General features: G+C 43.4%; 1 protein-coding gene across 1 annotated transcript; it reads right to left on the reverse strand.

Annotated features, from left to right (window-relative positions):
• Positions 1 to 8,756: 8,756 nt before the first annotated feature.
• LOC132889401 (lactose-binding lectin l-2-like) lies at positions 8,757 to 25,042 on the reverse strand. Its single transcript, XM_060925853.1, has 7 exons — positions 24,982 to 25,042; positions 23,152 to 23,172; positions 23,020 to 23,046; positions 16,398 to 16,516; positions 9,154 to 9,288; positions 8,945 to 9,053; positions 8,757 to 8,827 (listed from the first exon to the last, which is right to left on the reverse strand). Exons 1-7 carry the CDS (start codon positions 25,040 to 25,042, stop codon positions 8,757 to 8,759), a joined length of 543 nt encoding a protein of 180 aa, XP_060781836.1.
• Between the last annotated feature and the right edge of the window lie 47,047 nt (positions 25,043 to 72,089).

Consider the following 72,089-nt stretch of genomic DNA (forward strand, 5'->3'; position numbering starts at 1 on the left):
GAACCAAAAGGAAAAATGTTTAACCTACATATACAGCTTATGTGGTCATCTTAAGAGTGAATTCGGTTTTATATGTATTGTATTTTTAATAATGGTCACAATTCAGTTTTACAGAAATTATAGATATACATTTAAATTGATAAATTTATCCCCAAATGGGCCATCGGTATGTTCTGGTCTCCGATTTGCACAAGTTAAAAGGGTCTAATAGATACAAGTCCAGAAAAGGAAGGCATTGCAAGAACTTACTGAGTATTCTGAGGGCAGACCTCAAAGAAAGAGGACTGGGACCATTACGGTCAGAAAAGGAACCATGGGAGCTAAGGAAGCTCGTGAAGAACAGGACGCAGTGGAGAGCGTTGAAGAAAGACTGATTGCAGCTGCAGAGTGTCCAGACCACTGCAGCAGCAGAACACAGTGGACTACTACTACAGCCTGGATGCTACAGTGACTCACTATCACCTCTTGAGGTACAAAATGGTATTACAAGACAGACAGTGTGTCTTGCTTGTCTCAGGGTTGGCTGATTAGCATACTAACTTCAAGAGATATCTGCAACACCATACATAGACATCTTTGACATACGAGGGTACTTCAAAATGTTCTCAGCCTCACACGGAAACAAGGGTCCTAACTCCCATTTTGGGGCATAACTGTACACTACAAAGCATTATATTACTGTCCACAAAAACTCAAATGAAAGAAGCAATCAAAGAAAAAAGTCGAGGAAAGAAAGCTTCGAGCTGGCGTGCTGTTGCTCCAGGAAGATGCACCCGTCCACACAGCACAGGTGGCAGGGGCAAAAGCAGGCAAATATGGCTTTGAACTTTTGCCCCATGCGCCCCCACTCGTGTGGTCATCATTTTCAGACTGATGATGATGAAGTCATCCATGCTGTTGAGGAGGATCTGGAGGCTCAAGATGTGAACAACTTCTGTTTCGTGAAGGGATAGCGAAGCTTGAACATCAGTGGACCAAGTGCACTGAAGTTAAAGGAGACTATGTTGAAAAATAATACAAGTAGTAGAGCAGATAAGCAGATGAATCGTGCACAAGATGATAAAAGCATGAAACTTTCAGGGTTTGTTCTTGAGGGCATAACAATTAATTTAAGATCTGGAGGTGCTCTCAGTTTGACCTTGGAGGTCAATTAGAGGTCATTGAGGTCATCAATAGGACATTTCTATGCATGAGAGCTGAAATGGGTGTGTTTTTGGGAGCAATTTTGCTAAAAATGTACAGTAAGTATAAATGTGCATGTATTAAGGCATAATCAAGTAAATAAACATAAATAGATATACACCCATAGAGGTAAATGAATGAAATAAACAAAAATGTAATGATAATAACGTAAAATTGGGAAATGGCAGATGAACTGTAACTGATAGATACCCAGGTAAACTACATAAATTTAATCATTATTTTTATCATTATTCAAATCATGACTTAAACTTTCATTGCCATATCATGGCAATGCTTTATTCCCTCGAATCCTCCCACTCATATCCATGTTCCATGTGCAAGCTGTTATTTTCCCGCACTTCTGTTGGGCATAGTGAGCAAAAAGGGGTGTGGCCTGGCATGTTCCCACACTTGGGGTCCTAAAGTTTGTGTGCTTCTCTCACTCTCACACATTCTCTCCCGACTGTCTGACAGCAGAGCAGGAGCAATAGAAAGCAAAATCAGCACTACTGTGGTCTTGTGTTTAGTCATCTAATAATTTGTATAATTAACTATTTGTATTATATTTCTAATAAGTATTTACTACTTCATCCTTCCTATTAACTATTCCATTGCTTTCCTTTTTATTTACTTTGCTCATTTTGCTCTTTGTCACAGCTGGAACGCTTTGTTGTTCTCATTTATGACAGAACAAGTGCATGTGTAGGTGTCAATGAGGCACGGAAACATCTTTTCACACGAAAGTCAAGATCGTTGGAAAACATCCCCCCCTACACAAGCTGCTTTGAGACAACACATCAAACGAGCCATGTATCAGGCTCATGTATGGAACCTTGCCTTGGTTATTAGGCCCCAGTTGCCAAGTCCTTCAGACTGGGGATGGGTTAACAGTGACGATGGATGGCAGCCACTTTGGACAACACTACCTGAGGCCTCACAGTCGTGCTATGAGCTTTTGCATTGTGTTTGCAAAAAGGGCTGTTGTGGTCACTGCAAATGCAAAAAGGCAGAATTGAAGTGTACTGCCCTTTGTGCATGTTCTGGAAACTGCAATGATTAGAATACTCACATTAGGCCTGTATCACTTGTATTTGGAAGTCATTTTACAATTACAAAGTATATACTGCTTGGCAATATGCTACAAAATCATAAAAGTTGTTGAAATTGACATGACATACATCATATATTTTAGAGTGACCTTCATCTTAACCTTGACTTCTAAGTGTAATATCACTATAAATGGACCCTCATGTCCTAGAAAAATGGAAATCCACATGTAATTACAATTTTTGTCACACTTGTATGATAAAATGCCCCAATTTTTAATCCTGTCCATTGAAATTGCACATAACAAGGGTCGATGACCTCTAAATGACCTCCAAGGTCAAACTGAGAGCGCCTCCAGATCTTAAATTAATTGTTATGCCCTGGAGAACAAACCCTGAAAGTTTCATGCTTTTATCATATTGTGCACAATTCTTATGTTTATAGGGCCTTAACAGCTCTACTAAAGAACCATCTTTCTCCTGTGATGTTTTCTGGGTGAGGGAGGCCGAGAACTTTTTTGAAGTACCCTCGTAATGCCAACGCTGTTATTTCTTCACATTCTGTTGATATACCATATGCTTTTTAATGTTTTAAGCTTAAATTCTTACAAATTCTTACACATAGCACCTTTAAACACACAGCAAATAATTTAATACTAGCATATTTAATGTGTTTCAGGGTGAAGATTAACTTTAAGCTCATATTTTGAAGAAGTGAAGTCATTTTGGGTAAATGCAGGTGCCACTGACAATACATGATGTATGGGTGGTTGAAGAAAGTTTTCTTAACTTGGGTAACTGGAATACATACTGCATGTGGTAACATCTAGGCATGAAATTACATGAAACCTCATCTACATTTACTGTATACACACACGTATGTATGTACACTACCGTTCAAAAGTTTAGGGTCACCCAGACAATTTTGTATTTTCCATGAAAAGTCACACTTTTATTTACCACCATAAGTTGTAAAATGAATAGAAAATATAGTCAAGATATTTTTCTGGCCATTTTGAGCATTTAATCGACCCCACAAATGTGATGCTCCAGAAACTCAATCTGCTCAAAGGAAGGTCAGTTTTATAGCTTCTCTAAAGAGCTAAACTGTTTTCAGCTGTGCTAACATGATTGTACAAGGATTTTCTAATCATCCATTAGCCTTCTGAGGCAATGAGCAAACACACTGTACCATTAGAACACTGGAGTGATAGTTGCTGGAAATGGGCCTCTATACACCTATGGAGATATTGCACCAAAAACCAGACATTTGCAGCTAGAATAGTCATTTACCAAATTAGCAATGTATAGAGTGTATTTCTGATTAGTTTAAAGTGATCTTCATTGAAAAGAACAGTGCTTTTCTTTCAATAATAAGGACATTTCAAAGCGACCCCAAACTTTTGAACGGTAGTGTATGTATTATATATAAAGTTTTACCACGCTCGATCAGGTTACAGTCCGTGAGGAGGAGGAGGGCCAGAGGATGGACTGCAGAAGAGTCTCTGATAAAGACGCTGCCATTCGATTTCACTGCAGAAAAGAACGTGAGCCAGCGACTGGGAAGCTTTCTCTCGGCCCTGAACGAACACACACACACACACACACACACACACTCAAGGTATTTTCACAGACTTCTGTATTAAACATTTAAAATAAATTATTTTTTCTTTTATAAAGCACCATTACGCACTCCATGTCTTTTTTTTAAACAACTATTTGGATAAAATATATAATGTAATAAATATATGTCAAGAGTTAGTGCAGAATGTTAACAGGGTTACTCAGTGACCTGTTGACGGAAGAGCGGTGGAGTAACACCGGCCCACTCTGAGTGCGGTAACACAGGTTGTTGGGCCGAAACCTGCCCACTTTGCTTACCACGCCTCTCTTCACCTGAAAAGAACATAAGGATGAGGATTAACATTCAGACCTCAAACTTAACACGCTGTAGCAGCTTTAGTGTCATTTAGGCCCTGTCCACACGGCAACGGATTCAGGTGAATCTGATAAAATTGTTTATCGTTTCGGCCTGGCGTCCACACGGCACCGGCGTTTTGGGTGCCCCAAAACGAAATCTTTTGAGAATGGGTTCCAGAGTGAAAAAATCTGGCAACGGCGCCGTTGCGAAGTCGTCTGGATGAGTAGAACGGATTTGTTTACGATGACGTCAAAACCACGTGTGCTTCACGCCGGGTAGAAGTGTAACGAACTCGATGCGAGTTGTCAACAAATCCTATAACTTGGTTCATGAAACGCGCTTACAAAATATTTTCACTGTGAATATTTATTGTGTAATGGTGCAAAGTGAGAGAGTGAGTGAGAGAATAGCCCTTAGGGCAGAGTCTTTAGTCCAAACACTGCGGAAGCAGTACCAAACCGTGCACCGCCCGTGCGCTTTCCAGAAACAAAAACAATCCCGCCAGCAAAAATAGGAAAAAAAAAAAAAAGGAGCGATCTCACCTCTTCAGATGTTGGTTTAAGTCCGACAATACATTCCTCAAAAAGGGCATAGAACAACAAAATAATCCATCAACATGTAGCATTCAATTTATTCCGGACCATTAAAGAATTCTGGAGGATATCAGAATGTTGGCGTACCGGCTTCCATCTACCCCCATTCATTCCTCTTTCCACGTCTTTCGTTTTACACTACTGATTAATAATCAAAACTTTATGTGGCTGATGCTACAGAAGAAGGGGTTTATGCGCATGTGTCTACTTCTATTGTTCTGGTGTCTCCGATGGGACCATCTTACAGCGCACGTAGAGGTGTGGCATGTGTATTGCATCATTTTCAGCAAACATTTTGGCCTGCTGGGTCATCTGACGACTGACCCAGCAGGCCAAAACAGGGGATTATACATTTCCTTCCAGTCATCCCATTCAGCTATAATGCAAAAGGAGCTATATCTACTGCGTGAAGTCTCTATTTTCCTACACTTCACCTCACAGTTCATCTGTCCTTGTAGAAAGAGACGGAGTATACCTGCATCAAGGTGCGAATTGAATCTCTTCGCAAACACACTGATCATCTTCGTTTTTACAGTAGACAGTCCCACATTGTTTGTCACCGCAGTCCCAGTAATGGCAGTTTTTTTCCGTGTATACCTAACTTGAGGTTTCACAACATGAGATTTAACAGCATGCCGGTGATCAGAGTTCTCTGGGACTGCCTTTCGTTTGCAGCCATCCCTCACCACAGTACTCCAGCTAGTATGTTCAAACTTCCCCAGAGCTGTTTCACTCCAGGGAGCAGGGGACAAGCCTAGGGATTCACCCTCATTCGTACACTCTTTGTCCCGTCATAGGTCTTTACAGGCAGTAAGGGGAGATCCCCCTGGCTTAACCACCATCTCTGCCACAGCCAAGCTTGGGCCCAAATCAGACTTATTGCCTGCTGGGCCCGCTTCAGCAGGCCGCAGAGGAGTATGCGTAATCAGGTGGCTTTCCTTTGAGGAGATGTCGTTACCACGCCCCACATCAATCGCGTTGGGGTTTTCCACCGCCACCAAACGCTGGTTAAGGGACTCAGATACCTCTGACTCAGCAGTTTTTCACATGCAGTCGCCTGTGAAGTAAGGGAAGTCTTCAAAAGTTCAATGTCAGTAATAAACACTGTGATTCATGCCTACTATTTTCACCATCTTTAGAACAGAATATTTACAACACTGTATCAGACATGTTCTGAATGAATATGCAGTTGAAATAGAAATGGAAAATGTGATGCAAGTATTTGTGACCAATCAAAATGTGTGCTGTTTCAGAGTTCTGTTTTGAAGTTGTGCACACAGCAGCTTTCAAACTCAAACCAAATCAGTCCCTCTCATAAGTAAGACAATTATTTAAAGCTAGACGGCCTTTTGATTTCATAAAATCGGTGAAATTGACTTCTTTCTGAAATTTGGTAATTGTGATATATGTTTATTTCTGTAATATCTCACAAAATATCAGGCCATTCTGTGGCTGGGAAGTTATTTAATTTGAGGGGATTCCCGAGCAAATAATGTGCATGAAATTGCTTGCTTCGTGCAGTCAAGCAGACAGAGCAAGTCCGTGTGTGTGCACATGTGCAAGTTTACGTTTGACCGTGCACTGACAGTTCCATCATTCTGTCACTATATGAACAGCTGATCACACCAAGGTGCTCACTGACCGCCGATATTTATTAGTTTGGTCCTGTGGTTCCTTTCCTTTGTAGATAACATAACGTCTTTTCTTCTCACTTTCTGTTACTGTAGTTGGTCTTTCACAGTTTATTCGCACACTCACATCCTCCATTTTTCTCTCCTGTTTCAAATTTGTATCCCACAATGCCATGCGCGAACGGGGAAAGCTCACCACGTGATACAACCCCGATTCCGAAAAAGTTGGGACAAAGTACAAATTGTAAATAAAAACGGAATGCAATGATGTGGAAGTTTCAAAATTCCATATTTTATTCAGAATAGAACACAGATGAAATATCAAATGTTTAAAGTGAGAAAATGTATCATTTAAAGAGAAAAATTAGGTGATTTTAAATTTCATGACAACACATCTCAAAAAAGTTGGGACAAGGCCATGTTTACCACTGTGAGACATCCCCTTTTCTCTTTACAACAGTCTGTAAACGTCTGGGGACTGAGGAGACAAGTTGCTCAAGTTTAGGGACAGGAATGTTAACCCATTCTTGTCTAATGTAGGATTCTAGTTGCTCAACTGTCTTAGGTCTTTTTTGTCGTATCTTCCGTTTTATGATGCGCCAAATGTTTTCTATGGGTGAAAGATCTGGACTGCAGGCTGGCCAGTTCAGTACCCGGACCCTTCTTCTATGCAGCCATGATGCTGTAATTGATGCAGTATGTGGTTTGGCATTGTCATGTTGGAAAATGCAAGGTCTTCCCTGAAAGAGACGTAGTCTGGATGGGAGCATACAGTATGTTGCTCTAGAACCTGGATATACCTTTCAGCATTGATGGTGTCTTTCCAGATGTGTAAGCTGCCCATGCCACACGCACTAATGCAACCCCATACCATCAGAGATGCAGGCTTCTGAACTGAGTGCTGATAACAACTTGGGTCATCCTTCTCCTCTTTAGTCTGAATGACACGGCGTCCCTGATTTCCATAAAGAACTTCAAATTTTGATTCGTCTGACCACAGAACAGTTTTCCACTTTGCCACAGTCCATTTTAAATGAGCCTTGGCCCAGAGAAGACGTCTGCGCTTCTGGATCATGTTTAGATACGGCTTCTTCTTTGAACTATAGAGTTTTAGCTGGCAACGGCGGATGGCACGGTGAATTGTGTTCACAGATAACGTTCTCTGGAAATATTCCTGAGCCCATTTTGTGATTTCCAATACAGAAGCATGCCTGTATGTGATGCAGTGCCGTCTAAGGGCCCGAAGATCACGGGCACCCAGTATGGTTTTCCGGCCTTGACCCTTACGCACAGAGATTCTTCCAGATTCTCTGAATCTTTTGATGATGATATGCTCTGTAGATGATGATATGTTCAAACTCTTTGCAATTTTACACTGTCAAACTCCTTTCTGATATTGCTCCACTATTTGTCGGTGCAGAATTAGGGGGGTTGGTGATCCTCTTCCCATCTTTACTTCTGAGAGCCGCTGCCACTCCAAGATGCTCTTTTTATACCCAGTCATGTTAATGACCTATTGCCAATTGACCTAATGAGTTGCAATTTGGTTCTCCAGCTGTTCCTTTCTGTACCTTTAACTTTTCCAGCCTCTTATTGCCCCTGTCCCAACTTTTTTGAGACGTGTTGCTGCCATGACATTTCAAATGAGCCAATATTTGGCATGAAATTTCAAAATGTCTCACTTTCGACGTTTGATATGTTGTGTATGTTCTATTGTGAATACAATATCAGTTTTTGAGATTTGTAAATTATTGCATTCCATTTTTATTTACAATTTGTACTTGTCCCAACTTTTTTGGAATCGGGGTTGTATATGACACAGTATTGGGTCATGGTGAAGCAGGAAAAAATAGCGGAGAATTGGCCCTAAATTCATTAATTGTTCTATTTTTTAAAAAAAATAATAAAATTGGAAGTCTGTAATTTGAATTCAGTAGCTTTTGTTCCACGAAACAAAAATTATGGGGTTTCGGGGAAAATTCTTTTTATGACCTACACTTGAAAAATCTGAAAGGCAGTCTAGCTTTAAGTAGTAAAGATCTTGGTTCTTTGAAAAAAGCCTCCTTTGGAGAACTCTAGAATTCTAAAAAGCATTTGACTTTGAATTTCAAATGAAGACAAAAACATTTTTTGTGTGATTCTCAAAAGGACAAATTGAAAAGTCCTATCGGGTGGCTAGATGGAATTTCTTTCATGAGAGTGTATTTTAAAATGACAACCACTTATGAAATAAAGCTCATGAACACCAAAGTTTAAAGATTTTTTTTTATTGCTCAAATTTTGGAAAGTTGCCACAGTGATGAGGTTTTTGTAAATCCATTAGTGACAAGAAAAACTTATAATAGTACAGTATAATAGTTGGTGAGGTGAAGCTGTGAGTATTTCACTTAAGCTTCTTGGCACACACAAAGGGATGTTTAATGTTACAGGGAACGTCATTCCAGTTCTTCTCTCCTGCAGACACAGAAAAAAATAGGTATAGAGTTAAAAATGACATCAAAAATGACTCACTAAACCTTAAGAGATAGATAACACAATATAGCTACAAAACAAATTTCCAGATCTGCTTACTGGAGTGATTCATATGCACACAGCACTCTCCATTTAGATTATTTGGTTCTCTTAGGTTCCACTTGGTGAAAGCCAGTCTGGTGCCATCAGACCAAAACCACTTACCATGCTGAAAGGATGAACAGTAGACAGTCAGTTACATACTGGAATATTTGATAAACAACTTGAGAGATCTGACTCTGATAAATCTTGTTTGATACTTAGCAAACCTCCTGACAGCTAGAAAGGCCGATCCATGTTGGATTCTGCTTGGGGTCATGAGTACGGATAAGGGACTTGGCCAGCCGGTAATCATTTTCATTGTGTATTGACATCAAGTGTCCACCCAGGTCCATACAGTGTTCCTAGTGAAGAAAAAAGAGCTCTGGCATCATTGCACAGTCATTAACTGCAGTTATTGCAGTTATTTTGAGGCAAAAATTACATTACTGTTCATATTGTTCATAATTTTAATTCTTTGCAGACCCTTTAAGTGTTAAAAGTACAGATTTATATTACAAACACAATCCAAGTATTTAATGATAATGCTTATTATTTAAGTTTACAATCATTTTAAAGCCAAAGAGCTTTTTAGTCCAGAACTGTCCACTTAAAGAACACATTAGGTCCAAGTTGACATCATTTGACATTCAAACTCTTGCTTGTTTTTGAGTTATTTAGGTTTTTACTAAATCCATTGTCACACCAGCCCAGGACAATATGTCACCACACGAACACCCGAGACTTTTGATTGCCTTGTTGGTATTTTCAATATCCTGTTCAGCAGATGGATAAACAACATGTACACTCACTGGCCGCTTTAATAGGAACTTGTTCTTGATCCCAAGATCCCTGTTTTTGGCAGCAGGAGTGGAATCCAATGTGATCTTCTGCTGTTGCATGCTGAGATGCTTTTCTGCTCACCATGATTGTAAAGAGCAGGGGCGCAGATAGGATTTTTGAACTGGGGGGGACTGAGCTGTCAGCAAATGATTCCATTTTGTGTATATATGTGTGTGTATATATATATATATATATATCAGCTGGATAGTACAGTGGTAATGCTCACTGACTACGATGCAGGAGATCGGGGTTCGAATCCCGGTCGGGGCAAAACATCATCCAGTAAGGGTCCTTAGGCAAAACCCCTCATGATATATCAGCCTACCTCAGGAATGAGTGAAAACATAACTGATAGAGTCATACCGGCTCAGACGTCGCCCGGGTCAACAAGGTCTGCGTCAGTTGCTAGGGAACCAGGGCAAACTGATGAGAAATGGGCTACTGGAACAAGACATCGATGGACGAGGACAGAAAATACGGATTTGCTGGAATGCTACTATACAAGCAATCCCAGAGAGAGGGGATACATGCAGAGAATGTGGGACCATTGGATACTTCGAAACCCACAATCAAGGCTAACAAAGAAACAGCTATTAGCCCAGTGTTCCAACATCCATAATCGAAATCTGCTATCACAACTAGAGATTAATGAAATACAACAACGATGCTACGGCAAGGGGGAGCCAGGAAGACAGGTCAGCGGGGAGATGTCATCATCCCCACAACCAGAGATTGGGTACCAAGCCCCAACAGCTAACAGCCTCAACACAAGAGCTGCTGACCTGAGAAGGAAGATCGTGACCCAACTGGAAACCTGGAGCCCCCGACAAATACCGAAGCTGAGTTGCCAAGTACCTTCAGAAGATCTACTAGTAGATGTGAATGCTGCTCTGAAGACAATCTCCACAAGAACCATCACTGAGACCAACAAGCTGATACACAGTACAGCAACAGTAATCATGGAGATGCTTGGACACAAGGTGGGCTCGGGACATAACAAACAGTATCCACCATGGAAGAGACGATTAGAGGCCAAGATAAAGGCAGCAAGGAGAGAAGTTAGCCAGCTAGCTGAACTACAGAAAGGGAACATGGTGAATAAAGGGGCACCCAGGAAGTACAACTCACTCTCCATACCAGAGGCACTCGAAACTGCCAAACAGCGACTAACAGCTCTGGCCACCCGGTTGAGGAGATACACCAAGGAAGGCGAGGCCAGGAGAATAAACAAGCTGTTCTCCACTGAACCAGCCAAGGTGTACTCTCAATGGCAGGGGAACAACAACCGGTCAGACCCACCAAGAGCTGAGGTTGAAAAATACTGGAAAGACATATGGGAAAGAAAGGCATCACACAACACCGATGCCCAATGGTTAGTGGACCTAAGAGCTGACCACAGCAACCTCCCAGAACAAGAACCAGTAACCATCTCAATGGCAGACGTCCAAGAAAGAGTGTCAAAGATGAAGAGCTGGACAGCACCAGGCCCCAATATGATCCATACGTACTGGCTGAAGAAGCTAACTGCACTCCATGAACGCCTAGCAGCACAGATGAACCAGCTGCTGAGGGATGGAACCCACCCAGAATGGCTAACCCAAGGCAGGACAGTCCTAATCATGAAGGACCCCCAGAAGGGACCCATCCCATCCAACTACCGGCCAATTACCTGTCTCTGCACAACATGGAAGGCCCTGTCAGGCATCATTGCGGCAAAAATGAGTAAGCATGTGGCTCAATACATGAGCGAGGCACAGAAAGGAATTGGCAGTAACACCAGAGGAGCCAAGCACCAGCTACTGGCCGATAGAACAGTCGCCCGAGACTGTAAGAAGAGACAGACCAACCTGTGCACTGCCTGGATTGACTACAAGAAAGCCTACGACTCAATGCCACACACATGGATACTGGAATGTCTGGAACTGTATAAGATCAACAGGAACCTAAGGACCTTCATACAGAACTCAATGGAAATGTGGAAGACAACCCTAGAGGCCAACTCAAAACCCATTGCCCAAGTCAACATCAAGTGCGGCATATACCAAGGAGATGCGCTATCACCACTGCTGTTCTGCATAGGCCTGAACCCCCTCAGTCAGATCATCACGAAGAGCGGCTACGGGTACCGATTCCGTAGTGGGGCAACAATCAGCCACCTGCTCTACATGGATGACATCAAGCTGTATGCCAGGAACGAACGAGAAATAGATTCGCTGATCCACACCACCCGGATCTACAGCGATGACATAGGGATGTCATTCGGATTGGACAAGTGTGGCCGGATGGTCTCAAAGAGAGGCAAGATGATCCGGACTGAAGGGATTGACCTACCAGAGGGCAACATAGGTGATATCCAAGACAGCTACAAGTACCTTGGCATCCCACAGGCTAATGGAAACCATGAAGAGGCCACAAGGAAGTCAACCACAGCCAAATACCTCCAGAGAGTAAGGCAGGTCCTGAAAAGTCAGCTGAATGGTAAAAACAAGGTCCAAGCCATCAACATGTACGCACTACCAGTCATCAGATACCCCGCTGGTATCATAAACTGGCCAAAGGAGGAGATAGAAGCCACAGATATCAAGACTAGAAAGCTCCTCACCATGCATGGAGGGTTCCACCCCAAGTCCAGCACCCTGAGACTATACACTAAGCGGAAAGAGGGAGGCCGAGGGCTAGTGAGCGTCAAGACCACGGTCCAGGATGAAACATCGAAAATCCGAGAATACATCAGAAAGATGGCCCCAAAGGATGAACTGCTAAGTGAATGTCTCAGGCAGCAGAATCCTGAAGAGAGTGCAGAGGAGGAGGAGGAACAGACAACCTGGAGAGACAAACCCCTACATGGCATGTACCACCGTCAGATAGAGGAAGTGGCTGATATCAAGAAATCCTACCAGTGGCTGGATAATGCAGGACTGACAGACAGCACAGAGGCACTAATCATGGCAGCACAAGAACAGGCCATAAGCACAAGAGCCATAGAGGCCAGGATCTACCAGAGTAGATCAGACCCAAGATGCAGACTGTGCAAAGAAGCCCCTGAAACAGTCCAGCACATAGTAGCAGGGTGTAAGATGCTAGCTGGATCAGCGTACATGGAGAGGCACAACCAAGTGGCTGGGATAGTATACAGGAACATCTGCAACCAGTATGGAATAGAAATACCCAAGTCCCAATGGGCCATACCACAGAAGGTGGCTGAGAACAACAGGGCCAAGATTCTGTGGGACTTCAGCTTCCAGACTGACAAACAGATCCTGGCTAACCAACCGGACATAGTGGTGGTGGACAAAGAGCAGAAGAGGGTGGTGGTGATAGATGTGGTGATCCCAGCTGACGCCAACATCAGGAAGAAGGAACATGAGAAACTTGAGAAGTATCAAGGGTTGAAAGAGCAGCTGGAACGGATGTGGAAGGTCAAGGGTTGCGTGGTCCCCGTGGTAGTGGGGGCACTTGGGGCAGTAACCCCCAAACTGGGAGAGTGGCTCCAGCAAATCCCAGGAACAACATCTGAAGCCTCAGTCCAGAAGAGCGCAGTCCTAGGAACATCGAAGATACTGCGCAGAACCCTCAAACTCCCAGGCCTCTGGTAGAGGACCCAAGCTTGAGGATGACATGGATACCACCCCCCCGCCGGGGGTGAGAAGGAGATTTTTTTTTTTTATACTACCGTTCAAAAGTTTGGGGTCACTTTGAAATGTCCTTATTTTTGAAAGAAAAGCACTGTTCTTTTCAATGAAGATCACTTTAAACTAATCAGAAATACACTCTATACATTGCTAATGTGGTAAATGACTATTCTAGCTGCAAATGTCTGGTTTTTGGTGCAATATCTCCATAGGTGTATAGAGGCCCATTTCCAGCAACTATCACTCCAGTGTTCCAATGGTACAATGTGTTTGCTCATTGCCTCAGGAGGCTAATGGATGATTAGAAAACCCTTGTACAATCATGTTAGCACAGCTGAAAACAGTTTAGCTCTTTAGAGAAGCTATAAAACTGACCTTCCTTTGAGCAGATTGAGTTTCTGGAGCATCACATTTGTGGGGTCGATTAAATGCTCAAAATGGCCAGAAAAATGTCTTGACTATATTTTCTATTCATTTTACAACTTATGGTGGTAAATAAAAGTGTGACTTTTCATGGAAAACACAAAATTGTCTGGGTGACCCCAAACTTTTGAACGGTAGTGTGTATACATGTTATTTCACCTCCCTCACTGCCATTACCAGGAACTACCTGCAGGCCAGGACAATGATAACATTTTAACATAGCCTATGGAAATCCAAAGTTTACACATTATCATCACGCACAGAAATTGCAAAACTACAAAACTAGTTTTAAAACCGCTAAGTTCCAACTGTTAAACATAGTGAGAGGCTGGGCTACGTGTGTGTGTAAAGTGTAAACCAGTGCATCCTGACTTTCTAACTATGCCTGTGTGTTGCGTGAGCGGCAGTCAGTCAACAACTCTTCGCAATTAAAGTTTCCTTATGAAACAATATGCTCGCTGAAATTATGGCAGGGAACGCCAGATTAAACATTAAAACTGCCTTCTGAGCACTGTATCTACAGGCTACCACCGAAAGAAGGAGGCTACCAGAAAGGCATCTCTACTCCGTACGATTTTACTTTCACCACGACATTACTTTGAAAAGACTATCAAAAAATTGCAAGGTGATATGATAAAGTAAGGCACAGTTTACTTACAGTCGTTTTTTTTTTTTTTTTGGAAAAAACGATGCAATCGTTTTCTGCCTTTTGGCACCCTTCATCATGCCGTGTTGGGGTCCTGAACTAGGAGCTGTCCCCGATATGCCTGTCAAACTTGTTGTAGGTAACCATAGCAACCAAGCTCGAGCTCGCAACCTGTGCAGTCTGCGCAGTTGCAACTATGTATGTACTGCTGTGCACCTCAATAAACCGAATGGCAATTAGCCTTTTGATTTTTCCGTGAGGTTTGCCTTATGCAAAGAAAGACAGCATAGACGTTTTTTCCTCCCTATAAGTGGGGGGGACCAAACGAGGTGAATTTAAATCTGGGTGGGACAAATCCCCCCTGCCCCCCCCTCTATCTGCGCCCGTGGTAAAGAGTTGCTATGAGTTGCTATATCCTTCCTGGCAAAAAAGCTCAAACCAATCTGGCCATTTTCCTCTGAACTCTCTTATCAACAAGGCATTTGTTTCCACCCACAGAACACTCACTCAGTTACCATTCTGTGTAAACTCTAGAGACTGTTGTGTGAAAACCCCAGGAGAAACCTCAGCAGTTTCTGAAATACTCAAACCAGGCCATCTGGCACAAACGCACTTTCATGCCATAGTGAAGGTCATGCTTTGAGATCACAATTTTTCCCATTTGGATGTTTGAAGTGAACATTAACTGAAGCTCTTGATTTGTATCTGCATGATTTTTTTTGAAGGTTCTGGGTTTGAGCCCAACAGCTGACTGGGGCCTTTCTGTGTGGAGTTTGCATGTTCTCCTCTTGCCTGCATGGGTGTCCTCCCACAGTCCAAGGACATGCAGATTACATCAATTGGCTACTCTAAATTGCCCATAGTTGTGTACGCACCACCAGATGAGGGTTTGGGTCCCTCTCGCGTGCTATAATCACCCAAGAGAATTCATGGAAGCTAGTTGATGGCTTCCTGGAGCACTAACTTTTAACTATGAGGAAGCTGTGGCTTATTGGTTAGAGAAGCAGCTTTGGGATCAAAAGGTTGCTGGTGCAATTACTTGCAAGAATGGCTGAAGTGCCCTTGACACCTAGGTCTGGGTATGTTGTCTCATCTCATCTCATCATCTCTAGCCGCTTTATCCTTCTACAGGGTCGCAGGCAAGCTGGAGCCTATCCCAGCTGACTACGGGCGAAAGGCGGGGTACACCCTGGACAAGTCGCCAGGTCATCACAGGGCTGACACATAGATACAGACAACCATTCACACTCACATTCACACCTACGGTCAATTTAGAGTCACCAGTTAGCCTAACCTGCATGTCTTTGGACTGTGGGGGAAACCGGAGCACCCGGAGGAAACCCACACGGACACGGGGAGAACATGCAAACTCCACACAGAAAGGCCCTCGTCGGCCACGGGGCTCGAACCCGGACCCTCTTGCTGTGAGGCGACAGCGCTAACCACTACACCACCGTGCCGCCCCTGCAAGAATGGCTGAAGTGCCCTTGACACCTAGGTCTGGGTATGTTGTACATAGTATAAACATAATTTGCAGTCCTGTTCAGAACTGTATAATATAGGTTTAGCTCTAAGTGCCAACAAAAATTGATAACACCTTGAATATTTTTACATGGCTGTGTGTGTAATTAAATATTTATAATTACATCTATCTCTAGGATCACTTTCTTTTTGAAGAGGAAAAAGGCTGCCTTACTGACTGATTCAATGAGATGAATCATTAAGGTTAACTGGACAAATTTAACCTTATGCACAATAAAAGATTTGAATCTTACTGTCCTGTGCTGTTACTGATTGCTAACTGCATATTACATCTATATAGTTAATATCCATTGCATGACTACTGTGCTTATTGGTAAGCATATAATTAGAGTACACACTTTAATAAAGACAACAAATGTGAATAAAGATGAAATAAATTGGACTGAACCTCAGCAAAAGCCCAGGTCATCTGGGTGGCCTTATATATGAAGCAGTGTCTATTATATTGCACCCAACCAAACTGACAGCATTGGGAACATCTGCCATTTACTCGACGGTGTTCGGCTTCTGGCCAGTTGGGAAGATAAAAGTAAAAAACAAACAAACAATCTTTAGACAGTAGCTTATTAACATGGCGCTGCTGAGGTGACATGGTGGTAAATTTTTATAATGAAAACCAGAAATGAATATAAGGCCACAAGTTAAGCTTCTAGAGATCTATATACTTTATTAGCTACGAAATACTTCACTCAGTACAACTACAGAATTTTAAAATTGACTAAGACAGAAGAATTGATTCAATTAAATTTTGACATTTTAACAAAATTATATCATGAAAATGACTGATAACAATAAACTTTACTCTTTGAATGACACATTATGACATGGATATAACTTTAGCCCACATCAACTTAATGTCTATTGTGGCAGCGGGGGCATGGCCGAGCATCACTCTGTGAATGGAGGGCGGAGTCAGGGAAGGTGAGTGGTTGTATTGCTATACCTGTTGTCAATTAATGTGTGTTTGTGTGTCTCTTACAGTGATGCCGCCCTATAAATGGAGAGAGAGGAGGGGAGATCGGCACTGAGAACTTGATAATAGTCTGTCTGTGTGAGTGTTTGTGCTGAAAAGCAGAAATAAAAAATTACTCAGAAGCAAACAACCACCTGCCATACTTCTGTGCTCCACCCACATCCGGAAATTGTCTACAGTGGTGCTGAAACCTGGGAGTGCAGAAGGGAACAGCCCCATGGAGTCCTTGCCGTTCAAAGACCTTATCCACGCCCTCGCCACAGCCCAGCAGAACCAGCATCAAGCGCTGATCGCCCTCCAAAAGGAGCAAGAACAACGGTTCTAAGCCTTGGTGCTGGCCCAACAAGAAGACCACCAGGTGTTCTGGCACCTGCTCGCATTGGCGAGGTCCACGACCGCCACCGGAGCAGACCCTCCCCACCTCAACCTAACAAAGATGGGTCCGCACGATGATCCAGAAGCCTTACTCACGCTCTTTGAGCAAGCAGTGGAGGCGTGGGGTTGGCCAGTCAAACAGCGTGCAGTGCGCCTCCTCCCCCTGCTGATGGGCGAGGTGCAGCTTGCCGTGCTGCAGCTCCCCGCCGACAGCCGGCTCGTGTACGTGGACCTCCGAAGAGCCATCCTCCAGCGTGTTGGCTGCTCCCCAGAGCAACAATGGCAGTGCTTCTGCTCACTGCGCTTGGAGGAGGTCGGCCGGCCATTCGCGTTTGGGCAACAACTCCAGGATGCCTGCCGGCGGTGGCTGAGGACAGACGACTCCAAGGGAGTTATCGACCTGGTGACACTGGAACAATTCATCATGCGACTTCCGGAAGGAATGGCAGAGTGGGTCCAGTGTCATCGCCCGGCGTCGCTGGATCAAGCTATCGAGCTGGCAGAGGACCACATGGCGGCAGTTCCGATGGCAGGAAGACATGTTTCCTCTTCTCTTTCCCCTCTCTTCCTCTCTCCCTCTGCTTCCCGTCTTTGTCCCGTTCCCCCACTGCAGAGGCGGGGGCCAGCTCCCCCCCAGCCGGCCTGGCGCACCCGTGGTGTCCTCCCGTTTTCCCCTTCCTTGTCTATGTCTTCTCCCCCCCAGGTGAGTGATGTCCGTAACACCTGTGCAGAGGGAGAGCCTGGGCTGGTGTGCTGGTGCTGCAGGGAGCTGGGACATCTCCAACATCAGTGCTCCGCAATGGAGGTGGGTGCGGTGGTCTGGGTCCCCGATGCACCAGAAACCGCCCTTGATCGGGCCGGAGCGTATCGTATACCAGTAAGTGTCCAAGGGGATACGTACCAGGCTTTGGTGGATTCCGGCTGTAATCAGGCCTCAATCCACCAAAGCCTGGTGCAAGGTGAGGCAATGGGGAGAGCACGAGTGGTGAAGGTGTTGTGCGTGCACGGGGATGTTCACAACTACCCTTTAGTGTCTGTCCACATTCTATTTCGGGGTGAAAAGCATAGTGTAAAGGCAGCCTTACAGGTGTAAAGGTTAACCCTTGTCTCACCCACTCTCTGATTTTGAGGACTGATTGGCTGGGTTTTAAGAAGTTAATGACACATATAGTAAGGAGTGGGTCCTGCAGTAATCCATCTGGGGAAGACCCCGGACTAGCATTGGTGGGAGAAGCTGTCACAGAGCCATTTACATCAGCACTGCATCAGGGTGATACGCAGAGTGAGGAGCACCCCGCCCCCCTCCCTTTCTTGGGGATTCCCTTGGGGATTTCCCATTAGAGCAGTCGTGAGACGGGACTCTGCGGCATGCATTTGACCAAGTGAGAGTAATCGATGGTCAAATTCTCCAGCCAAATGCGACGCCAGCCTTCCCCTACTTTTCTATTATTAAGGATAGGTTATACCAAGTGATGCAGGACACTCAAACTGGGGAAAAGATAACAGTTATTAATCCCAAAGAGCCATCGGGAACTCATATTCCAGGCGGCTCACTTTAATCCCGTGGCCGGACACCTGGGGCAGGATAAAACACTAGCCCAAATAATGGCCTGGTTCTATTGGCCAGGGATTCATGGTGATGTCCGTCGGTGGTGTGCAGCATGCCGCGAATGCCAATTAGTAAATCCCGCGGCCACTCCAAAAGTGCCTTTGGACCCTCCCCCTTTAATCGAGACCCCTTTTGAAAGAATTGGGATGGATCTTGTCAGGCCATTAGATCGGTCAGCACAGGGATATCGCTTTATTTTAGTGCTGGTGGACTATGCAATGCAATATCCGGAAGCAGTGGCTCTCTGCAATATCTCAGCACGCAGTATTGTGGAAGCGCTCTTCCGCTTTATCTCCCGGGTCGGGATTCTGAAAGAAATCCTGACAGACCAAGGCACTGCATTTATGTCATGCACACTGTGCGAACTGTATGGGTTACTGGGGATTAAGCCTATCCGCACCAGTGTCTATCACCCACGAACTGATGGCTTAGTGGAACGTTTTAATCATCTCATCTCATCTCATTATCTCTAGCCGCTTTATCCTTCTACAGGGTCGCAGGCAAGCTGGAGCCTATCCCAGCTGACTACGGGCGAAAGGCGGGGTACACCCTGGACAAGTCGCCAGGTCATCACAGGGCTGACACATAGACACAGACAACCATTCACACTCACATTCACACCTACGGTCAATTTAGAGTCACCAGTTAACCTAACCTGCATGTCTTTGGACTGTGGGGGAAACCGGAGCACCCGGAGGAAACCCACGCGGACAAGGGGAGAACATGCAACTCCACACAGAAAGGCCCTCGCCGGCCACAGGGCTTGAACCCAGGACCTTCTTGCTGTGAGGCGACAGCGCTAACCACTACACCACCGTGCCGCCCACGTTTTAATCAAACTCTCAAAAACATAATTTGGAAGTTCGTAAGCAAAGATGCACGCAATTGGGATAAGTGGCTCGAGCCCCTGTTATTTGCAGTACGAGAGGTCCCGCAAGCCTCCACAGGTTTTTCATCATTTGAATTATCATATGGGCATAAGCCGCATGGCATTTTGGATGTGCTCCATGAAAATTGGGAGGAGGGACCTTCATCTAGTAAGAACAAAATTCAATACGTTCTCAACCTGCATGCCAAACTCCACACACTTACATACTTAACCCAGGAGAATTTGCAGCAGGCGCAAGAACGTCAAAGCTGACTATGAGAGGAGCACGCTCCTTAGATAGTTCACACCGGGAGACAAAGTACTTGTATTATTGCCCACGTCTAGCTCCAAATTGATCGCCAAGTGGCAAGGGCCCTTCGAGGTCACACAGCGAGTCGGGGACGTCGACTATGAGGTGAGGCAAATGGACAGGGGTAGGGTATTGCAAATTTACCACCTCAATCTATTAAAACGTTGGAATGAGGAGGTCCCTGTGGCGTTGGTGTTGGTAATCCCAGAGAAGACAGAGCTGGGGTCGGAGGTTCAAAGAAAATTGACATCGCCAACCACTCCGGTCCCTTGTGGAGACCACCTCTCCCCAGCCCAACTCACGGAGGTAGCCCAGTTGCAGAAAGAATTTTCCGACGTGTTTTCGCCCCTGCCCGGTCACACCCACCTCATAGAACACCACATTGAGACACCCCTGGGGTTGGTAGTGTGCAGCCACCCTTACTGCCTGCCTGAACACAAAAAAAGGTGGTCTGGGATGAACTCGAGGCCATGCTCGAAATGGGCATCATCGAGGAGTCCCACAGTGACTGAAGCACCCCAGTGGTCCTGGTCCCCAAGACCGATGGGTCGGTCTGGTTCTGTGTGGACTATAGAAATGTCAACACAGTGTCTAAATTTGACGCGTACCCAATGCCTCACATTGACAAATTGCTTGATCGATTAGGCACTGCTTGCTTTTATTCGACACTGGATTTAATGAAGGGGTATTGGCAGATCCCCTTGACTCCTCTGTCCCGAGAGAAAATGGCCTTTTCCACACCATTTGGCTTACACCAGTTCGTCACACTTCCTTTTGGGTTATCTGGGGTTCCCGCAACATTCCAGCAGCTCATGGAGAGGGTTCTGTGGCCCCACACCACCTACGCAGCTGTGTATCTTGATGATATTATCATCTATAGCAATGACTGGCTGCGGCACCTCGAACACCTTAGGGCCATCCTAAAGTCGCTGAGGCGTGCGGGTCTCACAGCTAACCCAAAGAAGTGTGCAATTGGGCAAGTGGAAGTTCGGTATCTGGGTTTCCACTTAGGCCATGGGCAGGTGCGTCCCCAAATTAATAAGATGGCAGCAATCGCAGCCTGCCCAAGGTCCAAGACCAAAAAGGGGGTGATACAGTTCCTGGGGCTGGCTGGCTACTATCGTAGGTTCATACCTAATTATTCGGACGTCACCAGCCCGCTGACTGATCTCACTAAAAAGGAGCACCAGATCCGGTCCAGTGGACGGAGCAATGCCAACAGGCTTTCTCTAGGGTAAAGGCTGCACTGTGTGGGGGGCCACTGTTACACTCCCCTAACTTTTCTCTCCCCTTTATTTTACAGACAGATGGATCAGACAGAGGGCTGGGGGCTGTTCTGTCCCAGAAGGTGGAGGGGGAGGACTGTCCTGTGCTGTACATTAGCCGGAAGCTGTCAATGCGGGAAGGCAGATACAGCACGATAGAGAAAGAGTGCCTAGCCATCAAGTGGGCGGTCCTCACCCTCCGGTACTACCTACTGGGATGCCCTTTCACCCTCTGTTCAGACCGCATGCCCATCCAGTGGCTCCACTGCATGAAGGATGCCGATGCACAGATCACCTATTGGTATCTTGCCCTCCAGCCATTCAAATTCGAGGTGGTCCACAGGCCGGGGGTGCAGATGGTGGTGGCGGACTTCCTGTCCCGTCAAGGGGGGGGGGGGGGGGGAGTCCGCTGCAGGCCAGATGGCTACCCGGCCTGAGTTGGGCGGTGGGGGTATGTGGCAACGGGGGTATGGCTGAGTGTCAGTCTGTGAGTGGAGGATGGAGTCAGGGAAGGTGAGTGGTCATATCGCTACATCTGTTGTCAATTAACCTGTGTTTGTGTGTCTTTTACAGTGACGGTGCCCTCTAAATGGAGAGAGAGGAGGGGAGATCAGCGCTGAGAACTTGATAATAGTCTGTGTGTATGAGTGTTTGTGCTGAAAAGCAGAAATAAAAAATAACTCTGAAGCAAACAACCGCCTGCCGTACTTCTGTGCTCCACCCACATCCAGAAATTGTCTACATCTATTCTTCCATTTTTGCTAATAATTAATAATATTTATGAATTATAAATGATTAACTGGAGGTCACTTGTGAAATACCACAATGTTCTCAGAACATATTTAACAGTTATTCCATGAAATCGAGTCATACATGAGCTGATAGCCAATGAGGCGCGTAGCACCGAGTTGTCTATAACCCATGTACAATGAGATTGAGTGGAATAACTGTTTTATTCTATCCACATTCACTGGATTTTGAGAAACAGAGCATTTTTATTTTTTTGCAAATTCAATAAATAAAAACTTTATACAAAACGTCTGAGAAAATAATTTCTGCTTAGAATGTAAACAAAAGGGTGAAAGGAGAAATTTGTAAAAAATGCTATAATAATTCTTGAAAAATAAAAAAGCTACACTCTTACCATCAAATACTTTCATTCCATATTTTGTTGCTTTTTTGCATGTGTGTGTGTGTTTGTTTGTTTTCGAGTAGAGTTTTTATTTCTTCCTTGGCTGGTTCAGCAACATGCTTCACCATTTTTGTTTTTCTCTACTCACGGTATATGAGCTGATGGCCTAGTAGCAGAGTAGCCAATCAGAGTGCGCGATTGGTCATATCCAGTGAATGTGGATAGAATAATATCTATGAGCTTATGCTCTGCAGTTAGTGGCCATGACTTTGGCTCATACAACAACACGTTGACCTCAATATATTAACCTGTGGCATCAGTAGATGAACTGTGGTCATGCCTTATTAAAAAATTTACTACCGTGTAACCTCAGTGGCTATGTTTGTTTAAGTTCTATAACAATTTACATTTAAAAAAAAATCAGTAAATATACCACTAATTAAGGATTACTAAGATCATGTGCAAGTTTTATATTTACCCTGTACGATCTTATCAAAATAAGCATCTAGAAAATGGAAAGAGACAGAGAATTATTATTAGTGGTGGCTACTACATAAGGCTACTCTTGATCCTATTCAAGTGTTTAATTTTAACATAAATTTAATTTTACCTGACAGAGGGACCACAGTAGCTTAAAAGGAGAAAAATGGGAAAGATCAGTATGTATAATAATAAATTATTTTCAATTTTTTTCAAACATGCAAAAACACTACAAAAGTGGAATAGTCAAGCAGCTACTGTATACAACTACAACTATAATATCATTTGGAGGAATATTTCGAAGTACAGTTGTGGTCAGAAGTTTACAAACAGTGACATGAATGTCATCTTGGATATGAATGTCATGGCTTTCAATGATTTCTCTGAACTGTTCATTTTCTGTGGCAAAATGATTGTACAACATATTTCTTTAATAGAAAAAAAACATGAATTTGGTGCAAATGTTTTCAATTATTTTGGGTTTTCTGAAATCAACACAGGGTCAAAATTATACATACAGGATCAAAAATTAGATTATTAATTCAGTGCTGCTGAAACTTCCAAAATGTCTCTTATCTTGCCAAGGTCTCTTAACTTCCTGTTAGTGATTATGATTGATGACAGCTGGTAGCTTCTTTGTGCCATCATAAAAAGGGTTTGTTTACAGCACTCATTGGATTGACCAACACATAGTAAAATGGGAAAGTCCAAGGAGCTCAGTGCAGATCTGAGAAAGAGGATCGCAGATATACACAACTCCAGAATGTCTCTTGGAGCCATTTCTAAACAACTGCAAATTCCAAGATCAGTTCAAACTATTCTATGTAAGTTACTGGGAGGTGTAGTCACTTTGCCAAGCCACTTTGCTTCAAGAAAACCCAAACTGTCACCCTCAGCTGAAAGGAAATTGGTTTGGATGGTCAGGAACAACCTGGGAACCACCATGGCACAGCCCTGCCATGAACTGGAAGCTGATGGATCACTGTCTACAGTTTAGTGAGTTTTATATTACCATGGACTAAGAGGCTGCTGTCCAAGAAATAACCCCCTGCTCCAAAATTGACACCTTCAAGCTTAACTAAAGTTTGCAACTGACCACATGGAAAAAGAAAAAGCCTTCTGGAGGAAAGCTGTATGGTCAGATGAGACAAAGATTGAGTTGTTTGGTCACAATGACCAAGATGTACAGAGGAACACTGTACCAGCTTGTGGTGGTGGTGGTAGGATCATCATGCTCTGGGGCTGTTTTACTGCCAGGAGAACTGGTTCATTGCACAAAGTGGATGGAATAATGAAGGAGTACTACCTCAGAATTCTTCCGCATGACCTCAAACCATTGGAAACTTGAACATGACTGGGAGTTACAGCAGGACAATGAACCCAAACATGCATCAGAGCTGGTTGTGGAGGATAAAGCAGGCTAACATTAAGCTTAAAACAAGTCCTGACTTCAACCCTATTGAAAATATATGGACCGTGCTTACAAGTCGAGTCCATGCCAAGAAAAAAAAAATTAATTGAACTCAACCAATTCTATCATGAAGAGTCATGAAATATCCAACCAGAATTCTGCCAGAAGATTGTTCATGTTAAACAAAAAATGTTTGGTCAAAGTGAATCTTGCGAAGAGACATTTTACCCAAATATTAGGTATGCTATAATAGACTTTTATGTATTTTTTGACCTTGTATACTTTTGACACTGTGTTAATTTCAGAAAACCCAAAGAAAATTGTGCACCGAATTCTATTTTTTTAAAGATGTATGCTGTATAATTATTCTGCCACAGAAAAAGAACAATTCAAAGAAATTACTGAAAGCCCAAATATTGCCATGACATTCATATCCAAGATGATATTCATGTCACTGTATGTAAACTTCTGACCACAACTGTATAAATGCTCCTGTGGCTGTGTTATTTTGAGGTATACTGTAATATTCTGATTAATAGAGACTCTTACCCAAACCTGTCGCTGCTGTGGCAACAATAAGAAGTAACACCACTTCAGTGTGACGAGCCATGGTTCTGGATTTTCATACACTACAAGAAATTAAGAAATTGAAGCAAAACTAATGAATACAATGCACACCCCAAAACCATATACTTACATCTAATCAGGAGTCTCTTCTTGCTTTCTATAACACACTGAGGGAAGTGGTGATGCTTATATTGTGATGGAAACCTCCTCTATTTCAGTCATTTGAATTTGAGTTAATGATTATTTCTTATCTATATAAAATGTTCTTTGAAGATGCCAATAAGATAGTAATATTATGGCTGACAGGTGGCATGCTGAGCCTGAAATGTTTGGATATGTAAATGATTTAACATGTTCAGTGTTGCTGTAGATCCAAACTACATGAGTTAAAGAGGAAAAGAATAACATGAAAAACTAAAACTGTTGATACTTTTCTAATAAAAACCCCCCTGCAAAGTTAAAAATCAGTAGTCAATATTTGTTATCATATATCATATTAGCAGAGGTGGAAAGAGTACTAAAATATTATACTCAAGTACAAGTACTGTTACTCTGATGAAATTTTACTTAAGTACAAGTAAAGTTACCAGACAAAAAATCTACTCAAGTAAAAGTAAAAAGTAGATCATTTAAAATGTACTTTGAGTAAAAGTAAAATGTTACTTTTAACAATGGGTGTTTTCTGCCTCCATTGTGTTGTGCAAAAATGAAAAAGAAGAGGAAACAAGGATATATGTACATCTCAACCCAGATGTTTTATTTAAAGGAAGTGTATCAAATTGAATGCTTAGGATAATGCTGCATTAAAACTGAGACAAACAAAAAAGGTCAATACACACAGTCATGTCGTTTACATCGCCCTGACCACACACAAAGCATTGTACACGAAATATGAAAGTGAAATGTTGCACCGAAATCTCGTAGCTTGCCTGTGTGCACTGTGTGTTATTGAACAATTAAATTCAAACATTATTTGTTTTGCTTAGTATTCCATTCCGGCCTGTTGGATGTAGAATGGTAGGAGGACTGATCACGTCAGGTTGGCGAGCTAACTTGCTTGCATGATTAGCCAACCAAATAACAGACTAGTTACCGTTATGTTACAGTACCAACAGGTTGCTACTTCAACATTAGCAATGCCATCCACTATTTTTGGAATATAACCAGCCTATTGTCGGTTTTACTATGGAAAGGAAACATTATGATCAGGGGCGCAGATACGTTTTTTGAACTGGGGGGGACAAAAAACTGGGGGGACAAAGCTGCCAGCAAACCAACCCCAACCCCGATATGCCTGTCAAACTTGTTGTGGGTAACCATAGCAACCAAGCTCGAGCTCGCAACCTGTGCAGTCTGCGCAGCTCAACCAACCGAATATCAGTCTTTGTTTTGTTTTATGTGAGTTGTTGCAACTATGTATACACTGCTGTGCACCTCAATAAACCGAATGGTAATTAGTCTTTTGAATTTTCCGTGAGGTTTGCCTTATGCAAAGAAAGACAGCATAGACGTTTTTTCCTCCCTATAAGTGGGGGGGGGGGGACCGAACGAGGTGAATTTAAATCTGGGTGGGACGAATCCCACCCGTCCCACCCTCTATCTGCGCCCGTGATTATGATGCCAATGACAATACTTACCTCAACATGCTTGCGCAGATTAGACGTCGAATTTTTGTATGCCGCAATGGTTGTCTTGTTGGGCACACATAATCTGCATTGCATAATGAAACTGTCACCCCTTTTCTCTACGAAGCTGAAGTGATCACGTATGTAGGGCCAGGGGTGCACTTCATTACTGGAAGAAATTGCGTTTTCTCCAGGGTCGTCCACCACAGGTTCCTCGGTCTCCTCCATGTCCGCAGGGGCGCTTTATCAACACCCGTGGCCCAGGGGCTAGGCCCCTCATAGGCTACCTGTCAACCCTACCTTTACCGTTGGCCAGGAAAACACTCTTATTTTATTTGCAATACGTGTCAAGCATTTACAGTGTAAGTGCGTAATTAGCCTAGAAGTCTACGATAGGTTACGTTTGGCTCAGCGTAGCTGCGCAAGGCCCACGCTCACATCGCTCAACACATCCGACCACAGAGGGAGAGAAGAACGCGCGCATTATCATTACAGAGCCGGTTCTGATTATTACCACGGACAGGACAGTGATACTGCGTAACTTTCACGCAGGGGCATGGCCAGAGATAACCACACAAGCCTGCGTGCGCTATAATGTAGACCTATGTGTTGTAAACATAAAACACACACACCTACAGACAAGTCCTTTTAAAAAATAAAATACATCAAAATAGCTCGGCGGCATGAAAACAAACATTCACTGCAAGTCAAGGTACTTGGCTCGGCGGCCACATGAAACGTAAACACCATGGACAGCGGCCAAACTCATAACTCTACAGACCGAAATACACAAAACCAAGTCCTACTAGGGTCTATTTTACCGATCTATGTTCAAGCATCATGCAAGTCTTCCTTCTCCTTGAATGAGACCGTGCATTCAACTGCCTTTTTGACATGACTGCATCAAAATACCACTTGCAACAATATTTCATGCTAGGGCTGTGCCGATAGACGATGCCATCGTCCATCGACGATGGTGGTCATCCATCACGATGGAGAGCCACCATCGTGATACCACGCCCCCTCCTGTCATAATATGTTTAATATGTTTTTTGTATTTTTGTATAAGCTACTTGACACTTTAATTTCCCTCTAGGGATCAATAAAGTTACTCTACTACTACTACTACTACTACTACTAATCATGCATATACGGTATCATCTGGGCCTATTTAACCTAAAAAGTTAGTTTTTTGTTAGTTTAGTTAGTTAGTTTTGTTTAATATATAAATATATAACATATTATAAATACATAATTATATAAATCATTATAAAGTAATATCCTATTACCGCTTGTTCACATAGGCTATGGTGCAGGGACGTGCTAGTGAACATAACATGTGGTTTCACAAATACAGTATGCTACTAATAATAAATTTTGACTTCATTTTTTAGCCTACACTATACTTTTAATGTAAAATTTGTCATGTTGTTCAAACAAATAGCCACTATTAACAGTCGGGAAATATTTCACCTTATCAAACGGCAGTGAAGCGCAGACTTCGGCAGAAGTCAAATAACTTTAATCTGGTAAATAGGCCTACTTTCAGACACAAAATGGTCCACTCTAAGCCATAATGTCAAACCAAATGGAAGAATGAAGGTGATTCTGACAAATGTAAAGACAGTAAAAAAAAAAAAAACAATATTAAATCATGATTTTAAAAGCTGGTGCAATAATTCAAACACTAATCAATTGGAAAAATTAGCGCATTCAAGTGCGCACTAAAGGCCGAAACGCATCTTCAATTGATATGGTGTAAATAAACAATGAGTAATAGCTTAAGTGTAGTTTCTTCTCATAGTTTGAATACTAGTCTTTCATTGTTAGAGCTGATTAATATCTTACCGTGATCAGTGAGTGCTCGGGGAGGTTCATTTCCACCTGCGCTTTGCGCAGCTCATTTCTCCGAAGCCAGCTGTGCGTAAACGCAGTGTTGACTGCTCGGCAAACTCCAAACGCTCGGTCTGTACTGGCCCTCTGTTGCGCAAGCGAGTTGGTTATGGCCAGGTTCAAATTGTGCCCAAAACAACTTAACCACGGCCATTTCAATTGCCTGATGGCTGTGACAGTATTCGCCCCGTTGTTATACAGGCGATCTTTTTCTCCTCTATTTTCCATTCGGCAAGTGTCTCGCGCAATGCGTCTTCTAAATTGTCCGCTGAATGTGTCTCTGGCATGAAACTCGTCTGCAGGCATTTGGACTGCATTGCCCACTCTCGGTCCACATAATGTACGGTAGCTGACATATAGGGCATCATGTTGGAGCTGGACCACATATCCGTTATCAAGGCCAAATATTCCACATCACCTAGCGCTTTTTTTTCTTAACGTGCCAAAGCCTCGGATGAGTATCTAATGCTTTTAATAATAATAATAATAATATATTTAATAATGTGGTATTAAAATACCCCCCCCCCCCCCCCCCCCCCGGCCCACGATATGATCGTCCATCACGACGTTTGCACTGTAAACATCGTCGATGCCAATTAAGGTGACATCGCACAGCCCTATTTCACGCACTCCATCAAGAAAAAAGTTAAACATGATGAACACGGGCATACTGTTTTGAGCATACGATTTTTTTTAAAGAAACTAGCTACATCAAAGTCCTTCAATCAACCCATCCTTTAGCGCAAATGAGCTTAACCTAGTTCAAAGCATGACGCTAACAGTAGCTGCATAAGGCAAAATCACGTGGGCCTTTCGTCAACAACAAGCCACGGCGGGCAAACATTAATAATCAAGCGTCCTTACCTTAAAACGCTGTCTTGACCACAAAACTTCTCAAGTATTTCACTTAAATCCACACGGGTTAACAACACACCCAACACAGCTAGCGAGAAATGTGGATCTGCGCTAGCTTTGTATTGCTATTCCCCTCAGTATGCTTACACTGTCTGCTGCCCGAACTGTGAACATTATAGCCTACAATCTTTTCATCAATTTCTTCAGTAGATGCTGTTTTAGACATTTTATTATTCCCATCGAAATATGCTATTATACTAACAGGATTATAACTCAAATCACACGACACGTATTCAAATCACAACTGATTTATTTTACTGTTGGACAGATCATAGCATATCTAGCCTAGCTGCACATAGCCTAGCTGCTGGTAGGCTGATAACTGATAAGTAGCTGATATTCTGAACAGATTGGTGATCCTTACCTTAAAAAAGTCTGTGACTTTAGGCAACGATTCTATCATTACCTGCATCTCTCTTTTTTTTCCTTTTATGCGCCCCGCTAACATGTGAACGCTTCATCTTTCAAAGCCTCTAAATGTGTGTCTCAGTAGTCTGCAGTCTTTGGCGCGCTTTCGTGCGTGACGTTACATTTTGTTCCATTTTATTCTGGTCCAGTTGTGGGTGTTCGTTTCGCGAACCACATCCACCATGTCTCTTACAGCAGGCTACTGTGCGCTCATTTATTTCTAACCTTATTTCTATCCGTACATTAATGTAGGCCCACGATTCCAACAGTTTATTATTTTATTAATATTACAAGGCCCCTGATTGGCTGTGGCCCAGGGGCGAGTCCCCCCCCCCCCTTAAAGCGCCGGTGCATGTCCACCATCATCTGTGTGAGACTCGCGCGCAACAACTGTCCTTCCCGTGATTCATTTCCAGAACGCATTTCCCCTTCTCTGTTTTAGCCTTTTTTTATTTTATTTTTTTTTTACTCAGTAACGGTTGTGATGTAAAATGTACCGAAGTACACTACTTAAAAGAAAACATACTTAAGTAAAAGTAAAAGTACACTCTTTAAAAATTACTTGAAAAAGTATAAGTACACAAAAAAGCTACTCAAGTACAGTAACGCGAGTAATGTAATTCGTTACTTTCCACCTCTGCATATTAGTACACTCACCAGCCACTTTAATAGGAACTTGTTCTTGATTCTAAGATTCCTGTTCTTGGCTGCAGGAGTGGAACCCAATGTGTTATTTTGCTGTTGCATGCTGAGATGCTTTTTTGCTCACCACAGTTGTAAAGAGTTGCTATGAGTTACTATATCCTTCCTGGCAGCTCAAACCAATCTGGCCATTTTCCTTTGACCTCTCTTATCAACAAGGTGTTTGTTTCCACCCACAGAACTGTTGCCCACTCAAAGTTTTTTGTTTTTCACACCATTCCGTGTAAACTCTCAAGACTGTTGTATGTGAAAACCCCAGGAGATCAGGAGTTTCTGAAATACCCAAATCAGTTCATCTGGCTCAAACCAACACCCGTGCCACAGTGAAAGTCACACTTTGAGATCACAATTTTTCCCATTCTGATGTTTGAAGTGCACATTAACTGAAGCTCGTGATTTGTACTGTATCTGCATGATTTTATGCATTGTTCTGTGTAAGCCACACACTCCCTTGGGTTAACCAGGTCTTCTTTCTTTTTTCCCCTCTTTATTTGTGTCTGACTTATGTGATATCATAGGAAATTTATCGGAATTGAGACTCCCTATAGTATATGAGAATATGTCTGGAACTAGAAGGGCACACGGTAGAGTGCATGGCTCCACTAAGGCACATATTTTGAACATCATAATCAAACCACTTGAACCTAGGACAATACTAAAGCTGTACACTAAATTTCATTCAAATCCATTCACTACTTTTTGAGTTACATTGGGAACAGACAGAAATTCTAGATCCACATACATATCGGGATCCTGGATCCACTTACATGCCTGGATTTGCATCAAAATGTAATCAGTTGTTCCTTGGCCCATGGCCCACCTTTCCACCAAATTTCATCAAAATCTGTTCACTAGTTTTTGAGTTACATTGGGAACAGGCAAACAAACAGAGGCGATAACATGACCTTCTCCAACAAATTTGACGGAGGTAATTAGCCACACAGTTTCAGTAGTTGTGCAAGCTCTTACCATGAAAATGCAGCAGGTCAAACCATCTTTAAAAATATGGGAAATATTAACTTATCTGATGAGATGCACAAGATGCACAGGTCCATCATAATTTGTTGAGCTACATTGTCTGCTGGGTTCACCAACCATTTATTACATTCAAAGCTTCCCATCTGTATTTGCACTGACTTTGACCCATAACACTGGGAAACTATGTCAAGCTTCCCATCAGTATTTGATCTGACTTTGACCCATCATTATGTATCTCATTGTACACAACGATTTAAAGTAGTTCTGACATGCAGCATTTCTCATGTTCCCAACTTCAGCTTATGAGCTGAGTAAGATAGTGGTCCTAAAGAACAATGCTTTTCAGTAGAACAATTCTGATCAAGCACATGAATAGACATGGATTATTTGATTAAGAAATTGCTTGTCTTGCAGACACTCACTTTTCAAGATGATGATAATGACTGTAAACATGTATTTTATTGTCTTTACTCATGGATTATTTGGGAGAAAAAAACAGGACCTTGCATAAGTATTCACTTGATCTTTTCTACATTTTGTTGCGTTACAACCTGGAATGGAAATTACTGAGATTTTATTTTATGACTCAATGTTTTTATCAGGATTATATCCTATGGAACACTCTGGAACACTCGTGACATATCTCTAACAACAAAAGTGTCTGTCTATCAGGTGGCTGTTCTGACAGTGTTGCTATATGGCTGTGAAACGTGGACAGTATATCGATGTCATGTAAAACAGCTTGATGCATTTCATATGCGCAGTTTGTGAAGGATTGACGGAATATCTTGGCAGGATCGTATACCTAACACTGAAGTCCTGTCTCGCTGCCACATACGTGGAATAGAGGCCTACATTATGGAAGCAAGACTTCGATGGGCAGGACACGTTGTTCGGATGGATGAAGAAAAACTACTGCATGCTCTTTTATATGGTGAACTGTCTGATGGTGTGCGCCCAGTTGGTGCTCCAAAGAAGCGTTTTAAGGACCTTCTCAAGAGTTTGCTGACCAAATGTGGCATATCAGACTTTGAAGTACTTGCCCAGAACAGAGTCTGGTGGAGAACAACAGTGAAGGTTGGCATGGCTAGTTTTGAGGAGAGTCGAATTGAAGAACTGAAGGGGCATCGTCACTGTCAAAAGGAACGAATATCAGCACCTGGAAGTTATCCTTGTGATAAATGTCCACGAATCTGTGGATCAGCAATTGGACTTGCGAGCCATCGCAGGGCTCACGACTGCAAAGGAGACTGATGAGATGCTGCTGCTGAACATGGATCTGTCGCTTGCGACAGCCAAACCAACAACAACCTATGATTTAAAAAGAAAAAAGAAAATGTTTCTATATGTAAGTGTTCATCCTGGATAAGCTGAAACCCTGAAATTACTTCTGGTTTAAACTCTTGCCATAAGAAGTAACCTAATTATTTGGATGGAGTCCACATGTGCACAATTAAAGTATGACCAGAGTTTGTATACCTAAATGAACTTTATCATGAAACCAAGGAATTATCACAAGAAGCTGTGGACAACGAAGGACAAAGGTCTGGAAATGTATTAATCAGTGTTTATAAAAACACCCCATGCTTTTGAACATCCTCTGGAGCACCATTAAATCCATTCTTAAACATGGAAAGAATATGGCACCACCAGGACTCTACTGAGAGGAGGTTGTTCAGCAGAATTCAATGAGTAAGTAAGGAAGACATTAGTCAGACAAGCACTGAAGAGAGGCCAAGGGGCAACTCAGAAGGTTCTGATCTTAGTTTGCCAGAGGGTGCATTCAGGACTTAGCATATTTGTGGGAAAAAGATTCTCTGGTATTGAAATTTTTGGCCTATATTTGGTGAAAATCTAACATTTCCCCACCAATGATCTCCATCCAATCTGACAGACCTTGAGCAATTTGTCCATGAAGAGTAAGTATCAGGATCCAGACGTGCAAAGCTGTCTTACTCAACTTACTCAGGGACTCTCCGCCCACACCAATCCTATTATTTTATATTTAAGGCAGTAGGCATGTGCCATCCTTGATCACCATGCAATGGAGTAGTACTGTAAGGCATCTCCTTCCCTCCACTAGCCTGGGGTGGTGCCTTGAGCAAGCACTAGCAACCCCCTTGCTCCCCCGATCAGGGTTACAACTGAAGACTGGACTCAGCAGACTGTGCAGAGGAGACTGCTACCTGGTGGTTCAACAGACAGGATGGCGGATCCAGCAAAGCATTTGTGGAGCACGATCAGGGCACAGTGCAACATGTAGAACACTGTTGGCCATCTGCTGCATCCTGACCTAGCTCCAGCCATCCTGATTCTGTCTTGCCCCTGGATCCAGTTAGGTTGGGACGAGAGAGTGAGGCTGACATCTGTGTAACTCTCCCTCACTCTAATCCAAGTCATGCGCAAGTCATGACTTTAAATTCAAATTCAAGTCCTGTGGTGATGGAGGGTTAAGACAGAGTGCTAACCTCCTAGCGGTATCCTCCGGGCAACAGCTACAGCAATGACCTTGGGTTGCGATACCACCAGGGGCATGGGGGAAACCATCAGGCCTGTCCTGTAAGGTTCTCCCTGCTCCTGGAAGGTTCTACCATGGTGGGATGGATCCCAGGGGAGCTGCTGCTGGCTAATAGCACCTGCACCACCTCAGTCCTTGATGGGCGGTCTACAAAACCAGGTGGGGTTGTGTGCAGGGCCAGCAACCCACCACTTAAAAAATTCTTGTGACGAAACCTCGACAAATGAGAATCTCTGATCAGACTGATCTTAACGGAGCATTGACCCAGGAACGACTAGATATACGGAAGAAGCCTAATGGTAACACTTTGAGGATAGCAACATGGAATGTGCTGTCCATGGGAAGGGAAGGGTCAGCACAGTTAGTCTCAAATGAACTTGCACACCTGAACGTCTCCATGGCGGGCCTCACCGAGGTCCGCTGGACTGGTACAGGAACCCATACAGCAAATGGATACACCTTTTTTTTGGTCCGGAAGGGAGGACAACATACACCGCCAAGGAGTGGCACTCGCCCTCGCACCCCCAGCTCAGCGTGCTCTGATCTTCTGGAAACCTGTCAACAATAGGCTGCTCCTAGCCCGCCTACGACATAAACATGGAAGGATCACAGTCATCGTAGCTTACGCTTCAATGGATGCAGCTTCTGAACCTGAAAAGGACGATTTCTACATTAAACTGTCAGACCTCACAGCGGGATTTCCAGGCACGACATCATTTGGATTCTAGGGGATCTAAATGCCACACCAGGCACAGACAGACAGGGGTTTGAGGGGTCACTTGGGCCCCATGGTACAGGCACCTGCAACGACAACAGCAGGAGACTCCAGGAGTTCTGCTCTAGCTACAACCTTCGCTCTGAACGATCCTTCTTCCCACACAAGAGAATCCACTGCATGACATGGATTAGTAATGATGGCCACACCACTAAGGAAGTGGACCACATCCTCACCAGTAGGTGTTGGCATACCTCCATTGACTGCCGGGTCTACTGCAGCACGGAATTTGGAAACACAGACCATCGGCTGCTTGCCATGACTGTCAGCCTGCACCTGCAGAAGAACTCCATGTCAAGCAAGCAACACAAGTTTGATCTGTCCAGACTCAAGGCAGAAGAAGTCAAAGCCAGTTTTCAACTCGATCTTCAATACTGCTTTGCAGTATTATCTGAACCCTCTATCAAGGATAGTCTGGAGGAAATCTGGGGATCATTCAAAGAAAATATTACAAGCTCTGCAGCAAAGGTACTTGGCTGTAGGAGAACCAGAAAGAAGGACTTTCTATCTGAGGAGACACTCAGAGTGGTGGAGGAATGGAGAGAGGCCAGACTGAGAGGGAAACAAGACGAGTACAGACGCTTGAACCTGGTAAGAAACCAACTACTGCGCAGAGACAAGCAACAGTGGCTTGACAAACTCGCTGATACAGCATAGTCAGCTGCATGTAGGGGGAACCAGGGCACCCTGTACAAGACACTCAGAACCCTCACAGGGAAAACAACCCCTCCTACAGCCTGTGTGACAGCTCTAGATGGATCCGACCTGGATACGCCTGAACAACAGCTGGATCGCTGGCAAGAACACTTCTCTCAACTCCTCAATCAGCCACCGCCACCCCCATCTCCAGAGCTGGATGCCTTAGCAGCCCAGGCCACTGAGGACAAGTCCATCTCAACTGAGCCCCCCAGCCCAGATGAGGTAGAGAAGGCCATACGCAAGCTCCAGCCTGGATGGGCTGCTGGTGCTGATGGCATTCCTCCTGAACTGCTGCTACACGGTGGCCCACCCATGGTGAAACAACTGCACTCTCTGATCTCCTGCGTCTGGAACTCTGAGACCATCCCTACCAACTGGCGTCATGGAATCATTCTCCCCTTTTGGAAGAAGGGCCCCAAGAGCAACTGCAGCAACTACAGGGGTATAACCTTGCTGAGCATCCCAGGGAAAGCGTTTGCCCACATCATCCTAACCAGACCGCGACCGCTTCTTCTCCGGAAGCAACGACAGGAACAGAGTGGATTTACCCCAGGCCGCTCCACAGTCGATAGGATCCTGACACTTAGGCTCCTAGCAGAGATGAGACGGGAGTACAGGAAGCCTCTCTATGCTGCCTATGTGGATTTAAAGCAAGCATTTGACTCCGTGGGCAGGAAAGCTCTGTGGAAGATTCTCAAGTTCCTGGAAGTCCCTGCAAAGCTGCTGGACTTGCTGTCCCTCCTCTACTCCAACACAGTCTCCTGCGTAAGAGTGAACGGGATGCTGTCAGACACCATCCTCATAAACAGCGGCATCTGGCAGGGATGCGTTTTGGCACCAACCATCTTCAACACCGCCATCAACCACGTGATGGGAAGCACTGTGGCTCAGAGTGCCTGTGGAGCTAGCTTTGGCAACATGACCATCCCTGATCTGGACTATGCAGATGATGTGGCCATCCTTGCCGAATTAGTTCAGACCCTCCACCTCGCCCTCAAGGTCATGGACAAGGCAACCAAACCACTGGGACTGATGATCAGCTGGAACAAAACAAAGATCCAAAGCCTAAGCAACTTCGAATTGTCCCCAGCTACACCAGTAATCAGCACCCAGGAGGTGGAAGTGGTGGATTAGTTCAGCTACCTTGGCAGCATCCTGACCTCCAACTGCAAAAGCACAGCAGACATCAGGACCCGCATTGGCCGGGCTACTGCAGCCATGGCAGCCCTTTCCACCATCTGGACCACCAGTCGTCTCCCTCTCCACACTAAGATCAGACTGTACAACAGCCTGGTACTGTCGATCCTGTTGTATGACGCAGAAGCCTGGACCCTGACAGCCACTCAAGAACGGCTCCTGGACGCCTTTGACAGCAAGTGTCTGCATAGGATACTGAGGCTCCAGTGGTACAACTTCACCTCGAATGCCACAGTACGCCAGCTGACCAACCAGCCACCAGTCTCCAGACTAATCCGATCAGCCCGCCTCCGTCTCTTCGGCCACATAGCCAGAACAACACCACCTCTCAAGCTGGCCAACCTGATCAGGGAACCCGCCCCACCCCACTGGTCCCGCCCCAGAGGGAGACCCCGGACCAGGTGGCTTGACCAGCTTAAGGCAGACCTGAGAGAGGCCGGACTTAACCTCCACACAGCCTGGCTTGCTGCCGAGAACAGAACGAACTGGAGGGTCATCTGCCGAGGCGCCACGCTCTCACGAGCCAGCAAGGATGAGTGAGTGAGTGAGGTGATGGACAAGTGGTGAAGCAGCAGGTGTGGAAACACTAAAGCTGTAGTCACAATCCTGCATGTAGGCGGCCCAGGGCATACGGTCGCTCTCTGCTGGAACGAAGTGGCAGCAGAGTTCAGCAGTCCCCTGAGTGTCTGAGCAGCCCTATTTAGGATTCACTCTGCTCACCTCCATGGAGGAAGGGGCTAGAAAAGGTGCCCCAAACATAGCTGGCTTCACCTCACCCTGGCCAGCACGCTGCAGCTGGCGGAAATCCAATTCAGCCATCGAAACACGACAAAAAGATAGTGAAGGTACTCAACCATGGCACGTGGAACATGCACACTCTATTACAGCACCTATCCATGTGTGCCACACATGTGTGCATACCTTCAAAGCCCAGATTGGCCTCATCAGTCATCTCCGGACCCACAGCTGCCACCCACCAAATTGAAGTCATGGTCATCTTCAACCCCGAAGGACGGACATCATCATCATTATTTTATATGCAATAATAAACAAAATGAATACTTTATAGAGGATTTTGGATAAGGGAACAGTTTAATAAAAATAAAATAAAAACAACTGAACTAAAACTGCATCCACAACAAAATTAAATGCTGAATTTGACTTAAAAATGAACCTGCATCACAACTTTCTGTTGTTTCTGTTGCTGGTAATGGCCCAAAATATTTTCTTATAGCGCCTAGAATAAGACCATTATGCTGTTTAGCTTGGTGAAAGGTTTGAACTCAGGAAAATCATTTATTCATTGGTTATTATCACCAGATTTGCTATAGTTCTGAAATGATCTATAGGTGATCGATGTTTCGAACACCTGAGCTGTGATTAAAGTCAACAGGTTACTGGTATCATAGCTAAAAACACTTAATGTGTATTAGCCTGACACTCCTTATTCTAGACACTACTTAGCTAGGTGGTTAGCCACTAACTTTTTCCTTTTGTGCTTTTCTGCCTCAGATAGATATGAACCCTTCATGATCTTCTGACATTAGTCACATTAGTTCCCTAATTTAGTTACATACATTACTGTACAAAAATCTTTGGCACCCTATTTTTTTTTCATACAAGCTTTGTTACATATTTCTGTTTTATGACTTCTACATTATTGAATCAGTACAAAAATATTTTAGAGTTCCGAATGTTTGTTTTCCAGCACAAAATTAAATATTACAGAAAAAATATTTGTATCTGAGCAGCATATTACATAAGAGAGCACTTTTCAGATTAAAAAAGAAAACATAATGAAGGCTACTGGGTTTTGGTGCAAAATTAAGACGCGAGTGTGACAGTCAAAGTGTCCAGAAGAACTGTGGCTGGTTCTGCAAGATGCTCAGTAAAACCTACAGCTCATTTCCTTATCAAACTGCACTCATTGGACCTGAGACTACTATTTTTTTTTAAAGCAAAGGATCGTCTCACATCAAATATTGACTTTGTTTCATTTATTATGGCTTACTGTTTATAGAATTTTTTTATGTTGAAACATTTCATTTCATTATTTTGAAGCCATTTTTGGTTGACAGCATTTCTTTACATGCGCCTAAGACTTTTGCAGTGTACTGCAAAAGTCCACAAGAGGGACCACATGCAGCTGTCACATACATAAATAATTTCACTAAATGATAGTAATGTCAGCATATCTACTTCAAAATCATGAGGCTCTGGTGGTCTGGTGACCGCGTATACAGCTTGTAACAGCTCTGGACACATTAAGATAAGACTGGCACCAGAAATTTCAGCCAAAGGTTGGGTTGAAACACCAAGTATTGAGCCGGTTAATATTTATGCTTTTTTTTTTTTACCTTACCATAAAATATCTTGTATGACATATTTTAACAATGGAGACTCAGACAAAATGCAAGGAGATATTTTAGAAAGTTTTTAATAAAAACTCAAAGTTCACAATCCAAAGTTGATTAACTAATCCAAAGCCCAAATACTAACATGAATATTATTGATTATATTATACGATATACATGTACGTATAATATTACACAAGTATTATCAGTGCACAGTTCAAAAGCCAGCATCTGTGACAGTATGAGGGTGCATTAATGCTCATGACATGGGTAGCTTGTACACATGGGAAAGCATCATTAATGCTGAATGATATGTCCACGTTTCAGAGCAATAATGCTGCCATCCAGACAAAATCTTTTTTCAGGGAAGGCCTTCTTTTTTTCAGCAAGACAATGCCAAACTACTTTCTGCACATATTAAAACTGGATGGCTCCATCGTAAAAGAGTCTGGGTGCTAAACTGGCCTGCCTGCAGTCCAGACCTGTCTCCCATTTAAATTATTTGGTGCATTATGGAGAGCAAAATACAACAAAGAAGACCCCGAGCTGTTGAGCAACTGAAATTGTATATCAGGCAAGAATGGGACAACATTTCTCTTTCAAAACTACAGCAATTGGTCTCCTCAGTTCCCAAATGTCGACAGAGTATTGTTACTGTAAAAGTAGAGGTGATACAACCTTGTGGTAAACATGCCCCGTCCCAACTTTTTTGAAACATGTTGACATCAAATTCAAAATGAGCATATATTTTTCAAAAAACAATACAATTTCTCAGTTTCAACATTTGATATGCTGTCTTTGTACTATTTTCAATGAAATATAGGGTTTTCAAGATTTGCAAATCATCGCACTCTGTTTTTATTTACAGTTTACACGGCGTCCCAACTTTTTTGGAATTGGGGTTGTACACACAACATGAGGAATCAGTAAATTCATGATCAGAGAACCAGGAACAGCCAGGAAGTAACCTAATACTGTAGTGTGAGTGTTAGAGGTCACACTTGGAGTCAGGAGTCCAACATTTGCTGACAGGGAAGGGGAAATTTCCTGAGTCCTTGTTACACATATTGTTTAAATGAAATGTTAAAAATCCCAATTATATCTGTTTCAATTCCAGACCAGTGCTACAAAATGTGGAAAAAGTTAATTGTGCTAAATTCTTATGCAAGGCAGTGTAATACAGTATTTCTGTCTTTGGTCTTCATTTTCTAGTTCTAATTTCTCTATCTTGTGTTCCAATTATCTTCTGGTTTTAAAACCTAGACTATTACAATGTCTAACTATTATAATACAGACTTGTATTTAATTGTAATGATGATAATATCTCTGTGTTTCAACCCAAGCCATGGATCTGAACCATGGACATTGAAACCCTTCACACTCATCATGTTGTTATTGTTACTCATCTTCTGGATCATCAGTGATACAATAAAACATAAGGCTCCATCCAGTACAAGGATGGAGTTATCTAACCTGTACATCATGAGAAGGAAACTAAATATCACCAGACAGCACCACTTTCGTTACCTCATGAATAAAGTTTTGCTGCCCAAGACAAACATTCACACTGCTACTCTTATAAACAGTAAAGGAACTCGACACTCCAATTGACTGGTCATATCAGACTTGTTTGCCTTTATTATCATGCCAAAAGTTTTTTTAAAGTACATTTCCTCTTATGATTATGTATTGTATTTTATTGAACACAGCTTGCCTGTGACCCTGTAGAACAGGATAAAGCAGCTAGAGATAATGAGAATGAGACCTCATATATCTCATGTTTATTGTATTGTAATTATTAACACAAGTGAAACACCTGTTGTCTGACTTTACATGACCTATGGACCCTTTTCACGTGACGTCACGAAAAATGCGGCCGCCATTTTGGACATGTACTACCAGTAGTTTACCACAGCCAACATTGAGGAACTGCAGCAAAGAAAGTGTTTATTTTCAGCAAGACTTCCATCATGCCACTATATTGTTGTGCACCTGGATGTAGTAACCATCAACAAACAAGGTAAGGGTTATCATTTTATCGGATCCCGGTAGATGCTGACCGACGGAGAAGATGGATAGCGGCATACCAACGCTTGTGTAGTGACCACTTTGTTGGAGGTAAGACGAATAAAATTAGCCAGAAAAGGCATTACATTGCTGTTAACATTCCATTCTAGTTTACTGTAATTATGATCTGGCAGCTATTTACACCGGATCCAGTGTAAATAGCTGCCGGAGCCAACGTCCGAGGTTCTGGAGTGCGCTAGCTCGCGGCCGGCTGGAGCGCGCTCCGGCAAGCTCGGACATTGGCTCCGGCAGCTATTTACACTGGATCCGGTGTAAATAGCTGCCAGATCATAATTACAGTAAACTAGTAAATACAGTTTTCTGCATCTCGCTCCTTTTTCTTTTATGTGTGTCGCCTTCCTCGCATTCAAACCAATTCGAGCCGAAGTCCACTACATGTCCAAAATGGCGGTCGCGTTTACGAAGGTCACGTGACTGAAAAGGGTCTATAGTGCAATCAATTATAAATGTAGCTCCAAGAAATGTATAAATGTAATAACTGCGTGCAAAGTACTATAAAGTAGTGTAAAGTATTCACTATCTATCCCTTATTGTTAGATGTCTTAGCATTTTTGTCAAGAATATGGACAAAATATGGAGAATATTTCAAAATGATACCTAAATGATGACCATTTCTAAAATCATTCCAGACAATCACCTTTCCAGTTTTCATCTCTTACTTGCTATTGATTAATTATGATAATATGCCACAGTGTGATTTCGTAAATGTATTGTGTCCGTGGCAGTGGGGCCGTGATCGGACATCAGCTGTGGGCGGGGAGAAGTCATGTAGAACCAGCATAGTGAGTTTCACCTGTGTTTGATTACTGGCAATCTATTTATGTGTCTCTCTTGTATTCTTGCAGAGAGAAACCAGTAACCAGAGAGAGACAGAACTGAACAATCCAACACTGTGTGTGTATGAGTGTGTGCATGTGAGTAAAAGTCACTGAAAAGTGAAGCTGAAGGAAAAATAAAATGCAACTTGAGTTATCAAGCCTCTTGACAAAAGGAAAGCTCTGTTTAAGTTATTGTATACATTTAAGTTATTCTTATCCTAATTAAAAAGATATCATGACATTTAAATTGATTCTATTTAATTACAGCATGCAAAGATATTCTAGACAATTGTGCACTTCCAACTTTGTGGAAACAGTTTAGGGAAGAACCACAGATGGACTTACTTACTTACTTAGGCGATTGCATCATCCGAGATGCTATGGTACACCACCACACATGTCTGTCTAGAATCAGGCTTTCTATCTCAGCAACACTATCAAGCTCAGTGTCTCTGTAAAACATGTTAAGGAATGTAAGGTGGGGACACTCGTGTCCTTGCTTTCCATGCTTCCGGTCCCAGAACAGCAGCTTGTGCACCAGTAGATTGTCATGAGTTCATATATCTAGGCAGCAACATTGCATCCTCCAAGACAGACATCAAGTTTTGTCTCAGAAAAGTCTGGGTAGCTCTAAACAGCTTGGATAAAGTTTGGAAATCCAACCTTCCACCAGACCTAAAATGTAACTTCTTCAGAGCCACCGTTGAATCTGTCCTGGTTTATGGGTCAACTACCTGGACACTCACCTCCAAACTCCAATCCTCACTCGACGGTGCCTTTACAAGAATGTTAAGAACAGCTTTAAGTATCTCCTGGAAAGACCATCTAACAAATAAAGAACTATACGGATTTATTCCCCCCATATCGGCAACCACCTGGGAGAGAAGATTACAGTTTGTTGGCCACTGTTGGCACAACAAGGAAGAGCTGGCTAGTGATCTCCTTCTATGGCAGCCCAAACACTGTACCACCTCTGTGGGTCATCCCGCACGTACCTACATCGATCAACTGCGGGACGACACAGGCTGCCTAGTAGAAGAACTGCCTGGGGCAATGCAGGATAAAGTCAGTTGGAGAGGTAGGGTAATGGGGGTCCGAACTTGCTTGACATGATTGATTGAGGTCGTCATGTCGTCTTATGTGGCCTGCGAGCTTCATACTCCTCTCTTGGATTTTGGTGGTAGTCTAGCAGTTGTTTACTCTCTCTCTCTCTCTTTTGCGTTGTGTAGGCAAATAAAACTCATCAATCACTCCTTTTTGGCTCCCAGCCATTTATTCATATACCCGTGTGCACCTGATAACAATAGACTTCGTAAATGTCTCACAGCGAATCCGTGGATTACAAGTAGCATAAGACAGGCTACTGTAGACTGGTAGCATATATGTATGCATTAAAATAACAGAACATAAAACTACCATATGAACACCCATGTGTACCTGATAACAACAGACTTCGTAAATGTCTCACAGCGAATCCGTGGATTACAAGTAGCTGAAGACAGAAAGAAAATATTCATTCACTATTGACTACTGCTTACATCAGGTAACGCTAGCTAGACTCCCTGATTAGCACAACATGGTTATTTTAACAAACCAAAGTACAAGAGATAAAATAAAACAAAGACGATATTTGAGCACCTTGCATTAAATGTGAAACTCTCCACTTGCAGATACTCTTTGCAAAAGTAATATTTCTACAAATGAAACCTATTTATTCAACTATTTAAGTGGAGCTCATTGTACACAAACTTACCATAAGACAGGCTACTGCAGACTGGTAACGTATGTGGGGAAATCCCCGTAATGTCTGCAGTAGCGTCAGTAGAGGGCGCTCATTCATCTCATCTCATCTCATCTCATCTCATCTCATCTCATCTCATCTCATCTCATCTCATCATCATCTCTAGCTGCTTTATCCTGTTCTACAGTACAGGGTCACAGGCAAGCTGGAGCCTATCCCAGCTGACTACGGGCGAAAGGCGGGGTACACCCTGGACAAGTCGCCAGGTCATCACAGGGCTGACACATAGACACAGACAACCATTCACACCTACGGTCAATTTAGAGTCACCAGTTAACCTAACCTGCATGCCTTTGGACTGTGGGGGAAACCGGAGCACCCGGAGGAAACCCACCCGGACACGGGGAGAACATGCAAACTCCGCACAGAAAGGCCCTCACCAGCCACAGGGCTCGAACCCGGACCTTCTTGCTGTGAGGCAACAGTGCTAACCACTACACCACCGTGCCGCCTGTGCTCATTCATCATATATTAAATAGAAAGAATTCTAACAAAATAAAAAAAGTTTTCAGACAGCTGATAATGTCAAGTGGAACATATGACTCTGTTACATTCCCCCCTACTGATCTCCACTTGCCCATTCAAACAACTAGGATCAAAGTAAAAGACATGGATATAAGTGCTGTGAGGACACTACATAACAAAACATATCAAGTACCAACAACTACATACAAATGCACAGAGTAAAAAAAAATAATAAAAATAATAAAAAAATACACTGTAGGGGAGAGCGGGGTAAGATGAGCCAGAGGGTAAGATGAGCCACCCCCTGTTTCTAAGAAACAGTAAACAAATGTGATCATGTGACCACATTCAAAGGGGGGCGGGACCATTTACTTACACTTGTGGAGAGGAGCACCACATGTCAAACTAGGTGAGGGAGATATTTATAAAAATGTGTTTTTGTGCTTTCTAAGTCAATTCCATGTTTGTCCACAGTGAAGATGATTTAGAGAAGACAAAAGTAGAATAATATTTAGACACATTAGGGTTAAGTTAGTGGCTTTCTAAGCTATGATATGAATGCTAATAAAAATAATTTTGATTAGCCTAATCCCCTTTATTAGCATTTTTCTACAAAATGGTGGCCACGGGGTAAGACGAGCCATTAGATGTGGGGCAAGTTGAGCCACTGGCTCAACTTACCCCATTGGTGGCTGAGCTTACCCAATATGGATGACACTTAAGTTTTCACATTTACTGGTCATATATGACAACAACATTATATATATATATATATATATATATATATATATATATATATATATATATATATATATATATATATATATATATATATGACATCAGATGAGGAAGACCAGTTGTTAGATGTGGGGGATTATGTTGTGGCAAAATTCACGGGGAAGAAGAAAGTGCATTTCTTCATTGGCCAGATAATCAAATTGGATGTCTTCAAAATAGAGGCAAGATTTGTCAAAAGAAGCCGGTCATGCCATGGCTCTGCAAGAAAGCCGACCTTTGTCTTCAAAGAGAAAGATAAGACTGTCCTGTCAAGACAGGATATTGTGAAAAAATTGCCCCACCCCTTTACTGTTGGGGGGACAGCACGGAGGGAGAGGCAAATGGTGTTCCCTTGCAATTTGAACGCTTGGAACATTGAATAATGATGAAATGATTGATGGAATGATTGCTGCATGTTTTAGCAATGTTTTAACCTACTGAAAGAAATAAGATTTTTTGGCACTGTTCTACTGTTTTAGTCATTTCTATAATATAGTATATCTCTCATTCCCTCTCTAACCATCCCTCTTTCTATCTATCTATGCATATCTCTCTCTCTCTATCCATCTATCTATCCCTCCCTATCCCATCTCGTTCTATCACCTCTCTCTTCATCTCCCCTTCTCTATGCAACGGCCCTATCCCCCACTTGATTGACTTGACTTGATTCACTGATTGCATTTCTAATAATAAAAGTTGTTTACTTTGTTAACCTAACATGTTTTGTGTTGGCTCAATTTACCCCACACAGTGGCTCATCTTACCCCGTGCATGGGGTAAGTTGAGCCACTTGACATTTTTTTTCAAGAGGTAATATCACTCTAACCATAAGAGCTTATCAATTATTTTTTGCTCAGATAGTAACAGTACACTTTGAAATTTGGTATGGTGTGTAGACTGGAAGCAAAAATGGCTTTAACATGTAGTTATGATGAAAAATGTAAAAAGTGGCTCATCTTACCCCGCTCTCCCCTACTGTTCAGATCACATACACCAAGCATTCCGGTCAATGACCATTCCCAAGGAATTAGAATGAGAAAGGGTTGCAAATCCTTCCAACATTCATAGAAAAGCATGCCCATCTACATGTTAGACTACCAGATATCTCATAATTTACACAGTACACACTTAAACCACCTGGGTCTCAAAGTCTCACACATGTTTGTATATCACACAGAGGTGGTCGCCCTAAAATAAGAAAAAATGCCACTTTCACAGTTTATAGAATGACAAAATGAAAAACATTAAAGCCCAGCAAGAACCTTCCGGTGCATGTTTTGAATCGGCCTCACGACAGGCCTAACAACTCTCCCACATCTAGTTCTCACCCCAAGTATCCCATCATTAGCGGTGTGTAGTCGGGATGGTAGCACACTAGCTCTAACTACAGCACCTACAACTGAGGACTGCAAGTCATTGGCTGGCATAAAAGGGATAGGTTCTATGTCTGTCTGGTCAGGCTGACAGTCTATTCCAACAGGTAAGTCAGGTGAAACGGTCTGATCAGGTCTATCAGCAGTGAAGTCATAGGATTCAGTCCGGTCCTGTGTGTCAAGTGTCTCGTCCAGGTCAATAGGTAAGTCACAGGAAACAGTCTGGCCTTGTCTGTCAACTGAGGCAGTCCGGTGACTATCAACTGAAGTTGGAAGGTGGTAGACCCATGATGCAGTCCTGTCATTTGGTCCACAATTAGGCAGTGCAACAGAGCCAGCGGCATCATCTTCCTCCAGCAGTGAGTTGTCTGTAGCCCCTGTGGTCAGTTCACTGACACAAGAACTGCCATCATCAGACTGAGTTGGTATAGGTAAGAAATTGACAGGCATTATTAAATTCCTGTGAACCACCTTTTCTTGGCCAGTTGCTCTGTTCCTGATCTTGAATGTATGTGTGTTCTCATGCTTCTCAACAACAGTGTACAAATGATTCTCCCAGTGATCGGCTAATTTTCTCTTTCCATGTTCACCCTTATTAGCTAAAAGAACTCTGTCTCCAATGTCCACAGCTGCGCCCTTGAACCTCTTGTTGTAAAGGTCAGCTTGCCTCTGCTGCTGTTTGGTGGTGGAGAGCTGAACAACTTTGATAGCTTCTGCCAAATCGTGCCTGAGATGCTGCACATAAACATCAAAGTCAACCATATGATCATCCTGAAGGGCAGATTGAAACATGAGGTCAACCAGCAGCCTGGGCATTCGTCCGAACATAAGCTGAAACAGAGCAAACCCCGTAGTCTCATGCACTGTGGCATTGTAGGAGAAGGTGAGAGATCTTAACAGCTGGGGCCACCTGTGCTTGGCTTTGAGAGGGAGGGCCCTAATCATATTCCCAAGTGTGCGATTGAACCTCTCAACAGCTCCATTGCCCATGGGGTGTTAGGGAGTTGTGTGTGATTTCTGGACGCCGGCAACAAGGAGCATTTCTGCAATCAGACTGCCTTCAAAACTGGCACCTTGGTTTGAGTGTATGCATTCAGGAAAGCCATACACACAAAAATAATTGTTCCAGAGTTGTTGTACGACAGCTTTAGCTGACTGGATGGGACAGAGATAAGCTTGGGCCAACTTGGTAAAGTGGTCGGTAACCACAAGCACATCCAGGGATTTATTGGAAGAGTCTTCAGCTGACCAAAAATCAATGCAAACCAACTCAAGCAGTCTGGATGTTGTTATACTCTCTCGTGGCGCTCTGGCTTCTGGCTCAGGAGATTTACTAAGCACACAGCGACGACAGCACCGCACATGTTCCGTCACATCTCTCTCCATACTATGCCAGTAAAATCTCTGTCTATACAGGTAAAGTGTCCTCCTTTGACCTTGGTGGCCAGCTTCATCATGCACACCTTTGAGGACCACTTCTTTCGGCATCTTTTGACACACGGTAGAGCATGCCTGATTTGATGGTGAGTTTCTCCCAATGCCTGAGGCACTTTAGAGCATCAACTGGTTCATGCACACACTCTCCTCTCGATGGGCACCTCTGTCTCCACATACTGAAGCATGCGGCTCAAAGAGGGGTCAGCACGCTGCAGATCTATCAGCTTGTCCTTAGGTAGAGGTCGTACCTCAGACAGCTCACGTGGTTGAATGGACTGCACAAGCTGAGGCAAGAGCAAGGCTTGGGGAGGCAGACGTTCTTGGTCCAGAGACCGCTGTAGGACCGCAGACACTGCCTGCTTGGAGATGGAGGGGTTCAGAGGCATTGTCACTGCACATCCAGAGGCCCCCACTGAGCAATGGCGCATCTGTAGCCTGGCCTGTGGGTCACAGGACTGATGAAAGGCATCCTGCACACATTCAGGGTTCAAGGCACTTGCCTCTTCCATACGTGCACCATAAGGGACCCTTGTGAGGCGATGGAGCACGCTGGGCTGTACGAAAGGTTCACGGCTGAGGGCATCTGCATCCACATTCTTAGGGCCTGGAATGTACCGTATGTCAAAATCAAATGGAGCAAGCTTCACTACTCATCTCTGTTCACAGGCATCAAGCTTTGGTTTACTAAGAATGTAGGTCAATGGATTATTGTCAATCCATACAGTAAACGTGTGGCCTCTGAGCCAATGGCTGAATTTGTCACAAACAGCCCATTTGAGTGCCAGGAACTCTAACCTGTGCGCTGGGTAGCAGGACTGGGCGTAACTGAGAGATTTGCTGGCAAACGCAATTGGACGTGTTACGTCATCACCCTCAGTGTGTTGGGATAACACCAAGGTCATTAGAGGAGGCATCAACAGAGAGCAAGAAAGGCCTACTAAAGTCTGGATGAGCCAGAGTGGCGTTGTCCAACAAAGCCTGTTTCAGCCTCCTGAATGCTTCATTGCACTCTGGTGTCCAGTCAGCAGAGGTGAGTTTCTTGGTCACAGGTGGCTTCCTCTTGCCCTTGCTACAGTATATCGTGGCCTCTTCACCCCAGAGGTCAAAGCAAAAAGAGGTTTGCTGATGCGAGAGTAGCCCTCAAAAAATTGTTGGTAGAAGCCAACCATGCCCAGGAAGGATCTTATCTTGGAAGGAGATGGGGTGCCGCTGCTCTCATCCATCAAATCCTTCACACTGAGGTCAACAATGGCTTTGACCTTTTCCAGGTCAGTGGAAATGCCATCCTTGTCCACAGCATGCCCCAGGAACTTAACAGATGACTGCATGAGGTGGCACTTTTTTGGAGCCAACTTCAGGTTAAGCACCCTCAATCTCTCAAACACCATCTCTAGTCTCTGAAGAGCCAGATGTTCACTAGGGGCAAAGACTAAGATGTCATCTAAATAGCACAGGAGGCTTAAAAAGTTATGGTCTCCAAAAATAGCCATCATCCTCCTCATGAATGTGGCAGGACTATTGCACAGTCCTTGAGGGAGCCTGTTGAATTCATACAGCCCAAAGGGAGATGTAAACGCTGTGAACTTCTTGTCCTCCTCATGTACTTCCACATTATAGAAACCAAAGGTTAAATCCATGGTCAAGAAAAATGCATTCCCCCCAAAAGCAGCCAAGGCATCAGCCTGGTGAGGCAGGGGGTGTGTGTCTGTGATGGTGCAAGCGTTCAGCCAATGAAAATCTGTGAAAAGCTGCAGATCACCATTCTTTTTCCAAACCAGAACCAGTGGCGATGCATACTCACTCATAGACTTTCTTGTCATGTCTCGCTCTTCCATCTCATTCAACGCCATGCGAAGCTTATCATAGTGGGACAGAGAGAGGTGCCAATAAGGCAGTCTGAAAGGCCTGCTGTCACTCAGCCAGATGCGGTGAACAAATCCTTTTGCTTTTCCACAATCCAAGCTATGGCAGGAGAAGATGGACTCGTACTTGGCTAGGAGATCAACCGGCTTCGCTTTCCAGAATGGAGACAGGACAGCTGAGTCAATGTCAAGGTCATGCAGTCCTAAGTCATGGAGAACTGATCGTGTCTGTCTGGGCACAGAGCACCCTGATTCGGCGGTCAAGCTTTTCTCACTACCAGTAACAGTCAGTTGTGCAACATTGGCTATATTGCACTTCACATCATCAGTCTGGTCAGTCACATACAAACAGTCATTGTCAAAGTCCTCAAGTGCCACACATGGAGATACGTCGGCAATCTGGCAGTTGCGTTTCAGAGTCACAGGTTTATGGGAGCGGTTAATGATTATCACAGGGACCCATCCGTTGCCCCACAGTGGTGTCACAAGTCGACCTACCATGACTGTTCATGGCACTGTTTGTGACTTACTTGGCTCCACCACTACCATATTGCCAGCAGAGAGACATGCATGGCTAGGCAGACATCCCCATACTAGATGTTCCTTCATGGGCTCTAAAGTCACAGCACATTTCAGTTTGACAGTGCCCACCTTATCAGGGATCTCGCTGCCTCCCCACTTCTCCACAGTGGCCATCAGATGCAGTATGGCTCCCTCCTCTGCAGGCGCCCGGTGTGTAAGAGAAAGTTGTTCCCAGAAATCTTTGGAGGCCTTCATTACGTGAATGAGATGTTTTATCACGTTGCTTCCCAGAATCAAGTCATCACTCTGGCCATCCACGATGAGTGTGGGCACTGAAAACTGGCAGTCAAGGACCTTCACTTCAACCCTCCACAACCAATCAAAACAATTGACGTCGGAGAGATAGAGTCAGGCGAAACAACATTGGCCTCTTCCAGCATTGGAAGCAAACGTGAGTTAAGGGAACAGGCCATTGAGCCACTGTCCAACATGGCACGCAGCTCCACAGCATCATGGATCAAGACATTGGTGTAGAAAAGATTATCTGTTGCAATCAGTCTTTGTGTGTTCTGAAAAATTAAAGTCGGAATATTACTCGCTGATGCACAAAATTCAGAATAAACAGACTCAAGGTCAGCAACCTCACTTGGGGACATGCCAACTTGCTTAAGTGTCAAAAATGGGCTGGGGACCTGACCATAAGTCCAAACTAGGCTTGCTGCGCAGCCCTACTCTCACTACATCATGTGCTCTAATCTGCAACTTACTCATGACGACTTCTTCTGCCTGATCACACAACTTCACATCCCTCCTAGTCAGGTACAGTTTAACAGCCTCCTCCCATTCTGACAGTGAGAGCTCATCTGTCTTATCTCCTCTGAAGGGCTGTGGCTCGTAACTATTGTGGCTAACAATCAGGTTAACTTTAGAGAGGTCAGAAATGCTCAAAGGGCTCAAACTTGACTCACCAGTTGTAACTGACTTAAGGCATGAGACAATGTTCTCCCAAATGCTGCTGCCTATCTGCTTCACTAAATCACTAGGGACATGTACTGAGACATGCTCCACATCCTGACCCACAGAAAATGCGGGCAGGTTACCTGCTTGAACACCTGCAGTAGCATAGGCATCATCACATTCAGTTTCATTAAGTATTGCATGGTGAGGGGTAGATGTAAGAGGCTTCCCCTCATTATGACCTCCTATGACTGGTTGTGAAGGGCTAAGCCACAACTTTTGACCCCTGCCAACACCAGATAGGTTTGGCCCATCCAATTTCAATCCATTCTCCATCCCCTCCATTACAAACCAAATCACAAAATTGTAACTATGTGAACACACAGTGTTGGTAGCATAAAAATCAAAAGGAGATCACAGAATGGCTTAAGATAGCTAGAAAGTCACTTCACAAAATGACAAATACAAAAGAAAATTTAAAACACAAAAAGCTCCCTTTTATCAACTAAGTTCAATGCAGATATGTATTTTGTTTCTCACAAGCAAAAAGAAAGAGCTTTCATGGTAAACTATGAAATAATAAGTATTAAATGCAGTTACAAATTGACCAGCTGCATAATATCTAATCTAAAGGGTTTAAATCAACTTTTCTTTTTTTCCTTTTTTTTTCCAAACCTGTCCTCCGCTAAAAGTGTCAGTCCATTGGCAACACACAGCGTTGATGAGATGATTGTGGAATGGCGGAACTCCATATATATATAAAAATAATAATAATAGTAAAAATAACTGCTCCAGCTACCATCCGCCGCCCTATTATATATAGCTATTTACATGTGGATGTAACGTTGCGAGTTGGAATCTCCCTCTCCCCTCCCTATTTTTTTGGTTTAAATTTTTTTTTCCTCTCCTTTCCTCCCTTCTCTTTCTCTTTGCCTCTCGCTACTTCACTCAACCCTGTTCTGCCTGGGCCCCATGGGTGGCTTGGGCGGCTCGGTCCTGACGTTCATGTGTGCTTTCCATGTCAGCGTTTGGTATTTACCATAATTCCCATAGCACATGAACGGAGCATAACTTCAAAGCAACTGAAGGCCTCTCTCACATTGGCTAATGTTAATGTTCATGAGTCCACCATCAGGAGAACACTGAACAACAATGGTGTGCATGACAGGGTTGCAAGGAGAAAGCCACTGCTATCCAAAAAGAACATTGGTGCTCATCTGTAGTTTGTTAAAGATCATGTGAAGGCTATTGGAAAAATGTTTTGTGGACGGATGAGACCAAAATAGAACTTTTTGGTTTAAAGTAGAAGCGTTATTGTGGCAGCAGGGGCGTGGTCAAGCATCGGCCTCTGAATGGAGGGTGGAGTCAGGGAAGGTAAGTGGTAGAATCACTGCACCTGATAGCAGTACCAGTTCACCCAATACGCACACTACGCACATTGCGTAGGGCCCCGCAAACTCATAGAGGCCCCGTGGGGAAAAAAAAATGTGATGACGTGACCGTCCATCATGCTGCTCGCGCACATCAGATTCCCAGTGCATGTGCATCAACCTAGCAAGACGAAGTGGAGTTAACCCTCGGGGAGTGAAAAAAGGAAAAAGAAACTGCATGAAAATGAACAGCGGGAACAGCAGTCAGGTAACTCTCCTCTCTGGGTGGGAGAGTGGGAGGGATGGGGCTAGTTGGTGTTTGACCTACTGTTACGTTCCCCGCGGCACCTAGGGGATGGGGGGAAACAACAAAGATAAACCAAAAAGACCCGGGAGGTAAAAGAGGACAAGGAAGCGGACTCAGGGCCAAAATGGAAACCGTTTTTATTCACAAAATAGTAGAAAAAACAGCTAAAATCACTGGTCTCCAAACGAAAGAAAAACAAACACAAGAGCCAGGTTTTCTCACCAAAACTACAATAAACAAACCACAACCAAACAGTTCCGGGATTACGCACGCTCCTTTCCTCTTAAAGGAGCAGCGCACACTCGCTAGACATAGCTCACAACTCTCTCTCTCTCCTAACTGTCACTGCCACAGCCCACCGGCTCACACACCTCTCTTGAAAGGCGTCTCCCTCTCAGTTTTAAACATGGCCCCTCAATGAGGTGAGTGAGAACAGCTGCGTATAAGAGGAAGGGGCGTCCACCTGAGAGAGAAAGAGAGAGAGAAAAGAACACACGCACCCACACATAACCACACACACGACCCCTGGCACCATGCTACCATCACTCTGGAGCAATACCGCACCGGCCCCGGACGCACTAGCATCGACTTCCAGCTGGAAGGGAAGAGAGAAGTTAGGTGCAACAAGTACAGGGGCACTACACAAGAGAGATTTAGCTGCTTCGAAAGCATGCTGACACTCGGTAGTCCACACAAAAGGGACGTTTGGGCTACACAGAGTAGTAAGAGGGGCAACTACAACAGAGAAATTTTTTACAGAAGCACCGATAATAGCCTGTCATGCCCAGAAAACGGTGCAGCTCACGCCTGGTAGTGGGAACTGGATAGGCTACCACAGCCGAGATTTTAGCCTCCACCGGTCGGACCTGCCCCTGCCCCACCTGTTTACCCAGATAGGTGACGGTAGCCTTGCAAAATTCACACTTGGCAAGATTAAGAGTTAGATTCGCATCCGCCAGCCGCTGAAATACTGTCCTCAAGGTGGACAGGTGGCTCAACCACTTACTAGAGTACACCACCACATCATCGAGGTATACATTACACTGTGGAACATCACCCAATACTTGGTGCATTAAGCGCTGGAAAGTAGTGGGTGCATTCTTTAACCCAAAAGCCATGACTGTGTACTGCATGAAGTGGTTGGGGGTCACAAAAGCCGAAATATCAGATGCTCGAGGTGTTAATGGAACCTGCCAGTACCCTTTTAAGAGATCTAATTTTGTGATGTAAGTGGCCAGGCCAATACTGTCCACGCAGTCATCAATACAGGGCAAAGGGAAACTATCGGACACCGTAACCGCATTTACCCTCCTAAAATCAGTACAAAAACGGGGCATTCCATCAGCTTTTGGCACTAACAAACACGGGGAACTCCAGGGGCTATGACTAGGCTTAGCGAACCCATTTTCCACCAGGTACTCCACCTCAGTCTTCATTAGCTGACGTTTATCTACTGAGCATCGATAGGCATGTTGCTTAATAGGAGCAGACCCCCCCCACATCAATATCATGCTGCAATACCTTAGTACAAGATGGCACATCCCCAAGCAAGGTAGGAAAGGACTGAAACAAGCTCAGAATTTCATATCGCTGTTCGGCTGGAAGGTAAGAAAGACGGGAGTCAGCATCTGACAGAAACTCAGAATTTGTTAGTTTACCACTCTGTTGGCCACCAGAGGGCACATTGAGTCCGTCATCCACTGATACCTCAGCACACACCAGGGAAGCCAGCTGTTCAGCGCTGCCCTGCACCTGAGACGGTTCTCTAGGAAAATAAGGTTTTAACATGTTTACATGACACAGTCGTGTTTTTAGTCTACGTTCAGGGGTACGGATGATATAATCCGTGTCTGATACTTTTTTGTCTATCACATACGGACCCAAAAACCGGGCGGTGAGAGCAGAACCAGGCACCGGTAGCAACACGAGCACTTGATCACCAGGGTGGAATTGGCGCACCACCGCCTTACGGTCATACCGCTTCTTCATATCCTCCTGGGAAGCGAAGAGGGCTTCCCTCAACAGCAACGTGGCGCTATGTAATTGGGCTCTACACTGTGACACAAAATCTAAAACATTGGTTTTAGGAAGGGAACTGGTCATGAACTGGTCCTGCAACACTTTTAAGGGGCCACGTATATTGTGGCCAAACACCAGCTCTGATGGACTAAACCCAATGGACTAAACCCAGTGACTCCTGCTTAGCATCACGGATAGCAAAGAGCATAAATGGCAGCCCCTCATCCCAATCCTTCCCAGACTCATAGCAATATTTTTGCAACATCGATTTTAGAGTTTGGTGCCATCGTTCCAACGCACCCTGTGACTCTGGGTGGTAAGCACTACCTACGGAATGGGAAATCCCCAAGGACTGCAGGGCCTGTCGGAATGCTTTTGACATAAAATTCGTGCCCTGATCTGTCTGCACGATACGTGGAAGGCCAAAAGTGGTGAAGAATTTTAGGAGGGCTTTACTCACCACCGATGCAGTAATTTTCCGAAGAGGAATAGCTTCAGGAAAACGAGTCGCGACACACATCACCGTCAATAGGAACTGGTTACCGGATTTAGTTTTTGGTAGGGGACCCACACAGTCTACGATAACATGCTCGAATGGCGCACCGACAGCAGGAATGGGACACAGCGGGGCTGGAGGAACCTTTTGATTTGGTTTACCAGTCATCTGGCATGTATGACACGTTCGGCAAAAACGGGCTACGTTCGCTTTCATTCCAGGCCAAAAGAAATGTTTTAGGACCCGATCATACGTTTTAGTCACCCCCAGATGACTGGATCACAGATGTTCATGGGCCAACGACAACACATGCTGCCTACAACCCTCCAGAACCACTATTTGATGGACCGACCCCCAGTCCTCATCCACCCCTCCCAGTCGAGGAACCCACCTCTGCACCAACAAGCCATCATCCAGTAAGTACAACGATTTTATTTTATTTCCATGATTATCATCACCAACAGCAGCAAAACACTTTTTCAAAGAGGGGTCAGCCTTCTGAGCTTTTATAAGGGTGTCCCGATTTAGTGGCAGGGTGACATCAGGAGTGGTAACCGTCTCCACTACCTCTGGCAACTCAACAGAAGGGGGCAGCTTGTGCTCAAACAGGGTGGTACCGAACAGAGAGTCAGACAGATTCACTTCCCTACCTTGCTTACGGGCCTGAGCTCTGGTCAAGACACTGATGCCGAACACATCTGGGTGTTTCTCAGCTAAGACATCAGGCTCATGAACAGAGATAGGAACACTCATGACTTCTGGAGAAGGGTAAACTTTCCTACCCGCCAAATCATTTCCCATAATAAATTCAACACCTTCTATAGGGAAAGAGGCACGAGCAGCCACCGAAAAAAAACCAGTTACTAACTGTGATAGCACATGGACGTGGTGGAGGGGCGCAGGCACAAAACTCATCCCAATCCCCCTAACCACAGCACTCACATCACAGGCAAATTCTTTATTCAAAGGTAAAATGCTAGATAGTATAAACGACTGGGAACCACCAGTGTCATGGAGGATGGTAACCGGACGCTGATCCTCCACTCTACCTGTGAGTGACACGAACCCACGAGAAATGAATGGTTTAAAACACTCGTCTGACTCAGGTATGGCAGGACACTGACTGATTGGTGCCGAGGCCGCCGTTTTAAATCAGACCCACTCCTTTTGGTGGTTTCGGCACGGCACAGCCCCCTGCTGCCTCCGCCTCAGTGCCTCACAGTCAGCGACCAGGTGGCCCGGCTTGAAGCAATAAAAGCAGGGCTTTCCCCCTCTTGGGCCCTGAGCAGGTGGACTAGGACGGGGAGCTGGACCCACCGGCGAGTCAACAGCCTTGCGGGAAAAGGTGCGGGTGGAAAAGGGATCATGCCACTCGAAGTTGGTTTTGTGCGTCAATGAAAACTCCTCTGCCAGCACCGCAGCCTGCTGCAGTGTTGACACCTTTCGCTCATTTAAGTATGTAACAATACGGTCAGAAACACAGTTCTTGAACTCTTCCACCAACACCAGTTCCCGCAAGGAGGTTACATCCCCAACCTTACATGTGGCACACCACCTGTCAAACAACACACCCTTTTCCTGGGCGAAGTCGGCATAAGTTTGGCTATGGTTTTTCCTGAGCCCCCTGAAGCGTTGGCGGTACGCCTCTGGCACCAGCTCATATGCCCGCAGGACAGCTCCTTTAAGTTTATCATATTCTAGGCTATCAGTAACTGAGAGTGACGCGCAAGCTTCTTGGGCTTTACCACTTAGCTTGCACTGTAGCAAAACTGCCCACACCTCCTGTGGCCAGCTTAATGCTACAGCGATTCGCTCGAATGCACTAAAATAGGTTTCAACCGCAGCCTCGCGGAATACCGGGACCAGGGGAATGTTTTTACTCACATCAAAGCCCCCTCTGGTCAGAGACGGCGGTGGCCTGGTCACCACCTCCGACCCTGTCTGTAGTTCCACCTGCCTCATTTTAATCGTCGTATCTGCCTCCAGTTTCCTCAATTCCAACTCCCTCCGAAGTTGGAATTCCCTCTCATGCTCCTCCTTCTCCAGCTGGAGGCGAGCGAGGCAAATTTTTAGCCGAGCATCAATCTTCGAACCAGGGGAGGATTCGACTGAAAAGGGATCAAATTGCGGCAGAGTGACCGGTTTCTGTTCCTCCAGCACACTGGAGCGAGGGGTCAACCCAGTCGGCTGGGCCTCAGCCAGCTCCTCCAAAGGAGAAGAGGGGCGGCTCACCGCAACATTTGTGTCCCCAATACCACTTGGTAAATCCCCGGGCACCAGGCTAAGCACCCCTTTAACCACTAGAGCCTCCGCAATGCAGCTTTCAGGTCACACTTATGGAGAGAAAATGGGACGGAGATGCCATAGTGCCTGGCGATTTCAAATAAGTCCCATTTCCTACACTCCTCCAATCGACCCCACGTAGGACCGGCCACAAATGCTGCTACATCAAATGTTGCCATAGCTAACAATAGCGCTTCATTCACAAAACAAGAGAACACAACTAACCCACTACACAAACACAGACCCACCGGCTAACAGTTCACCCCCGGTTCCTACCTAACCAAAACTTCACCTACCTCAATCTTCTCGGAGCGTGCCGGGCTCGAGGCGACTTTAAAGGCTATCCCTCGGCAGCCGAAGCCCCGAATGCCTACCCCTGCCAGGGAAGTATATCCCCACCCAGGATTACTCCAAAAACAAAAAAGGCAAAATAATAAACGAGTGCCTGACGGAAAGACTGAAATCAGCCTAGCTGGACACTCACCTATCTCAACCAGGGAAACTGTCACAAACCTACACACACGCCGGTGATCCACAACCAAAACCCTCTCCTTTGATGGGAATACTCCCGGACGAGCCCCCACTTGTTACGTTCCCCGTGGCACCTAGGGGATGGAGGGAAGCAACAAAGATAAACCAAAAAGACCCGGGAGGAAAAAGAGGACAAGGAAGCGGACTCAGGGCCAAAATGGAAACCGTTTTTATTCACAAAATAGTCGAAAAAACAGCTAAAATCACTGGTCTCCAAACAAAAGAAAAACAAACACAAGAGCCAGGTTTTCTCACCAAAACTACAATAAACAAACCACAACCAAACAGTTCTGGGATTACGCACGCTCCTTTCCTCTTAAAGGAGCAGCGCACACTTGCTAGACGTAGCTCACAACTCTCTCTCTCTCCTAACTGTCACCGCCACAGCCCACTGGCTCACACACCTCTCTTGAAAGGCGTCTCCCTCTCAGTTTTAAACATGGCCCCTCAATGAGGTGAGTGGGAACAGCTGCGTATAAGAGGAAGGGGCGTCCACCTGAGAGAGAAAGAGAGAGAGAAAAGAACACACGCACCCACACATAACCACACACACGACCCCTGGCACCAGGGTCGTAACACCTACATAACAGGGTGGTGAGCCCTGGGTGAACCCCAGATGGTCTCCGTGTGCGTCTTGCTGGCTTCTACAATTTAAGTGTTATATCAATCGTTCTGAGTGTAGTTACAACTGCACTTATACAAAATATAAAGTAATGGATAAATATTTACTAAGATTGAATTTTGTTTGCATGGATAGCCCACAGGCAAATATAGATGCAGATATATTAGTGAATAAATAAAACTCGTGAAATATTATGACAATGGTGCTAAATAGGCTAAATAATAATCTAAATCACCTACATTTTAAGTACAGTATCTGAAGGTAAAACAAGTGCAGCCAATTTGATGGAGCTGAATTAATAGTAGCCGTATCTATATTTTACAGGTGCTATGCTTAAGTTTCTAACAAGCAGCACAGAGTCCAGCCAGTCAGCCAGTGGAGGGACAGAACCATTTAGGACAGGCACAGATGAGCCACCTTCAACCAGCACAGATGAGTCATATGCCAGCTGCCTCAGCCAGTACAAGCAGCAGCACAGGTCCAGTACAGACACAGGGGAAGAACAGGCAGCCTCGGCCACTATTCACACAACCACGTGTGCACAGCAAGCATCAGAAGCTAGCTCAGACCCTAAAGCAACAGTCTCTGCTCCACCAAATGATCCAGCAGACTGGCCCCCAGTCTTAACGGACTGTATGCGGATTGAGTTAGTGCGCAGAGGTCCATTCAAGCCAGGAGTAGATTTTTATTACCCCAAAGACAAGTCCAGAAGAGGGTTCCATCCAGGATTATTACAGAGACGGCTGTCAAATGGTGAAAAGATTACCAGGAGCTGGCTTTCATACTCAGTGAAAAACAACACTGTGTATTGTTTTTGCTGTAAGCTCTTTTCCACAAAAAACACAAAATAATAGGAGAAGGTGTTAATGATTGGTCAAATACCAATGCCATTCTGAAGCAGCATGAGGGTAGTCCTGAACACACAAGCAATATGTGTTATATCATATGATGACATTATTGATGATTTTGCATCCAGAAAGTGCAGAAAGGGACATTTTTAATGGTGAGTAATTTGTTTCACATCTAGTTCGATTTGATTTGGTCTGTATTTATTTGGAGTTAGACCAACAGGTGGCGACACTAGTGCAATATGTTTAAAGGGGGGAATGAGTGGAAGCACTGGGTGTCAGGTGCGACTGTTGAACATTTTGGGGTTCAGTTAAGAGGGCCCCTGAGCAGAATTTTGCCTAGGGCCCCATGGAGGTCTGAACCGGCTCTGCCTGATAGGAATTAACCTGTGTTTGTGTGTCTTCCCCAGTGACCGCGCCCTATAAGAGGAAAGGGAGAGCAGAGGAAGGGAGCTCTCCCCCAACCAGAACACTTGTGTGTGTGTGTGTGTGTGTGTGTGTGTGTGTGTGTGTGTGTGTGTGTGTGTGTGTGCCTGGGAGAGTAAATGTATAATGCTGAAAAGTGAAGAATAAACAAGGTCTCTGAGAACTCAGTTCTGGCTTGCCGTGCTTCTGTGCTCCACCCAGCTGGTCTGATTTTACAGTTATGTTTGGAGAAAGGAAAACACTGCATTCCAGCATAAAAACCTTATCACATCTGTGAAACATGGTGGTGGTAGTGTCATGGTTTGGGCCTGTTTTGCTGCATCTGGGCCAGGACAGCTTGCCATCGTTGATGGAACAATGAATTCTGAATTATACCAGCAAATTCTAAAGGAAAATTTCAGGACATCTGTCCATGAACTGAATCTCAAGTGAAGGTGGGTCATGCAGCAAGACAATGACCCTAAGTAGACAAGTCGTTCTACCAAAAAATGGTTAAAGAAGAATAAAGTAAATGTTTTGGAATGGCCAAGTCAATGTCCTGACTTTTATTCAATCGAAATGTTGTGGAAGGACCTGAAGTGAGCAGTTCATGTGAGGAAACCCACCAACATCCCAGAGTTGAAGCTGTTCTGTATGGAGGAATGGGCTAAAATTCCTCCAAGCCATTGTGCAGGACTGATCAACAGTTACCGCAAATGTTTAGTTGCAGTTATTGCTGCACAAGGGGGGTCACACCAGATACTGAAAGCAAAGTTTCACATACTTTTGCCACTCACAGATACAGTATGTAATAGTGGATTATTTTCCTCAATAAATAAATGACCAAGTACAATATTTTGTCTCATTTGTTTAACTGGGTTCCCTTTATTTTTTTTTTATTTTTTTTTTATTAAGTTTCTGCCATTGCACAAATAAACTAACAATAAAAATAAGATATAAAATGAAATTATGTAATAAAAAACTTAGTAAACTTAATAAATGGCAAGGCAAACACAACAGAGCTAGGCTCCAATAACAGTGCCGCCTATATAACTAAAATAATTTCAACTAAATACTAAATAAATGAGATAATCTAATGATAATCATAAAACATGTAAATATGGACAACTCTTAAACAATTAATATAATAGTTAATCAATATCCGAGTATTAATTAATAGCAACATTGCTTAAGTAGAAGAAGATTAAGAGAGGAAGAACATTTAGGACACAGGGATTTCCAGGTTAAAAAGTTAAATTGATTGTATGACTTGTCACTAGCGTCTTTATAAAACTTAAGCAAACGAGATTTGAATTGAGCAAGCGAAGTGGAGCTGCGAATAAAAACTGGGAGATTATTCCACAGTTTGGCTAATCGATTAAAGTAGGAAGCTTGGAAAAGTTTAGTACGACATCTAGGAACATGAACATCTAAGTCGGACGAATTACGCGTAGATCTAATAGACATTTTAGGTTTAACAAAGTCAGTAATATTAATGTTGTAGTATCCTAAACGACATCTAAAATAAAATATGAGGTCTTTAGCCTCATGCCAGTAAGTTAAGGGCAATAAGTTAGTTTGCCTTAGCCTATCTATGTAAGGTACTTTATTTTGCCAATGTAGGTTAAGAATAAACTTGGTTGAACGACGTTGTAGCTGTTCAAGTCGCTGCATGCTACAAATAGTTTGGGGAGCCCAAAGTTCACTAGCATACCCCACTTGAGATCTGATAAATATAAGATAAAGCAATCTCCTAGTTGTAAGACTGAAATTCTTATTTAGATGTCTACATAAAAAACCCAACATTTTATACCCTTTTGAGACAATTTTAATGATGTGACAGTCCCATTTTAAGTTAGATGTAATGGTTACACCTAAGTCTCTTTGTGATGTTACTTGATTTAGTGGCACACCGTCCATTTCATACTGATAGGTTATAGGTGATTTCTTTCTAGTAATTGACAATGCTTCACATTTTGAACTGTTATAACGGAGACTCCATTGCTTGCTCCAGATGCTAAGAGTATCAAGATCACTTTGAAGATTTTTTGCGTCATCTTCACAATTAATCTCGTTGCACAGTTTAGAATCGTCTGCAAATAGGACCACGTTGTTGTTAACAGCAGTGGGTAGATCATTCACATATACTAGGAATAGAAGAGGACCTAGTATACTGCCCTGTGGTACTCCAGAAGTAACGGGAAGACTAGAAGACGTCACTCCATTGATAATACATTTCTGGTAACGATCGCTTAAATAGTTTTCCATCCATTTAAGAAGAGTATCAGAAATGCCGTAGGTAGTGAGTTTGACAAGCAGTTTTCTATGCGATACACTATCAAATGCTTTAGCTAGGTCCAGATAAATGACATCAGTCTGAAGACCTTTATCCAGACTTAGTCCCACATTATGATAAAACGACAACAACTGAGTAACTGTAGAACGACCCTTTAGGAAACCATGTTGTGCATCTGTAAAAAATTGGGCAATGTGTTCCATTAAATTGTTATACATGCAGCGTTCAAGCACTTTAGATAACACAGAAAGCAATGAAATCGGTCGGTAGTTGGTGACGTCCTCTTTTTTGCCCTTTTTGAACACAGGAACCACCACAGAGTGCTTCCATTCCTCAGGAATCTCTCCAGTTGCTAGAGATTTGTTGAACAGGTTACAGATAGAAGGACAGAGTTCTGTAGCACATTCTTTCAGAATTGATGTTGGAAGGCCATCGGAGCCAGGGGCTTTGCGAGGATCAAGTGAAGACAGAGATGACAATACTTCCATATTAGTCAACACTATGCTATCCAACTTTGGAACTTGTGAATCTTGATCATGCTGATTTGGGTAGCTAGACTCGTCAGAGGTAAAGGTGGAGAAAAAGAACTGGTTAAAAGCCTCAGCCTGGGAGTGGCTATCTCTGTGAAGTTGTCCCTTGTAAGAAACGATGTCAGGAATGGAGTTTGATCGTGTTTTATACCTAAAAAAGGACCAGAACCGCTTTGGATTTTCTGTAATTGACTCTCCAATTGATTTTGAGTATTCCACATATTTGAACTCTATCAATCTTTTCACATCTCTCCTCAGCTCCTTGAACTTAGATAATCGGCCATCACCACCATATTTCCTGTACGCACGTCTAGCTGTTTCTTTTTTCCTTAACGCATGTTTCACTTCTCCATCTATCCAAGGCGGGGTGTTTGAGTTTTTGATCTTTACTTTAGGAATATGCTTGTCCGCGAGATGTAAGAGCGTATTCTTCCAATTTTGCCAACACTCATTGATGTTATCTAAGCTAGAGGAGGTCTCAAGACCACTGGAAAGTCGTATATCCCTTTTGAGCTCCACAAAGTTTGCAGCTTTGAAGTTATACACATGGCGATCAGGTTTTTTGGTCCGTCGCATGTGCACAGCAAGGTCGAAGAGCAGCACATGATGGTCTGTAAAGATGCCCGTCTCTTCAGGGTTGAGTACTTCCACAGATGACAGTCTTTCCAGCACATTGCTAATGACTAGATCAAGGATATTACCATGACCAGAGCTAGTGAAACACGTAGCAGTGTCGTTAAGCTGGAATAAAGAGAAGTCCTTGAGGCTTTCACAGAAGAAATGTTCAACAGAGTTCTCTGAGTCCACATATCCGCAGTTTTCAGTCCAGTGAATAGCAGGAAAATTAAAGTCCCCAAGGATAACGATTTGGCTTCTAGATGACCTAGATAAATTCTGAAGAAGCATAGAGAATCCTTCCATGAATAGAGTATCATCTTCATGACCAGGAGGTCTATACACAGCCGATACTAGAACTTTAGATGAACCAAGGGTGTTTACTTCAACGCAGACCATTTCTAAGTTTGTTTCCAGATCTTGTTTACGACTGGTGACCAAATTGTCGCGTACAGCCAATAACACTCCTCCTCCAGTTCTTCCTTGTCTGTCACGCCTGAATATCGTGTAGCCACGTTCAAGAATCTCACAGTCCATGATGTCACTGGTTAACCAGGTCTCAGTAACAGCAATGATATCATAGCCGCCACTGTACACAAATTGTTGAAAGGCAACCAGATTGCAGATCTTGTCAATAAATGATGATTTATGCTGACTTTTTAAACTTCTTGCATTTAGTGAAGCACATTTGAGAGTTATTTTTGTCTCTCTCTTAATGGTTTTGCAGTTTGTAGAAGATGAGTTAGGACCTGGGTTTAAGGCGACATCACCTCCAAGCAGTAACAATTGACGACTTGCACAAGAGTTCGGGTAATACAAACAGGGAGCCAAAGTTCGTTTAGGCTTCTTGTGATAAAAACGTAAGCTTGCTGAATGATTGACTGAGTGTACGGCCAGGTGTATTTGATGTACTGTTATTTTTTCCTGTCCTTTGTAGCCCGTTGAATGAATCCATTCATTAGACGTTAGCTTCTCTTCAGGGTTGGAATTTCCTAGAAGCATCAGCCATAGAAATAGAGAGGTGTACATCTGACGCAGAAAGGCCATTTTCAAAGTTCTACTTAAAGCGCGCGCCGAATACTTCACGGCACGCGCAGTTGGCGTAAACTTTTGCACGCGCACCCCAATTGATTTATCTACTTTTAGGACTTGTGTGAAAATCTGATGATGTTTTAGGTCATATTTATGCAGAAATATAGAAAATTCGAAAGGATTCACAAACTTTCAAGCACCACTGTATATCACTCTTAAAACTAAAAAAATCCAGAAATGCAAATTCACCTACTCATAACTGATAAGTGAATGCCTAATAAAGTTACCAAAACAGATTAAACTCTGTTATTGCTTTTTTCTTGCCAGTAGCTTATAAAGACAACTGAGATGTTCCAAGGATTAACTGAAAGATAACAAGATTTATTGTTATCTACTCTACTACTAAGCTATCAGCTCATATACCGTGAGTAGAGAAAAACAAAATGGCAGAGTGTGTTGCTGAACCATTCAAAGACAAATAAAAACTCTACTCGAAAACAACCCCCCCCCAAAATAAAAAAGCAACAAAATATGGAATAAAAGTATGTGATTAGAAAAGAACATATCGTTTTTTATTTTACAAGAATTATTATTATTATAGCATTTTTCACAAATTGCTCCTGTCATTTCACCAGTTTGTTTACATTCTAAGCAGACATGATTTTGTCAGACATTTTGTATAAAGTTTTTATTCCTCGAATTTACAAAAAATAAAAAATGCTCTGTTTCTCAAAATCCAGTGAATGCCGATAGAATAAAAAACAGTTATTCCACTCAATCTCGTTGTATGTGGATTATAGACAACTCGGTGCTACGCGCCTCGTTGGCAATCAGCTCATGTACTACTCGATTTCGTGGAATAACTGTTAAGTGGCCAGTGATTTCTGCTGCATTACTCCTGTTTTGAATAGTTGGTGCTCTGGTTGTAACTGGCAATTTTCACTAACAATTATCCTACGGAGTATCCACATGGTGTAGTTCATCATATTATTAATTGTGACAACCAGAATAATCTTAAGTGTCTGAATACTTTTTAGTCTAATTTTGTCTTTTTATCTATTGTCTATTTACTGTAATTCAATAATTACATAATATTTTTTCCATGATTTGGAATTCAACTTGCAATTAAAACATTTAATTTTCATCCACCAAATAACTCAGGGCTTAGTGAGGGGTTGAGCTTCTTCTTCTTCTTCTTGTTAAAAATTCATTCTACACCTTAATTGATGTTGGTCTCATGTCTAAATTACAATGTGAACCCTCCCGGATGATAATATAATATTGTTCACTGGGACACCATCCATGTATTACATTCCCAGCTTCCCATCTGTATTTGCACTGACTTTGACGCATTACGTTAATAAAACCACACTGGGGACTTTCCTGTCAGCTTCCCATCTGTCTTTGAGTTGACATTTCCCTGTCATTTTGTACTTCATCGTACACAATGATTTAAAGTATTTCTCCTATGCAGGTGCATTACCATACAATGTTTCTCATTTTCTTAGCTCCAGCTTATGAGTGGTGCAGGATTTTGTAACCTACAGGACCCCTGTTTTAAAACAGGAACAATTTTAATCAAGCACTCCCAATGTAACATGGAGAAACATGAAGTATTTGATAAAGATATTCACTTCTCCTTCTCTTGAAGAGACTTGCTTTTGGGATGAAAATAATTTCACCAGCACAAGTTATTGTCTTTACCCAAAGGTAATGCATCATGCAGACCGACTAGTGGCCTAGTGGTAGCGTGTCCGCCTCTCGATCGTGAGTTCTATTCACGGTCGGGTCATACCAAAGACCATCATAAAAAATGGTACCTACTGCCATCTGGCAAGGCACGCTGCAATACAGATGTGCATGGGGAGTTAAACTCTCGTGGTTACCAGAGGACTAGCCCCCCACTGTAACCCTAGCTATGTAATAGGCGAGAGGCCGAGGGCTATGGAAACGGAGATCGGTGCCGCCCGATGCGCCACATATAGAGTTGGGCCTGGTTAGTACTTGAGTGGGAGACTGCCTAGGAATACCAGGTACTGTAAGGTGTGGGAAGGACTTTAACTTAACTTTAACTTAATGCATCATGCATAAGTATTCATTGAACTTTTCCATATCTTGTGGTGTTAATAGACTTAATTGGGATTATGTGTTATGATACTACACACAGTAGTCCATAATAGTCAACATTGTTTACAAAGCTATTTGCAAATATATCATGAAAAGGTTTTGATTGTTTTTGCACCTGCTTGCACTCAAGACTCCACTTTCCAGAATTCACAGCGGCCTTCAAATATGGCTGCCACAGCCTACATAGACCATCCTGCACCTCACTGCTTACAGTCTACAGAGTTCTCACTACTAACACCTGAATTCAATCACCTTTCAGTCTCAAAGCTACCATCTTTAAGGTCATTCAGTTCACTCACACATTGTGAAGTATACGTGCAGTTCATTGTGTCTGACTTCACCAAGCCTTTGTTATGGCTCCATCTGGTCCAGGTGACACTTTGATCTGCATACAATTATTACCTACTTGTATAGGAGCACCTGTACACCTGCATATTCATACAATTATCCATTCACTATTACAATGCATAAAATCATGCTGATCCAGGTCAAGAGCTCGAGTTAATATTAAACTGGTCAGTTGAAGATTGGTAAAAGACCAGGCAATGATTTAACAATCTTCCAGTCAATTGTCCAGTTTCTGTGAGCCTGCACACACTGTGTTCTCAGATTCCTGTTCTTGGTTGACAGGAGATGACCCTGGTGTGATCTTTAGCTGTTGAAGCCTATCCACCTTATCATTCTATGTCTTGTGCATTGTGAGAAGCTTTTCTCCTTACCTACCTTCCTGCCAAAAATTACAAAAATCCATGAAGAATTGAAAGAGCAAAAGTGATTTGCGTGAAATGTGGATGACGCCATCATCTGGCATCGTCCAGTCTATCCCAGTCATAGTCAGCTGGGATAGGCTTCAGCTCACCTGCGACCCTGTAGAACAGGATAAGCATCTACAGATAATGGATGGATGGATGAGTGAGCATTTCAACAAAAATCACTTCTTCTCCATCAATTACTCACTGTTTTGGATTCTTTCTGGCAAATAGGTACAGGTAGGTATTCCTAGGGTGGATATAGCTTCTATATATAGCTTTTACCGGTATATATCTTGCAATATTTATTGCGCCCATAAGGTGGACCACTTTAGATGGTTTCTTTTGGACTAGATGGGGCCAGAGTGAGCTACGCCATCATTGACAGTCTCGTTTCAGCTACTGTAACATTCTCCTCTGTCCTCTTTCATCAATAATGTATTTTTGCCCACAGATTCCCCACCACCATCATTCTTTGTAAACTTTAGAGTGTGAAAATTCCAGGAGAGCAGCAGTTTCTGGGGGAAGCCATGGCTTAGTGGTTAGAAAAACAGCTTTGGGGCTAAAAGGTGACTGGTTCAATTCCCTGGACCAGCAGGACTGGCTGAAGTAGCCTTGAGTAAGGCACCTGACCCCCAACTGCTCCCTAGGCTGTTCTGGGAATGTTGTATGTTGCTCTGGATAAGAGCATCTGCTAAATGCCATTAATGTAAAAAATAAAAAAAATACTCAAGCGTCCCATCTGGCTCCAACAAGCACGCCATGTTCAAAGTTACTAAGATTACAGTTTGATGTGAACATTAACTGAAGCTCTCAACCTGTACATGAATGATTTTATGCATGTAAGCAGTCACAAAACCAAAGTAGGCTAAATGTAGATGAGGTTTCATGTAATTTCATGCCTAGATGTTACCACAAGCAGTATGTGTTCCAGTTACCCAAGTTAAGAAAACTCTTTCTTCAACCACCCATACATCATGTATTGTCAGTGGCACCTGCATTTACCCAAAATGACTTCACTTCTTCAAAATATGAGCTTAAAGTTAATCTTCACCCTGAAACACATTAAATATGCTAGTATTAAATTATTTGCTGTGTGTTTAAAGGTGCTATGTGTAAGAATTTGTAAGAATTTAAGCTTAAAACATTAAAAAGCATATGGTATATCAACAGAATGTGAAGAAATAACAGCGTTGGCATTACAAGGGTACTTCAAAAAAGTTCTCGGCCTCCCTCACCCAGAAAACATCACAGGAGAAAGATGGTTATTTAGTAGAGCTGTTAAGGCCCTATAAACATAAGAATTGTGCACAACATGATAAAAGCATGAAACTTTCAGGGTTTGTTCTCCAGGGCATAACAATTAATTTAAGATCTGGAGGCGCTCTCAGTTTGACCTTGGAGGTCATTTAGAGGTCATCGACCCTTGTTATGTGCAATTTCAATGGACAGGATTAAAAATTGGGGCATTTTATCATACAAGTGTGACAAAAATTGTAATTACATGTGGATTTCCATTTTTCTAGGACATGAGGGTCCATTTATAGTGATATTACACTTAGAAGTCAAGGTTAAGATGAAGGTCACTCTAAAATATATGATGTGTTATGTCAATTTCAACAACTTTTATGATTTTGTAGCATATTGCCAAGCAGTATATACTTTGTAATTGTAAAATGACTTCCAAATGAGTGATACAAGTGATACAGGCCTAATGTGAGTATTCTAATCATTGCAGTTTCCAGAACATGCACAAAGGGCAGTACACTTCAATTCTGCCTTTTTGCATTTGCAGTGACCACAACAGCCCTTTTTGCAAACACAATGCAAAAGCTCATAGCATGACTGTGAGGCCTCAGGTAGTGTTGTCCAAAGTGGCTGCCATCCATCGTCACTGTTAACCCATCCCCAGTCTGAAGGACTTGGCAACTGGGGCCTAATAACCAAGGCAAGGTTCCATACATGAGCCTGATACATGGCTCGTTTGATGTGTTGTCTCAAAGCAGCTTGTGTAGGGGGGGATGTTTTCCAACGATCTTGACTTTCGTGTGAAAAGATGTTTCCGTGCCTCATTGACACCTACACATGCACTTGTTCTGTCATAAATGAGAACAACAAAGCGTTCCAGCTGTGACAAAGAGCAAAATGAGCAAAGTAAATAAAAAAGAAAGCAATGGAATAGTTAATAGGAAGGGTGAAGTAGTAAATACTTATTAGAAATATAATACAAATAGTTAATTATACAAATTATTAGATGACTAAACACAAGACCACAGTAGTGCTGATTTTGCTTTCTATTGCTCCTGCTCTTCTGTCAGACAGTCGAGAGAGAATGTGTGAGAGTGAGAGAAGCACACAAACTTTAGGACCCCAAGTGTGGGAACATGCCAGGCCACACCCCTTTCTGCTCACTATGCCCAACAGAAGTGCGGGAAAATAACAGCTTGCACATGGAACATGGATATGAGTGGGAGGATTCAAGGGAATAAAGCATTGCCATGATATGGCAATGAAAGTTTAAGTCATGATTTGAATATATATATATATATATATATATATATATATATATATATATAAATGATAAAAATAATGATTAAATTTATGTAGTTTACCTGGGTATCTATCAGTCACAGTTCATCTGCCATTTCCCAATTTTACGTTATTATCATTACGTTTTTGTTTATTTCATTCATTTACCTCTATGGGTGTATATCTATTTATGTTTATTTACTTGATTATGCCTTAATACATGCATATTTATACTTACTGTACATTTTTAGCAAAATTGCTCCCAAAAACACACCCATTTCAGCTCTCATGCATAGAAATGTCCTATTGATGACCTCAATGACCTCTAATTGACCTCCAAGGTCAAACTGAGAGCACCTCCAGATCTTAAATTAATTGTTATGCCCTCAAGAACAAACCCTGAAAGTTTCATGCTTTTATCATCTTGTGCACGATTCATCTGCTTATCTGCTCTACTACTTGTATTATTTTTCAACATGGTCTCCTTTAACTTCAGTGCACTTGGTCCACTGATGTTCAAGCTTCGCTATCCCTTCACGAAACAGAAGTTGTTCACATCTTGAGCCTCCAGATCCTCCTCAACAGCATGGATGACTTCATCATCATCAGTCTGAAAATGATGACCACATGAGTGGGGGCGCATGGGGCAAAAGTTCAAAGCCATATTTGCCTGCTTTTGCCCCTGCCACCTGTGCTGTGTGGACGGGTGCATCTTCCTGGAGCAATAGCATGCCAGCTCGAAGCTTTCTTTCCTCCCTTGACTTTTTTCTTTGATTGCTTCTTTCATTTGAGTTTTTGTGGACAGTAATATAATGCTTTGTAGTGTACAGTTATGCCCCAAAATGGGAGTTAGGACCCTTGTTTCTGTGTGAGGCTGAGAACATTTTGAAGTACCCTCGTATGTCAAAGATGTCTATGTATGGTGTTGCAGAGATATCTCTTGAAGTTAGTATGCTAATCAGCCAACCCTGAGACAAGCAAGACACACTGTCTGTCTTGTAATACCATTTTGTACCTCAAGAGGTGATAGTGAGTCACTGTAGCATCCAGGCTGTAGTAGTAGTCCACTGTGTTCTGCTGCTGCAGTGGTCTGGACACTCTGCAGCTGCAATCAGTCTTTCTTCAACGCTCTCCACTGCGTCCTGTTCTTCACGAGCTTCCTTAGCTCCCATAGTTCCTTTTCTGACCGTAACGGTCCCAGTCCTCTTTCTTTGAGGTCTGCCCTCAGAATACTCAGTAAGTTCTTGCAATGCCTTCCTTTTCTGGACTTGTATCTATTAGACCCTTTTAACTTGTGCAAATCGGAGACCAGAACATACCGATGGCCCATTTGGGGATAAATTTATCAATTTAAATGTATATCTATAATTTCTGTAAAACTGAATTGTGACCATTATTAAAAATACAATACATATAAAACCGAATTCACTCTTAAGATGACCACATAAGCTGTATATGTAGGTTAAACATTTTCCTTTTGGTTCCATGGGTCAGGAAAACTGCTGCTTACACTGAGTCACTTTTTGGCACATAGTACACTTCACATTACCATGACTTAATCTCAGACACATTTGGACCAGAATCAAATGCTACCTGAGTGTGGCACAATTTTCATTTCTTGAACCACTTGTATCAGACAGTAATTCTGCCCAGATTTATGAGGACTGTGTATTTCCAAGACATTTTTGTGGCTGAAAACAAACTCTGCTACTCAGTGGGTCTAACAGCACAGTGACTTCTACACACGGTGACTTCACATGCTGAATTTTCTATCCTCTCATTTTGGACTGAGGACAGCCTGGATGGGGGAGGAAGACGACACCTTCATGAGGTCCTCCCTGTCAGTACCAACACAGTTGGGAAGCTAATATTGTCAAGGATTGCGAGCTGACAACCGCATAAAGAGGATAACCTCTTTAATGTCTACCTTTCTTCAACCGAGAAGCTGTGTCTGTCACCCGCAGGTGCCACAATCTTCCCAGGAGTTTGCTTTCACCTCATGGAATGTATGAGGTTTGACCTCAACCAGTAAGAGACAGACACTGGGAACTGACTGGGAACATTACAACATTGATATTGCATGCATCCAAGAGACAAAAATATCGATCCAATCTGAAGAGACACTTCATACAGGCCACACTTTGATCCTTATGGAACAGAAAGAAAC

Source organism: Neoarius graeffei, chromosome 1, assembly GCF_027579695.1.
Source record: "Neoarius graeffei isolate fNeoGra1 chromosome 1, fNeoGra1.pri, whole genome shotgun sequence".
NCBI classification, from domain to species: Eukaryota; Metazoa; Chordata; class Actinopteri; order Siluriformes; family Ariidae; genus Neoarius; species Neoarius graeffei.

What these genes read in the sequence shown, in the direction of transcription:
- LOC132889401 (XM_060925853.1), bottom strand. Translation starts at nt 25,042, where the DNA reads ATGGCTCGTCACACTGAAGTGGTGTTACTTCTTATTGTTGCCACAGCA. An exon ending in TTTTGATAAGATCGTACAGG is followed by an intron (nt 16,517 to 23,019) that starts GTAAATATAAAA and finishes CCAACTGGCCAG; the next exon opens with AAGCCGAACACCGTCGAGTA. An exon ending in TGTGCATATGAATCACTCCA is followed by an intron (nt 8,828 to 8,944) that starts GTAAGCAGATCT and finishes CTGTGTCTGCAG; the next exon opens with GAGAGAAGAACTGGAATGAC.